Here is a 72,089-nt window from a genome sequence, read left to right as displayed (position 1 = left end):
TCACACTGCACACTGTGTGTTGCACAGGCAAAAAGAGTCAAAGAACTGGAAGAAAAATGCAGGGGCTCCCTAAAACCACCCTCATTTACCACCTCTCCACCCCCAGTACCTTTGAGGCAGCCCTTCCAGGCCACTCCATGGTTGCCAGTACAACAGGACAAAATCCGACAGTATGAAACAAGTATTTCCCTCAGTTTGAGTACTAGAAGTGTGTCCCAGTCAAATGATAATGGACTTGCAACCAACTCGCCCATGTCTTCAGTTAGTACACACCCGCCTAATGTGCCAAATGTTTCATCATGAACCATCATGCACAACAATGTCGCTACCATTCAGGCGTAACCAAACAGAATGCCAACTGGTACCGTCCAGTCGCGTTTCCACTGTCACTTCTGAGGCTTGATCGTGCCTCATCAGGGCCAACGGCCATGTTTTTTTGGCCCGCCGAAAACCCAGGGTCAAAGTGGGCCAGCTGGGGCTTGAGGAGTGATTATGAACAAAGGTGGAGTTTCTCCAAGTCGGGGAAGCATCAGTGATGCGGATTATTTCATATAGTTACAAGCTAAAATCAGCATTAGAGACTCTTAAAGGGGTGGTTTACTGCTTTTTATTCTTTGCTTGATTGTGTTTATGGGGTGCAATATAACATGTCTTCGTGTTTCGTTTGTTAAAAAACGCCTTATTTTTCATATATTTCACCTTTATTGTAAGCCGCTTTCTCCTCTGTCATTTGAACGACCGGTTGACTTCCTGATTCTATGAAACCACTCCCTCAGAAACAGGCAATGGGCTCAGATTGGTTAGTTGGGCTGGTGTGTTTTGATTGGCTAAACTGCGTACTGCACATTGTCCGGAAACTTCACACCCATTACCTTCACGGGCGACAGCTGCATGTGCTTCGGTCAAATGTAAATAATGGTGTCAATATTGGCTACTGGCGCCACCAGGGGGTGGCCGACTCCTGGCCACCCCACTGGCCAGTATAAATTTTAGTAGCATCAGTTATGTATTTCATCCCTAATGCACAGCCAGGCAGACAAGCCGCTCTAGACCTTCGATCGCACACAGCAGCCAGCCCTCTGCCCCGCCCCTCTGTCCATGCCGCTGTTGCGTGCTCAGACAGCAACAGCTCAGCGCGTGCCCGTCGGTCAACAATTTCAAAAGAAGTTAACTCTTTCAACGCCATTGACGAGATATCTCGTCAATTAAGAGACAACGCTTCCCTGCCATTGAAGAGTTTTTACGGCAATCCGTGTTCTAGGTGTATTACGGTAAGGAAAGCCCTAGCGCATGTCCTGAATGAGTTACGGGACTTCCGGGTCTTTAGGGTGCGAATAGAAGATGATCGGCATAAATGGAAGGATCAGAGAAAATGTAGATCATATATAGATCATAGCCTATGTAGATCATGCTTTGACCATTTTGAATCTGATCGGGACGAAGTAGTCAGTGAGAGAGATACATGTACAGACACAGAAACATCTGTAGTTATAACCGATCCGTCGATCTGAATAGGGGTGTGTGTGTGTGTGTGTGTGTGTGGGATCTATCTATCTATCTATCTATCTATCTATCTGTCTGTCTGTCTGCATGTACAGTATATGTATGTATGTAGCCTGTGTGTGTGTGTGTGTGTATAATCATATGTATGTGTGTGTGTGTGTCTGTTTGTTCTGTTTATTGAATGCAATTTAAATTATTCATATAATTATTTACAGGTGAAAGAATATGACATCTGAATGTATTTTGCATGAAAATGCACTACTTTGATAAAAATGCATTTTTCTCAGTTTTTTTTGTCCAAAATGTTGTATTTTTGATGGTACCCACCTGTATTCAAATGGTCATAAAACATGAACACATGAAGATAGAATAAAATTGTTTTTTTTTTGTTTGTTTAAAAGCAGAGACTTGGTTCTTTATTTTGATATATAATATGTTCTTATATTCATAGCAGAAAATATTCTGAGGGCCGTCAAAGTTAGGTGAAAATCATTAAAAACGCTGGCGGTGGCTGGCAACTTTTTAAAAAAAACGCTGGCGGTGAAAGAGTTAAGAAAGAAGACGAAGAAGACTGATAGTGTCTGATAGTGTTTTCTACAGGCCGGTTTACTACAACAGTAGAATAAAATTCTGAAATTATGGTTTATAGTTTTGGTGTGCCACCCCAAGATTTTAAGTGGCCCCATCTGGCCACCCCTATGAAAAATTCTGGAGGCGCCACTGATATTGGCGTATCAGTTTGAGCCAGTTTGAAAGCGGTAATGAAGAGAGTCAAGCAGAACTTCCTCAAGCACGGCTCTTACAAACGTTTCTGAATGGAAGTTTGCTGTTGTGATTACATATAATTTTTTGAAGTTTGTACACGTTTGTCTTATACTCGAACTAACTGGCTACTATAACCAAACAGCGTTGGCTTGTGTTTGTTTACGTTCTTGATCAAATCGAAAAATTACGTCATAAAGTATACATGGAAAATACATTTACAAAATTAGTACATAATTACAAATTCGGGTCCAAAATGTTTATGCTGCGTTTGTCATAGACACACGAAATAGCATTTAACTAACTGGCTACTAAAGCCAGCGTTGGCATTTGTTTACGTCCTTGATAAAACTAAAACATTACGTCTGAAATTATACATGCAAATACATTTAAAATTATGAAATCTTACTTACAGGTTGTGGCCCAACAACTGCTGCCTCTGTTTTAAAGTTGGAACTGCTCCATGTTTTAGTAATAGTTTCTGTGTGAATCCGGCATTGAACTCGTGTAGATTCTGGAAGCTGTCTTCCGTAAAATGCGCAGCACAGAGAGCTAAATTAGGATTGTAATTGTCAGGAACATAATCAAACATAAATTTTAACCATTGCTGACGAACTACAGCGTCCGTAGGAAGCCTGAACACAGAAGACCTGACAGCTGGGTGAAAATAACACCGTTTCGACGGCATGGCTACAACTCTCCACTATAACTCTTCCTCTTCGACAAAGCCGCAGAACATGGCCTTGCCCCCTTTTTTGCATGTTCCGGAGGGAGGGGTTGATGCAAATTTATGGGTTTATTACATATGTGACCCAGGAAGTATCTCGTTGTAGTCCCATATGAGTCGTTTTTGTAGGCATTAAACTTCCTGATTTTTAAAAGACGATATCTCCGCTTACGTTGAACTTTCAGCGCAGCAACTTTGCAGATACTGTTCATGCACCAACAGCAACATTACACGCTATTTAAAATGAAAAAAGTGAAATCGCAGTAAACCACCCCTTTAAAATAATTTTAGTTCAAAACTCACCTCCAGACAGCAGCAAGTGGTTGAAATAACTTCTGTTTGAGATCCGATGTGGATTATGATCACCATAGGCAGAAATATGTATATGTGATGCAAAAGACTATGCATGCTAGCCATTGCCATAGTAAACACGACCGCTTGAATAAATCAGGCAATTCATATAGGCTATCACAATCGTGTTTTCCCTTATGAAAATTAACCATGTTTTTTTACAGTAACAGTGTAGTGCCAGTGTAACCTGCCAAAACTCAAATTAAATGCTTAGAACTTCCGTAGTAATAGAGAGCGCATCACCTCAAGAACTTTTACTGTTATTTTTTCAAAATATTGAGGCAGGTGTAGAAAGGAATAAAATGTAGTGATTTCATTTGAGTTTTGGCAGGTTACATGCACGACGCAGAGAAAGTGAAAAACCAAATGTGGTAATTAATATTGCTATTTAAATATAACAGGCTAATAACTCTTAAGACATGGGAAATACAATTGCAAATGGACTTTGCCTTTTCCTTTGAAATGTGGCAGTCACTGTGCGTTCGCGAAAGCGAAAATGCAAACGGTAATGCAAGATTTGCTATTGCAATTGGATTATGTCACAGTTTATCCACCCACATGTGGAAAACGCAATTGAAAATACAATTTGCAATTGCTTTTGAAAATAGTCCGGAAAATCATTCCATATGATTATGATCAATGTATCACAAGTCACAAAAGCCCTGTAGTCTTTCCCACCTCCTCACAAAAGCAAGAATGGGACAGCAGAGTCAAATCTGGGAGGCAGTAAGCAGATGCTAGTACACATACAAACAGAACTGTGACAAACAAAGATAAGCTGCTGGAGCAGGGTGACAAGTTTGAAGATAGATTTGAGGGAGCTGAGACTGATGCGCTCTCTGCAATGACAAAGCTGGAGATTATAAAATATCAGAAAGAGGATCCTGTTGTTGGTCCGGTCTACACTACAAGACACTGAACCGTAAACCAAGATTAGGTGAAAGATTGGAGAACCAGGGCCGCAATTTTGAGAGGGCAGTGGTGAAGCAGCTTTGCAAGCTGACTGGAATTACAAAGACAAATACCCTTCCACCTGCAGGGCAATGGGACTATTTAAAGATTCACCTGGGGTGTATTCCAGAAAGCAAGGTTAACTTTCCATCTGCTAAACTCTGACCTCTCGGTGGATTAATCCAAACCTTGCTTACTCAAGGTATGTTGGTTCCAAAAACATGAGTAAGTTCATTCAACACAGTGTATGTTCCTGGTTAACAGACAAGACATTCTCAACAGAGCGATGAATCGACAAGTCACTATGGAAACGGACGCTAAGAAAAACTACACAATTTCTTCTTCTGTTCAAAGGTTATTTGCATACTCATATCACCACCTAACTGGTGGTTGTGCAATCATTTTTCTTTTTTTTCCGTTTAATCTTTAATCCTTGGGAATAAGAATTATATTGTTTGTTTGATGCTAATAATATAATAAATCATATCAGATATGTATTTATATTATAGGAATAAATGATAGAAAATGCAGATCCATGATGTGTGAGATGATAATATAAAATGCAATAAATATATAATATAATAAATTAAACATTACCTTGTCATAATAGTGTTTTAAAACATATAAGATAACTATTGTCACGGAGTCACAACCATCACAGACCAATTACAACCCATCATCACCAGATCAGCATGCTCCACCATCTTGTTCACTTTCCCTGGAGATTTGATTCATGGCACCTGCACCTCATCATCAGCATTCACTATAAAGAGTCACCTCTCCTGCAATCCCTTGTCCTTACGAACTCTACAGACTCCTTACCTGATATGATCCAATGCCTTGGAATTCTTACCTGTCTTCAGTCATCAAGAATCCATCTTCTACCCTTCATCTGCTTCCGATCTATTCCTCTGCAAGAGAGACACTACCAATATTACCAGCTAAGTCTGCATATTAATAGCTACACTCCATTCCACATTCCTACTCCAGTCCATGCCTCTGCTGAATAAACTCTGTTTTTAATCTACTCACCCATCTGCATCCTTCTGTTGTGTGACAACTATAATATATATGGGATGTAACGATTACCGGTTTGACGATAAATAATGATAAAATTCATTCAAATCAGGCTTACCTGTTAGGGGCCGGACCTCCTGGACCCAGGGTAGAGCTCAAGGGCTTGGAATCAGAAGCAGAGATTTCTTTATGGGATACGACCAAGCGCCTAGGATAGTAACTAGGTCTTGGCCTGTCACCCAGGGCTACTGCTTGCTCTGCATGAGCTCGCTGAAGGAATTGTCTCAACAGATCCTTGGTAGCAACACCCCGTTCAAGTCAATATCACTGGGTATACATGGGTAGAGTGGGGCCCAAGGTGAAACCAGGGCCTGACCGACTCAAAGAAAGGGCACGAAGCCGCAGCGCGTAACCCATACCATACAGCAGGGCTATTCAATTGGCGGCCCGCGGGCCCAATCCGGCCCGCCAATCATCTTCATCCGGCCCGAGGAAGAGTACGCAGGTTGTACATTCGCCTTGAATTGTTCTTGCACTAGTTAGTTTGTCCACAAGGTGGCAACACTGGCCGGGGCCAGCCAAAAAGAAAAGGGAGAGACGCAATAACAACAATCTACTGGAGACCGCAACATCAATAGATGGCAGCGTTGACAAGCGCTTATGTGAGGGAGTTATGAGAGATCCACAATTCTAATGTTAGTTTAAACAAGTTTAAAGACAGTGTTATCGGTCATAACGTCTGGCGAGAAATAGCGCCGACACTGGATGCAGATTTTTATCAAACCAGGAAGTCTTTTTCTTAAATCTGTGTGTTTGGCTGAACTCATAAACTGAGCCGCTTCAGACAAGCGCCAGCGCTTCAGTGGACAAAACCACACACAATGATGTAAAAATACGTGGTTTTGGTGAGTTATCTCATAAACACAGTCTTAAATCAGTTATAAAATCCTAAATGATCGTAAAGAGTTGGGAGAAAATTGGATATGTGTCACATCCGCGTCATGTGCATCAGGTTTTATTAAAGAAACAGTGCTGCTTTTAAAGTGAAACCTGCAGCAGTCTGTGATTGATGTAAATCAAAGAACTAAAGAGAAATCACTCGACTGCTCTAGTCGCTGATTAACTTTTGTAATCAATATAGCTTATGCATACAATTTATAGTTTATGTGAAGATTGTTTTAAGTTCACTTATAAAAGTTATATTTTTAAAGCCTATTAAATGTTAAAAATAATATCATAACATTTCAATTATACTGTAATATTAAATGGCTATAATTAATGACTAAAATTAAAGGAAAAAATGGATTTAATAGAGACAACAGTAACATTATTTGCATCAAGATGCCATTAAACACATATCTAAAATATACCATCTTTATGTTGTTTCTATATTAATTTGGAAATTCAGTGTGAAAATATGACAAAACAAATATATTAATATGCGTTTATGAGGCTGCTGAATGACAGAGCTCTGGAGAGTGGAGAACTTAACTCTCAGCATGAGAGGGAATTCAGACGCTCAGAAGGGAGTGGCATGCTCAAAGGTGACCCTCTATGGTTAGGGGAGCAATGCTAGCTCGACCAACAAGGGGGGATATTCTATCACAGAGCTCTGGGGAGCGGAGAACTCATCTCTCAGAATGAGAGGGAACTCAGACACTCAGAAGGGAGCGGCATGCTCAAAGGTGACCGTCTATGGTGAGGGGAGCAAAGCTAGCTCGACCACTGGCCTAAAAATCCGGTAAGCCCTCCAGAGAAGCTGCCACAATAGTGGCCTATTTACTTACACCCTAGCAGGGGATAAGCACACTCTAGGCAAGGGCTCAGGGAGATTGCTACTTAAAAACCCCAGGAAGGGGAGCAGTCCCTAAGCTAGCACATAGATATCCTCAGATAGCCATGAACCTTCTCAATAAGAGGCATCCCCTGCCAAGAAACTGAAGTAAAAAGACCCGCAGGTCCTGGAATTGCAGTGTTGCAAGAGTGAAAACACACAAATACCAGTGAACCGTAGAACTGGATCGTACTCACCCATCTATGGTTTCTGCGCATGAGATCAGTCCCGGAGGCGAAATCCGAAGACTCGGGTCCGGACCATCAGTAAGGTAGTTTCTATGAAACATAGAACTTAACCAAAACATCATAAGTCCAGCATAGAGACTGCAATGTTTTTTAAGCGCAGGTTTCTAGGTTCCCACCCAACCTCGGTCAGGTGAAATTAACGGTGGTTGCAGGGTAATTAGAGAGGGGAAGATGAGGGCAGATGACAGGCCCCCCGAGGGAAGGGAGTACATGTTCAAGTCTTACTCTGGTCCGGACGAGAGCGTTGAGAACGCCTCGTCTGGATCACCTCCCTCAGGTCTTGCCTACTTCTCTTTGACCCGCGCCTCCCTCTAGCCCTACGCAGGCGGGAGGGCACAAGTCACGACACTAGCCTTCTGTGCCCATCTCTGATCCCCAGACAGAGATGGGCCAGGGACCCTGCGTTGTTCGGGCTCAGACCTGGACCTTCTTGGAATGAAGTTTTTGAAGGCCGCTGAGGGTGCATTCGCCTCCTTAACTTCTCGACCACAGTCTCAATCGAGGTGCCGAAAAGCTCGGAAGGCGAGACTGGAGCATCGAGAAGAAAGCCCTTCACTTTCTTCCCAACATCTGCCAGATTCACCCACAGATGTCTCTCCGTTACCACAATGGTAACGGAGACCTGCCCATAGCAGTGGCAGCCTGCTTAGTGGCACGGAGAGCCAAATCCGTGGTGTGGCGCAGCTCAGCTACTTCATCAGGTGACAAGCCCTGACCTTTATCCAGGTCTTTCAGCAGATCAGCCTGGTATGCCTGAAGCACCGCCATCGTGTACAACGAAGCGACAGCCTGACCTGCTGCTGCGTATGCCCTGCCATTTAAGCGAGATGTTTCCTGAAGAGGCTTAGATGGCAAGGAGGGAGCCTTGAGAGAGCATGTCTCGCCCACAGAGAGAGATAGCTGGCCAGCGTCTCTTCCACAGGGGGCATCCCCTCATAGCCGTTTTCACGCATCCCCTCAACGTTAGCATAACTGGTATGCTGAAACCTCTGAATGCGAGAGGAAAACGGCTTTTTCCATTCCCTCTCAACCTCCGTATGAAGATCAGGAAGAAATGGGAGGCTCACTCGAGCTGGGGGGCTATGGCCAGAAAGATAACGCTCATCGAGACAACAAAAATCACATTGATCAAGACATCACATTTTCAATGTTCCCTCCAACTAAACCACCAGTTGTGATGGATCTGCCATAAGCATTAGCAAAATCACATCAACAACAAAAAAATAAAAATAAGTCCATAGCCACAATCAGGGGTCAGAGTGAAATTGTGATGGTCTTTAATGACTCTCGCTTATGCAAGGACAAAGGTGACTTCAGACATCCTTTTGATGACAAAAATATGATCAATCAAATGTTCAACAAAATACAATCCCATTCACATGGACACAGTTGGAGTAGAATGAGTCATATTGCATTGCTCTAGCCTCTCAAACTCACAGAGGACAAACTACAGCACAACTTTACAAGTAGTATCACCATCTCCCCTATAGACAAGACATACACTGAATTTAAAGGAGGTGGCCCGCACCATTTAAGAAGAAAAAGGGGAGCAACAAAAAATTACAAATACATACAGACATGAAACATAAAATCCTGAAATTAACATAATACATTTGACTAAAATTAGAGCCATGGATAACTTTAGTTAATCTAAATAGCATTATGCTAGACAAAAATCACATTGATCAAGACATCACATTTTCAGTGTTCCCTCCAACTAAACATAGTTGGTACTAGGGGTGTGCAGCAGAGCCATTATTTGTATCTGTATCTGTATCTGTGACAATCTCAAAATTATTTGTATCTATATCTGTATTCAGATAGATCCGGAAGTGGGCGTGGCTTAAACCGGAAGTTCGTCAAATTACATGAAAATACCATTTTAAATGCAAATCTGTTCGATTCGTAGTTTTCATTTAACAAATATGCCTTGTATAACTAAAGAAAGTATTATTTTTTTAATTAAAATTATAACTTTGTAAATATCTTCTATTTAAAACTTTATCAAAAAAGAAAAATAACTTTATTCTTCTTGTTTTCCAGTGAAACTTTGTGTACAAATTTGACAAGAGACAAGCATCCACAATTTTAAATAAGAGCACTCGTAGAAAAAAAAGAAGCTGAAAAAAAATAGCAATGGAAAAAAAGTGTTCAGTATCCTACTCATAGCAGAATGATAATAAAGCTCGCTTGAACTTTAAGTAACTTAGATGATGTGTTGCAGGAGTCTGTGATCATTTACGATTTTTTTTTTATCAACAGAGCGCAACAAATCATTTGGACCCTCCAAAAGCCTTGATCAAACAAACATGCTTTTCTTCGTCTTAATTAAATGTAATGCCATTCACGAAAAGGGCTAATGTAATGCGTTTTTACAGTTGGAACTGTTTTTAGGATATTTTTGTCGAGTTAGTTGATATAACTCCAGACAATGCTCTGATTTCTGAGAGACTTGCATAGACCCCAACGCGGCTATTGATTTGCGCTCATTTCATAGGCTATAGTTTACACCCATTCACTTTACACATCCAGGCCCATAGCCAGCTATGAGGTCCAGACCTCCGTAAATGTTTCATGTTCAAAAATAAAATTTGAAAACATGTAAAAAACTATTTAAAATCTTTATCTGCTTCATAAAAGCCAGCAAAGTGCCAAAGGTGTTGCTATCTGTGTGTTTAAGGGGCAAATAAATATGGGTATCGTCAGCATAATAGTGAAAAGAGACATGTATACAGATAGACCGTATACAGAGAGAAAAGAGTTGGAGTAAGTATAGATCCCTGTGGGTGCATAGTTGAACTGAGAGCCTCTGGTCCTTTAAATAAGATCTAAATCACCTTAAAATGGTACCCGTCGAGCCCACATAGGTCTTGAGTCAGGCAATAAGAATATCAAGATCAGTCATATCAAACACAGCAATAAGATCAAACAGCACCAATATAACCCTGGTCAGTTACCATATAGATATCATTCAACACCATTAACAAAGCCGACTCAGTACTATGAAATATTCTGAAACCATCATAGATGGATTTTTTTTTTTTTTTTTTTAACAGAAAAGGGTTTAATTGAAGTTGAACCACTTTTTAGAGAATCTTAGAGAGAAAAGGCAAATTAGAAATAAGCCTATAATTAGTCTTTCCTGAGGATGATCTCGCCAGAGCCACTCCAGACCCAGAGCCCAGCCCACCAACTCCCCGCGGTGCGGAGCATCAGCCCGAGCCCACCGATGACGGAGAGCCATTCCCCGCCACGATCTGCGAGCCAGAGCGAAGCTGAGCGACTGAGCGGAAGATTGTCCCGGAAGTTGAGCCCAACCTGTCAGATCAGGTGCGAGAGCCGGCAACAGTGCCCACTACGAGGGAGACAGCCGTTGATGGTGTGAACGCGGAGTGGAGCTCTGCCCCCTGCACCGTGGCTGAGGGTGAGCTGATCATCCATCTGGGACTGCCGGACATGGAGGATTTAATGGAATGGGATCCTGAGCTGGACTTCGAACTGCCCCCTCTCCTCTCCTCTCTCCGTTGTCCCCGCTGGTCCCATCCAGCCCTCCGTCTCCTGAGTTCCCCAAGTCAGCCAACTCCGCTTCTCCAGTGCCAGCTCCTCGAAAATGCCCTCCAGTGCCAGCTCCTCGAAAATGCCCTCCAGTGCCAACTCCTCGAAAATGCCCACCCTCCCACCCGCTCCTGCTTCCTCCATCGCTGTCGTCTGGCAGCCCCTCTGTTCACCCTCAGCCCACCATCAATGCGGTGCAAGCCCCTCGGGACTGCCATCCTCCAGCGTTGCCGGGGCTGGAGTATCCCTCACCTCCGCCTCCAGCCTCCTCGGCCCGGACTCTGCCTCGGCCCGTTGACCCAGCGGCTCCACCGCGGCTATACAAAGTACAAAAACAATCATGCTATTTACTGACACTGGCCAGTCAGTGGCTTTGGTTCTGTTAGACCTCAGTTCTGCCTTTGATTTAGTTGATCATAATACACTTATATCACGTCTTGAAACATGTGTTGGCCTTCGGGGCACGGTGTTGCAGTGGTTTCGTTCATATCTCACTAATAGGAGGTACGTTATTAGTATTGGAAACCATTGGTATGGGGTCTCTTTTCATCTTTATGCCGATCTATATTCCTTTGAGGCGTGATAAACAGGCCTTAAAGCCTATTTTAGACTGTTTGGATGAACTAAAACTTTGGCTTACAAGTAACTTCTTAAGCATCAACGAAAGTAAAACAGAATTTATTTTGTTTGGCTCAAATGATCATTGTGTACACGATTTTGAATTTGGACCTCTCATCCCATATAGTACTACATATGCAAAAAACTTGGGTGTATGGTTTGACAATAATCTTAAATTTGGTAAGCAGATAAGTGCTGTGGTTAAGTCCTGTTTTTATAATCTTCGTCTTCTGACGAATGTGAAGCCAATTTTGTCTCTAAAGAAGTTTGAAATGGTTATGCATGCTTTTGTAACATCTCGAATGGATTACTGCAACTCACTGTATTGGTCCAACTCACATTGGTGTTTCTCAGTCATGTGTTTCCCGTCTGCAGTTGGTTCAGAATGCTGCAGCTCGGGTTCTTTATGGGAAGCGCAAGTATGAGTCTATTATGCCTGCCCTGATTTCATTGCATTGGCTGCCAGTCAAATACAGAATTGATTTTAAAATCCTATTGTTTGTCTATAAATCTCTCCATAATCTGGCTCCACAGTACCTATCTGATCTGTTACAACCTTATACTCAGTCAAGAGTACTCAGATCTGCTGATTCTGGTTTATTGCAAGTCCCTAGGGCACGTCTCAAAAACAGAGGTGATCGTGCCTTTTCTGTTGTTGGCCCCAAGCTGTGGAATAGTCTCCCAATTCATATCAGAACTGCCTCAACATTATCTGTTTTTAAGTCTACTCTTAAAACTTATTTCTTTTCCTTGGCATTTAATATTTTTTGACTTGCTGTGGAATGACTTTATTTTAGTGAATCTCATCCATTTTACATTTTTTTGTGTTATAGTCTTGTTTTATTGCTTATAAGCTTGTCGACTTGTTTTTGTTTGCATAATCTGTGAAGCACTTTGGTCGAATTCGGTTGTTTTAAATGTGCTATATAAATAAACGTTGTATTGTATTGTATTGTATTTAGAGCTGTTAAACTGGCAAATGAAGGTTTCAAAAAGTATTGAATAAAAGGGTGCCGTTAATTGTGGCCAATGTGTATTAGAGAAAAATATTTATTTCATAATGATATTTCCCCCCATTTTAAATTCTTATTATCCAATAATAGGTTAGATTTTTGTGATTTATTTTTTTAAAATAAAATATCAAAAGGATTAACAATGCAGATTAATTTTCACAGCCTTCTTTGATCATATTTACCAAGGGTGCCGATATTTTTGGCCATGACTGTATATTAGATTCATCAGATATGTATGTAGGTAACCCAGAAATTACTATGTGACTTTGAAGCCATGTTTCTCTCTCTTCTCACGTCTTTGCTGTGCATGCTGTGGCAAGCTAAACAATTAAAGTTCAGGGTACCGCCCAAAGTGCTGCTATAACAAATAATATACAGGTGCATCTCAATGAATTAGAATGTTGTGAAAAAGTTCATTTTTTCTTGTAAGTTATTTCAAAAAGTGAAACTTTCATATATTTTAGATTCATTGCATGTAAAGTAAAACAATTCAAAAGTTTTTTTTGTTTTAATTTTAATGATTAGAGCTTACAGCTCATGAAAGTCAAAAATCAGTATCTCAAAATATTAGAATATTTACATTTGAGTTTCAATTAATGACCATCCCTACAGTATAAATTCAGGGTATCTCTTGTTCTTTGAAACCACAATAATGGAGAAGACTGCTGACTTGGCAATGATCCAGAAGACGAACATTGACGCCCTCCACAAAGAGGGTAAGTCACAGAGGGTCATTACTGAAAGGTGTGGCTGTTTACAGAGTGCTGTATCAAAGCATATTAAATGCAAAGTTGACTGGAAGGAAGAATTTGGGTAGAAAAGGTGCACAAGCAACAGGGATGACTGCAAGCTTGAGAATACCATCAAGCAAAGCTGATTCAAACACTTGGGAGAGCTTCACAAGGAGTGAACTGAAGCTGGAGTCAGTGCATCAAGAGTCACCACGCTCAGACGTCTTCAGGAAAAGGGCTACCAAGCCACTTCTGAACCAGAGACAACGTCAGAAGCATCTTACCTGGGCTGTGGAGAAAAAGAACTGGACTGTTGCTCAGTGGTCCAAAGTCCTCTTTTCAGATGAAAGTAAATTTTGCATTTCATTTAGAAATCAAGGTCCCAGAGTCTGGAGGAAGAGTGGAGAAGCACATAATCCATGTTGCTTGAAGTCCAGTGTGAAGTTTCCACAGTCAGTGATGATTTGGGCTGCCATGTCATCTGCTGGTGTTGGTCCACTGTGTTTTCTGAAGTCTACAGTCAACGCAGCCATCTACCAGGAAATTTTGGAGCACTTCATGCTTCCTTCTGCTGACAAGCTTTATGGAGATGCTGATTTCATTTTCCAGCAGGACTTGGCACCTGCCCACACTGCCAAAGGTACCAAAAGCTGGTTCAGTGACCATGGTGTTGGTGTGCTTGATTGGCCAGCAAACTCGCCTGACCTGAACCCCATAGAGAATCTATAGGGTATTGTCAAGAGGAAGATGAGAGACACTAGTTTAACAATGCAGATGACCTGAAGGCTGCTATCAAAGCAACCTGGGCTTCTATACCACCTTAGCAGTGCCACAAACTGACCACGTCCATGCCACGCCGAATTGAGGCAGTAATTAAAGCAAAAGGAGCCCCTACCAAGTATTGAGTACATATACAGTAAATGAACATACTTTCCAGAAGGCCAACAATTCACAAATTTTTTTTTTTTAATTGGTCTTATGAAGTATTCTAATTTGTTGAGAGAGTGAATTGGTGGGTTTTTGTTAAATGTGAGCCAGAATCATCACAATTAAAAGAACCAAAGACTTAAACTACTTCAGTCTGTGTGCATTGAATTTATTTAATACTCGAATTTCACAATTTGAGTTGAATTACTGAAATAAATTAACTTTTCCACGACATTCTAATTTATTGAGATGCACCTGTGTGTGTATATATATATATATATATATATATATATATATATATATATATATATACACATATATATATATATATATATATATATATATATATATATATATATATATATATATATATATATATATATATATATAATTAGTTTTTTTCAGATCATTGTTTTCATGATCAATCGTCGCCGTTACGGCTGAGTACTTCAGTACTTGACCACTGTTGCACAACCCTACATTGAATTGGTTTGTCAGCTGCTGTATAATTTAATTGCCAACCATATTTCATGAATTCTGCAAGGATTTGATCAATGCCTGCATCCTTTTTGTTCTTCAGTGACACTCGTTTCTTGGGTCATGATCAAATCAAGATGAGGTTTGAGTTGAAAAATAAGAACAATGATACATATAAAAAACTGCTTAAATACAATAAGAAACAAATGAAATAAACCGTGATTTACTTTTTAAATCTATTCAACGGAAGCTTACAAGAAATAACATATATAAACTGAATAATAAAATGTAAAAATACTTACTATAGTCTTTAAAGTAGTTACAAAAAAACTGCTTAAAGCTGCTTAAGCTTAAAGCTAGTTATTCAGTCAAGAGCAGTGAGTGATTCACCCTTTTTGTTCATCTACAAAATTCAGTCCCAAAAGTGTGTGAGATAGGAAGGAAATGCTAAATATATTTTACAGAAGTTTTTGACACTAATATAACTTCATAGATCATTTTAGTATTAGTATTTTTGACAGCTTGTCATTACCATGACATTAATAGTATTGTCTATAATTCTAAATGATAAAATATAACATCTTTTTTTATAAAAAGCTATTATTTTGTTGTTTCTGAACTCTAAATTTCCATAAGGGCAGGCACACGCATACTAGCATTTGAATAGGAAAATAACTGCTGAAGAGCTTAAAAAGGTATTATATTTGGCAAGATCTAAAAACATACTCTACTAATCACAAACACACAATATTTACACAAATACACCTGACCTGGAAATTAACAAAGAATCACATATGTTTTGCATATCCAAACGCATCATCAAAAACTTGGCTCTGACCAAACGTGTGAATTTATCCAATTAATGCAAGAACTGATCAAATGTAAATGTGTACCTTGAATGCACTACAAGTCAGTTTGGACAGAAGTGTCTGTGAAATGCATACATGTAAATGTAAAGTTAACTTTAGATTAGGGTCATTGACATATAAGGTTTTTCGACAGGCAAATTTTTAAATACAAAAAATAACAATATCTTTTGTAGTTGTTCAAACATTAAGAAGGTTGTGTACACAAATTCATATTAAAATGTTAAATTAAGTGATTTTAGTGTTTTTTTTTTTTTTTCATCTAGATGAATCAGCCATAGCCTTAAAAAATGTAATGTGGTGCAACCATGATTTATATTAAAATTAATTAATTTCCTTAACATACTTAACATTTTTTTAGATATTCTCAGTAAGTGATTAGAAAAAAAATATTTGCATTTCTTTTTAGTTTTTGTACATAATGATCTTATATTTTTGTTCTATAATTTCAGAGTTGCCTTCTTAATTGTAGTTAGCAGACTTATTTTTTCTGTAAATTGCATAAAACTGAGAAAAAATATTTTTAAAATCCCATTCACTTAAGCATACTATAGCAGTGATTCATATTTCAGCCACATAAATTAGATAAATTATTTTTAATTTAATACAGTTATTGCTATTATTGGTCGCACCACATGATGAGTGGTCACTCCAAATGACACAAATACCTAACATAATTAAAAATCTATTTAAAGGAACAGGTGTGAAAAGTTCAGCATATGGCATTAACTGCAGTAATTTCAAAACTTTGCCCAACCTTGGCTGCTCAATTGACCCTTCACCAAGAGTTTGATTGACAGGCAATTTGAGCAATCATAATGCTAAATCGGCCATTTTTTTCCAACAAACAAACCAGACAGGAGAGTAGATTAACGTTGGTGGACTTGAACTTGAAAAATAGTCATAAACGAGATAAACAGTCCAAGGTCTCGGTAGCCACACGAAAACTAGACAAGGTAAACATGGAAGAACACTCAGAATAGAAAGACTTAGCAAATCAAGACTTTGCGACGGAATAGACCATGCGAGTGGTTTTTATTCAGGTCCATAAATGTGGTGCAGGTGTGAATGTTGATGAGCTGCAGGTATGACTGAGAGATAGTGTGATTAGCAAATGCAGTGCCGACAGGGGAATATAATTCAGGGTGTAGTGTAATGTCCATGTGCTGCGAGAGCGACCTCGTGTGGCTGATGAGTGGAAGGTCCTGGGCCGGATCATGCCAGGATGGTTTGTCTGACATAGCAACAGTAAGTAAGGACAGGTCTTTGCTAAGGGTCAATTTAGAGTTCCTGACTCAGGTTCTGAGATGAAATATTAAACATCTTTCTTACAGCAGAAAATTACATCTGGAGTTTGTGCTTGACTGCAGGGTCAGAATTAAAATGCTGTCTATGGTGAGCGTTTATTTTACTTTGCTTGGCAATGGAATCTGGTAAAACAGATTAAAATAATTTTTAATAAATGAATAATAAATTACTAATAAATGCATGATTACCAAACTAAAATTAGATGCTCTAAATTCCTATTTTTCTGCATTTTTTATCATACTGTACAAATATTACACACAAAACGCTCGAAATGACCCAAACTGCATACAAATCTATTCCAAATGATATTAAGATAAAGTATTTTGTGTATATAAACCATTAATTGAATATAAAAGCACAAAAACGAATCTTGGACATGATATCTGCATGATATATCGCATGCGCATCTTGTCAGTGAAGCCGGTTCTGTAATCAGCGGTAATTTCCATCACGTGCGCGATTTCACATGGAGCTGCATTTACCACAGAGAGCCGTTGTTCACTGACAAGCTGCGCAAAACCACGTTGATGAGCAGGAGCAGGAGAGTGCTCAAGAACCCATGAAACTTGGCAACACACGACTTCCATTCACTGAGCGGCAGAGGAGACTGGCCCAGGGTCTCTGTTTATACTGTGGAGCTGCCGGACATTTCATCCTTTCATGTCCCATTCGCTCCCCACGACCTATGGTGAGTTTTATCCAGGAACCTTTTATTGATAAAGTTCCACTCACTGCATAGTACATATTTCTGTCTCTGAAAACTCTGTCTCTCTCTCAGCTCTCCTCGACTCTGGGTCAAATGGAAACGTAATCTCCGGGAACCTCTGCCGCCAGGCTAAGGCTTCAAAAGACCGTCATCCAAACCCGCTACCAGGTTCAATTAATTATTGGTAAACCCCTTTATCAATGGCATATAAAAAAATGGGACTTGTGCTGCTTCGAGTTGGAACTTGTCATCAGGAACTCATTCATCTACTGGTTCTGGAGCACTCCACTGCGGACATCATACTGGGTCGCCCTTGGCTCAGTCAACATCATCCTGAAATATACTGGAAGACTGGAGAGATCATGAAATGGGGCGATCAATGCTTTCCGGAACGTTTCCCTGCGCTACCCCTCAACCGTCCATCACTCCATCCAGTGCTGCCTGTCTGCGCCACGTCCATCGAAAGTCCCCTAAAGAAACAGTCCATGAACATACCCACCTGCCCCCTTCAGTGAGGTGTTCTGTCCTGTCAGTGTCGGTCCTAACCTATCTGATATGCAATCTCCTGAACGATCCTCTAAAAGGAACGTTAAGAAAAGGTCAGACAAAATAGAAATTGATTTTATTCAATTTAGAAGGGATACAACGAAACTGGAGTAGGGAGGTCAAGAAACAGGAGAAGGAACGTCGCAGATGGGCTCAAGAGAGAGTGGGAGGACCAAAATATCATCTTCAAGATGAAGACAATTCTGAGGTTGATGAGAAAGCAAGAATCAACAAATAAGACAATAATGAAATCGATAAGAGAGATGATTGAATTATGTTATTTTTCAGCTGAATTACAAAGATTAACAAATGACTTGGAGACAGTGAAACTCCAGACTCCTGTTATAAAAATATAAGTGTTGAAAGCTGTGTAAAAGTGTATCCTATGTTGAGATCACAGACAATAATAACTTTCTAGGTCTAACTGCTAAATAGTTGCTTTGCTTATTTTGTAACAAAACGGTTAAAAGCAAGGGGATGCATTTTGCAACTCGAATGCAAAGTGGAACTTCTAGCTAACCGTGGCATAAAATGCTCTTAACACCTGCTAGAGGTATTATATTGTGGTTTAGGCATATGTGCTTATGTATCGCTTATGTTTTGGAAGGTGTTACAATTTTTCCTATAGTCTAAAATAGAAACAGACACGCTTGCTATCTAGAGATGTTATAATTTTTCCTTTTGAACTGACACTGACTTGTGCAGACTCTGAGACAAAGGTCATACTTCCTGTCTTAAAGGGAGGAGGCAGTCACAAGCAGTGACAGAAATGGAATAGTTATGGGAGGTTTTAATGAGATTAATGCAAATAATATGCAAGGACTATATAATTGCTTGTAAAACTATTTGTCGAGGCCGACATCTCGTGGTGAAGACTACTTGCTGTTATTTTTTGTTATTTGCTTATGAGTTATTTGTTTTTAATAAAACGAAACCAGTGTTTTTGGTGATTTTTAAAAAAAACTTTTTAAAACAAGTCTCTGAGTGGTTAATTAATAATAACTAGTTATCTGAACCTGAACACAACCTCATCGAGCTCCAAATGGTCCGGACTTGACTGAGCCAGGACGGTCACCGGGAGGAAAGCGTCTAAAACTTCTAAAAACATCTATCCAGACAAGAGGTAATTATGCATTTGTTGTTTGCGAGGTACTTATGGATGATAAAGATGTGAATTACGAGTTTTTGGACCTTTATGCCGAGGACTTTTATAGAAACACAACTGTCCCAAAACCGCGAACCAGCTTCCACCACATTGGCCATGGGACTGTGCGATTGACCTCATCCCAGGTGAGCCAGTGCCCCTTGGTAGAATCTATCCACTCTCCATACCCGAGCAGAAGGCCATGGAGGAGTACATTGAGGAAGCCCTCCACCAGGGCTATATTCAACCATCAAAGTCCTCTGCTGCTTCAAGCTTCTTTTTCGTGGCCAAGAAGGACGGAGGCTTGCATTGATTACAGAACCCTTAACAACAGTACGGTCAAGTTCCATTCCCACTTCCCCTCATTGCAGCTGCATTGGAACAACTGCGTGGAGCCACCGTGTTCACTAAGTTGGACCTCTGCAGCGCCTACAACCTCGTCTGGATACATGAGGGGGACGAGTGGAAAACCGCCTTTGTGACTTCTATGAACACTATGAATACCTGGTAATGCCATATGGCTTGGTCAATGCCCCCTCTGTATTCCAGGACTTCATGCATGAGGTACTCCGGGATTTCCTCCACAAATTCGTGTTGGTATACATAGATGACATCTTGGTATATTCCCAGAGTATGGCCGAGCATCGCCAGCACGTTGCGGATGTCCTACAGCGCCTGAGAGACTTCAACTTGTTCCTGAAAGCTGAGAAGTGCTCATTTCATCAGTCCTCAGTGCCCTTCCTAGGATACATTACTAGTGAGCACGGCATCCAAATGGACGAGGGGAAGGTTAAGGCTGTTTGTGAGTGGCCCATACCAACTTCCATCAAAGAACTTCAGCGATTTTTGGAATTTACAAACTTCTACCGACGTTTCATCAAGCCAAATGCCTCAACCTCAGACAAGCTCGACGGGCTCTCTTCTTTACGCGTTTCAATTTCTCCATAACCTACCGACCTGGCAACAAGAATATATGGACAGATGCTTTGTCGCGACTATTTGCTCCAATAGCAACATGATCTCACAGAATTCCGTGTAATGTTCACGGACTGAATTAACCCTCTGGGGTCGACAAACGCGCATATGCGTTTTGAGGCAGATTTTCCTGATAAGGCCGAAATGAGCTTGAATTACTCTGCCATTTTTGATTGTACAGATAAGAGCAATCCCTTAGCATCAATGTGCCGACGCGATACTGGGAAATTTATCGTCATCATTATTGTTCAGAACTGGGTAGGTTTAGGGTAGGGGTGGGGTCAGGTACTCCAGTGAAAGTATAACTGCATCGGAGTCACTCTTTTTACATGGTCCGATGCAGCGCTGGTGTTGAACCAGTGAATCCGTGCGTGGACCACGGCCGATGCCTTCTGTGAGCCCATCACGGAATTTTCGGCGATTCTGTGATGCCACCACAGATTCGGAGGTTAATTAAGTCCGTGAACATTACACGGAATTCTGTGAGATCAGGTTGCCAATAGAAACTCCTCCCACTCCAGAGACCATTCTCCCTCAAAAGATTTTCGCCTGCCCGATTCAGTGGTCCAATACTCTGGAAATCTCCTCCACCAATGCTCTCTCTACTACTCCGCCCGGGTGCCCTCCTGATCGCCTGTACGTTTCACCATCTCAGTGTGCCACCACTATCCAATCAGTTCACTCATCCTTGGGCACTGGCCACCCAGGGGCCAATGTAACTCTCTAGCTGCTACGCAATCGCTTCTGGTGGCTGGGCATGGCCCGCAATGTTAGGAGGTTCGTCCAAGGCTGTAAGGAATGTGCCATCTCCAAGAGCCCATGCCACTTACCAGCAGGCAAGCTCCAACTTCTGCCCATTCCACATAGACCCTGGTCACACCTAGGAGTGGATTTTATCACCGACCTGCCATCCTCTGCTGGTAAGACATGCATATTTGTTATAGTAGACAGATTCTCAAAGTCATGTCGCCTTATTCCTCTGAATAACCTACCTACTGCAATGGAAACAGCAGAACTGTTATTTCAACACGTATTCAGATACTTCGGCATCCCTGAAGACATTGTGTTGGACAGAGGACCACAGTTCGTATCTAGGGTATGGCAGACTTTCTTCTCTCTCCTAAGTGTGACTGTAAGCCTGTCCTCTGGATACCACCCTAAGTCGAATGGGCAGACAGAACGCAAAATCCAGAAAATTGGGCGCTTCCCCCGGACCTTCTGTCAATGCCACCAAAACTCCTGGAGCCAGTTCCTAGGCTGGGCAGAGTACGCCCAGAACTCTATACGACAACCAGCCACTGGACTTACACCATTCCAGTGCATACTCTGATACCAGCCGCCACTGTTCCCATGGTCCGGGGAACCCTCGGACGTGTCATCTCTTGATCAACTGGTTCCGGGAGAGCAAGAGAATCTGGAATGAATCTCATCACCATCTTCAGAGGGCAGTGTAACGACAAAAGATCCAGGCAGATGATCGACGGACCAACACTCCCAAATACCAACCAGGGCAGTTGGTCTGGCTCTCCACGCAGGTCAACCAAGAAGTTAAGTCCTAGATACATTGGCCCCTTTCCCATAGTCCGTCAAATTAATCCTGTCACTTATCTTCTCAAGTTGCCAATTACTTACCGTATTCACCAAACATTCCATTTCACTCACCTCTGTCTACTTCCTCCACAGAGCCTGGCCAGACAGTGGAACCCCCTCCTCCTTTGGATTTGGAGGACGGCACCATGTACTCGGTTCGGGAGATTCTGGACTCCCGTCGCCGTGGTGGCCGTTTGGAATACTTAGTGGACTGGGAGGGCTACGGACCTGAGGAACGGTCCTGGATTCCACGAGATGACATCCTTGATCCTACCCTCCTCACTGAATTCCACAATTCAGCGGCCGTGGGCAAGGGGGTACTGTCACGGATGAGCCAGGCTCTCTCATCTCCCAATTACAACGTACACCTTCCCCGGAATACTAACTGGACACACCTACTCTTCATCACTAATCACTTCCCTATATAAACACACACTACACCTCACCTCCACTCATCGTCTGGTCTCACATTGAGCAACGGACTCATACCTGTTCTCCCTTGTGATTTCTTCAACTCCCGGATTATTCGTCTCGTTCCTTCCTGGATCTTCTCCTGTTCTGCACAGTGTCCATGATCTCCCAACTTGAAAAGTAAAGGACATTATTATTACCATAGCCCATATCCTTCTATTTCTACCATCCATTGCTACATTACTTACCTGTTTGCTCGTTCACTCCCTGCTGTAAATAAACAGTTTAAACTTATCATCACCTTTCTGAGTCGTTCTGTTACACTTCTATGGGTCCTTGGCAAATTGTTATATGATGCAATGTCCTATCTTTGAATGGATTTCAACATAAAAGTACCAAAATGGTAGCTTCTTGATGGTTGCACCACATGATATTTCATAAAATGGAGATTATCGGACAACGTTTGTTTGAATATTATGATGGAAATATAAAGACAAATGCTTTGCAATGTTATACAGGATTGCAAAACACTTTGGAAAACATGCCAAATAGTGCAGAAAATTAATCTGAATAAATTCAGGGTAATTTCAAAATGTTTCCAAAACATCAGTTATGGTTGGACGGTCGCACCACATGATGTTTTGACACTTTGAATAGCAGAAAAAGTACAAATAAGTAATGTTTTTTGAAAAATTAAAGTTGGTACATATGTGGGAGGTGTACTTATACTGTATATGACATCTTTTTATGCATTTAAACCAATTTTTAACTGAAAAAATGCCATCGGACAGAAAATTTAGGATTAAAATAAAAGATTAAATGTGTATTTTCTGAATAAAACACCTGTAAATGTTTGTTCATGAAGTATGATCTTTCTGAGGTGATGCTAATTATTTTGCATAGACTTAAGAATCACATCGTCCTTCATTTACATAATCCACAAGGACATTTAAACTGAAAAATAAAGCTATATTAAGATTACACACACCACAAAGCCAAAACAGTTAAAGTGATAGTGTCCCACTTTAAATCAATCTGTTTATCTATTTATATGATTTAATCAAGTTACAATTATGTAAAAGATACACTCTGGCTCTTATACCACTTAGAAAATCATGTCTGCTATCATCTGTCTAACATTTTAAAGCAAATTTATGTGTGATCGGCCAATGAGCATCTTCAATCAGGCTCTGAGATCAATCTGAGATCATTAATTTGCAGAGAATAAATCAATGAACATTTAATTAATGAATATACAGAGATGGCACAATGACTTTTGTGATATTCTTGTATATTACACTAAAAGATAGCTGTCATTCAAAGATTCAGCCTAAAGGTGTAACATCTATTTTAAGTAGAAGCATATTGAAAATGCAAAGTCGGCAACACCTAAGCTCCAAAAGTATCAAAGAAAAATTTATTAATTAAAAAAATTCACATAAGGTGTAACGTTTCGAGCACACAGGCTCTTCATCAGAGATTTTGATTAAAAATAGAAATTACATCTATTTTAAGTATAATGAGGAATCATATGACTATGAGCGCCCTAAGATGATCCACCAAAATACAACTTAAGGAGGAACCACAAAAAAACAAAACCCACAATAAAGGGCAGACTTTGCATATCAGACTGTGAAATTCCCTTCTTAACGTAACAAACCCATTTAAAGAGCACACAACTGGGAACTTCAGAAATATCCTGAAAACTCGCTATCACTGAAGGTAGGCCAACATTTCATCAGTTCACTCTCAGTGCAGTTTAACGGGTTAGTGCTATCATTCATAAAGGATGAACAGTTGATTACTAATTATGCTGTACTTTTCATATCATATTGTTGGTAATGAAACATTACTTTGGCATGTTTTTTTTTTTTAATTCCATGTTTGTTTGTTTTTTTCTCATACTAATATATAAATTAAACCTTAAAAAACTATCATGGCAATTCATCAACTATGCAGATGGTATATTAGAGAACTAATTTGGGATTCTTTTGTGTTTTTATATTTTCCCAGTAACAAAAACCACCGGCAAAGTGATGGACCAAATTTGGCTTCATCTGCTTTTTCTTTCAGGTAAAACATTGTGCAAAACTGTTAAAATAACAGGTAACACTTTAGAATAGGGAACATGTATTAACTACTAACTACGACTTTTCCCTCAATAAAGTCCTAATTTGCTGCTTATTAATAGTTAGTGCGGTAGTTGTTAAGTTTAGGTATTGAGTAGGATTAGGGATGTAGAATAAGGTCATGTAGAATAAGGCATTAATATGTGCTTAATTACTACTAATAAATGGCTAATATTCTATTAATATGCATGCTAATTAGCAACTAGTTAAGAGACCTTACAATAAAGTGTTACCAAATAACATTAAAAACATTAAGACATAACATTACAAAATAAATTGTATTTCCATATTTTTGCAATTTTACATACAGCCATAATACAAAAACAAAAAAACAAAAAAAAAAAAAACACTTTGTAAGCAAGAGTAAGACGAAGAGAATTAAGGTCAATCTAATCAACTCAATAATAATTATATTATTAAGTCTATTATCAATTAGAATGACCAAACAAACTGTAGGTGACAGTAGTGTTGTCAAAAATCTTGATTTTAAATACATAACGATACTGAAACATGGCCGTAGCCAGGGGTTGAAAGTTAGTGAGATCTGAGGTGTGGTTAAGATTTGGGCTATAACAACCCCTACAAATACAACTCATTATATACACAAAATACTTTAAAAGAGACATACATGTAGATGTTTGTAAAAGATGTTTTCTCTGTTTTGGAGAAATGAACATTGTTTAATCATACCATATTTATTGCATCACAATTGGATAATTATATCAGTTGTTTATTATTCATGCAACAATACATATTACCATTATAGCTTTATGTTAATAAATATTATGTTTTTATTGTGATTTTGTGAAAGTTTAACTACTATACTGAATGAAATAGTACTTCTTCATGGATAGTGTTTGCATATTTCATATAATTCTGTCACCACTTGTTCTACAGATCAGTGTAGTGTTGATAATATTTCTGATAGATAATAACATGATGGTTTTTTGCATTTGCCTTACCGAATGTGGTATCCTGACCGTGGGATTTTTGAGTATAGGCGATGCAGTGTTGCCAGATTTTGCTATTAAAACAACAAATAAAAAATAAATAAATAAAAATAAACCGTAATTAGTTCAAATCTTTTGCAAATAAGATAAAGATATCGCTAACCCTAAACTGCAACTTCCCACTTTATTAACTTTATAAAGTGTAAAATTAAGTAAAATAGACAAGTCCAAAGATGCTCACAATAGCTGGATCTGGCAACACAGATAGGACTGTGCCCGCACCCTCAATCACAACTCTCAGTAAGTGTCGCAGTAATCATTTTCATACCACTAACTAACATTGACAAAGATTATTAAATAATGAAAATACGGTTATTCATTGTTTATTCATGTTAGTTCACAGTGAATTAACTAATGTTAAGGATGGTTGAGTGATTTTGTGCCTCTCTGGGATGGCACAATAAAGCGACGTTCACTTGCAGAATGCAAGCTTCTAGAGGGCACATAAGTCTGAAGTAATGAATTAGGTAAAGGGGTGCAGAGCCAATGGTTTTGTAGGCAAACATTAATGCCTTGAATTTTATGCCAGCAGATATTGGTAGCCAGTGCAAATTGATAAACAGAGGTGTGACATGCATTCTTTTCGGCTCATTAAAAATTAATCTTACTGCTGCTTTCTGGATTAAAGGTTTCCTGGAAGACCTGACAAAAGATCATTGCAATAGTCCAGGCTGGACAGAACAAGAGCTTGAACAAGGAGTTGTGAAGCATGTTCCGAAAGAAAGGGCCTGATCTTCTTGATGTTGAATAAAGCAAATCTGCTGCACAGAGCAGTTTTAGCAATGTGGTCTGAGAAAGTCAGCTGATCATCATATCAGTTATCAATCATAACTCCAAGGTTTCTGGCTGTTTTTGGAGTTATGGTTGATGTGCCTAACTGGATGGTGGAATTGTGATGAAACGATGGGTTTGATGGAACTACAAGCAGTTCTGTCTTGGCAAGGTTGAGTTGAAGGTGATGGTCCTTCATCCAGGAAGAAATGCTTGTTAGACAAGCTGAAATGTGAGCAGCTATCGGATCATCAGGATGGAATGAGAGGTAAATTTGAGTGTCAGCAGCATAGCAGTGATATGAAAAGCCATGTTTCTGAATGACAGAACCTAGTGATGCTATGTAGACAGAAAAGAGAAATGGTCCAAGAACTGAGCCCTGAGGCACCCCAGTAGTTAGATGTTGCGACCTGGACACCTCACCTCTCCCAGATACCTTGAAGGACCTATCTAAGAGGTAAGACTCAAACCAATGGAGTGCGGTATGGTTGTCATGTGAAACACAGCAGCCACAACAGCACTTTTGTTTTATGTTTTATTTATTTTTTCCTTTTTATTCAAAACATTCCCAAACACATTAACTATATCATGAAATATCTTGATTCTCACCTTTATAGATTATTTTAGTTGATCTATAGTGGGCGATGGTCAAAATAACTTAATAATGTAATCTATTAACTATGCATAAAAATCTGTCTGTTTACTTAATTAACAGATATGGGTGTCATGCCATAACATTTTAATATGACTGAATTTATACTTAATGTGAATTTAACATTGAAAGTTAATGTGAATAAAAACATTGTAAGTTAGGCTACTAATCATTACACTTTCATGGTACAGAAAGAGAGCAAAGAACAGGGTTAAAGCACTCTCAAAAACTCCCATTAAAATCACTGAAGCTATTTACACTATGAAATGAATATCTTACAGATTCATACACATATTTGCATTTTGTTGTTTCTGACGAATTTGCCAGAAAGAGGTAGGCCTATTCAGTCAGCAAGCGAGTGAAGACCACACAGGCATTTTAGCGATGACTCATCTGAACAACTCTGATTGGTCATTGCATTCATAAACTCAACAGAATCGTGTGTGATTGGTTATAATGAAGCGCTGTTCAAACGCGTCTGTATCTGGCTCAGTGCCAACCAGTGAATGCAGATTTGAGTTTAGCAGCTGATTCTGTACCGCACTGAACAATCTAATCACACCGGTGTGATTGTATTAAATATAGAAAATATTTATCGGCTATTTTTTGAATGGGCACGACACCTCTGTCCTCAGCTGTTAGAGTTGATGAAGGAGGAAAGGAGAAGGAAAATGTTTTAAAGAGCATCCGCAAGTTAGACGAATTGTTAATTTTGTTATGATAGTATGTCCTTTTAGCAGTGGAGACATTAGCAGAGAAGGAAGAGAAGAGTGACATATAAGGTCAGTGTATGTGTGTGTATATATGTATATATATATATATATATATATATATATATATATATAATTGTTTTTAAAGATCTTATTTAAAGACTTTTGGAATAAATATACAGCTTTTTTAGATTTAGATTTTTTTAGATCAGACTTTAGGAGAGGTTGGGCCAGGTGACTTCTCTAGTTTTAATTTCAGTGTTCCAACACACTACAGTGTAGAACAACACACTGGCATCGGTAGACTGATGGGTGCATGTGAAGTATCTTGCTGCACACATTGCAGGACCTGAAGCTTCCCATGACGTTGGCTCTGACCCATCTTGTAGACTGCCTCAGTGCTCTTCAAGTTTGAACCCTCAGGTATGAATCTCCACATTTCCTCCTGAACTTGATCAGTTCCTGTGGATGTGTTTTTTTGCATGGTCAAAATTAGATTGCTTATGAGATCAGCCATGTTGAGAGACCACCGATTGAATAACTCAAAGTGAAACCAATCAGTGGGTGATTGCTTGGAGCCTCCTTGACACTCTTACCTCACATCTTGCATGTATTTACACATGTATCCAGCAGGTGGCGGAATGGAAAGGACAGAAATGAGGTGAGAATAAATGCATGCATTAATGCAGAGAAGTCATGCACTTATTATTTTTTGCGGGGGCCTCGTCATACTTGTTATGTGGCGCAGCAACCACGATAGCACTGTATAACTGATGTAGGTTCATTAATACCCCGATTCTCAAATATGTGTGTGACACTGCCACAAAACAGAGAAATAATGTTAATTTCAAATATAGAAATATTCAAATCATTTCATAAATTTGCTTGTTTATTTTTTTGTTATGGTTATTTATATCTGTATAGGTTTTGTAGGTTTATATAATTGTTCCTTCTTTATTATAAGTTAAGTTAAGTTAATACCCCGATTCTCAAATATGTGTGTGGCACTGCCACAAAACAGAGAAATAATGTTCATTTCAAATATAGAAATATTCAAATCATTTCATAAATTTGCTTGTTTATTTTTTTGTTATGGTTATTTATATCTGTATACAATTTTTGTGGGTGGGAGGATTTGATACATTGAATTGGAATATGAAGGACTCTTATTGTAAAAGGCCAATTAAGGAAGTGGTAACTGCAGTGGCGTACCGTGGGGTTTCAGTCAGGGCCTTCAGTAAGCAACTGTAAACTACATGTACACATCTTACACATCTCTGTTACAGCTAACGCAGCCATATGCATATAATACACATATTATGCCGCACACAGGCTCTCAACAACAATAACGGCTGATCAACAATTTCAACAGTAGGCTAGATTAGGGTGGGTTAAATGCAGAGTAAATTTCCCTCCATGGATCAGTAAAAGTAATCCGCCATGCACATTCACATCATTCTAATTCATCATGATTCTAATGCCCAAAGCAGCAAAACTGTACAAATGCTGGACATCCACACACCACACCACAGTATTATCAACGCACCACGTACACCACCATAACAATGTGCATGATACAATACTCATCAAATAATAAAGCACTCACCTGTCACTTGTAAATTAAGTCCATGGGTCTGTTATTCCATGTCCCTTGACTCGTATTAAAAAGTAAACACGGTCAAACTCGGTGCTAGCTGTTAGCCACTCATAGTTGCAATCTTTGAAATGGTCTTCCTTTCTCAGTTATTCCCTTTTGTCTGCAACTAAACTAATCATAGGCAATTTTGTGGACATTACACAAATGAAAATGATACCTAAATAATCAATAAAAACATTTTTCACACAATTTTATTTTTTATAGGGCCAGCAGAGAAGGCCCTGCTTCCCCTGACGGCTCACCACTGGGTAACTGGTGGACATTTTGTTTTAAGGTGATGGCACATGGGCCATTTCTCAAACGGAAGGCTGCATCCTCCGGAGGTCGCATTTGCAGGCTGCATACGTCATAAAGCCTGGTTTATTTCAGTTAACTGAGCATTATATTCGTGAGTCAAAAGCATATTACAACAATTGACACCTAACTAAGAATTATGGTCAAATTTAAAACTGTTAATATTCTAAAATAAGATCTTCTTTATGATGTATGCAGCCTACAAATGCGACCTCTGGAGGATGCAGCCTTCCGTTTGAGAAACGGCCATGGTTTGATATGCTGCATGCTCTGAGAGGCTAGCAAACAAAGGTGCTGGGAAATGCCATGATGTCACTGGTGCCAGTGCCATGAATTAAAGTTTTATCTGGCACATTGACTTGAGGATTGCCTGATTATTGTTAAGGCCTGTTTCCAGTGATGTTTTCTCTTTCTGGGATCATTTGTGGAATGCATTTCTATTTTTCTGTGGCATTGCCAGCAGGATCCAGAAATCCCTGAGAAGATAACAAGGGTGAGACTGAATGGTTTTTTTTTTTTTACTTTTTTCTCTCTTACACCTTTTTGCTGCAAGATCATTGTTTTTTATTTTTATTTTTATTTTTATTTTTATTTTGACTGCTTCTTTGTGTTCTCTGATTGCTGGTATTGTGAATTTATAGGACTCAACATAATTTGCCTCTTAGACTCAATTTACTAATTTACCTTTCATTGTGCTGTGGGGATTGAACATTGTTTGACGTCTATATGTCTATTAATACATGCACTGATCAATGAGAGTCCTATGTTTTGTTCATGCTTTATTAAATTGATGATTGGTAAGCAGTTTAAAATAAGATTACACTAAAAGAACACTTTGGTAACAATAAGATTTGGAGAAAGAGAAGTTTAAGTGAAAGTGAAGTGGCATGTGGCCAAGTATGGTGTCCCATACTCGGAATATACTCTGCATTTAACCCATCCAAGTGCACACACACCGTGAAAACACACCCAGTGCAGTGGGCAGCCATATTGCTGTGGTGCCCATGCAGGGAGTTGGGGGTTCGGTGCCTTGCTCAAGTGTCTCACCTCAGTCGTGGTATTGAAGGTGGAAGAGAGCGCTGGATATTGTCTTAATGTTGGCTTTTGCAAAACTTCACATTACCCTTTAGGGTATAAGCCTTTATTCAAATGTTGGAGAGTTGACAGTATAAAATTTGCATAACAATAGATGTAAACGCAGCATGGATGGATTCCCACTACTGCCTCTGGCTTTTCTGGTGTATAAATTTCTGTATCCAGACTAAAGCTTGTGTAATTCCTAGTTACCACAGGATGCCAATGGCAGAAACAGAGAAGGAAATGGAGAAAAATTTTGCGTAGCTGCTGTTCCAGCTAATGCTGGGTACACACTAAAAGATTTTTAAATCTTATAAGATCTTCAAAATGTGAGAGACCACAAACATGAGGAAACCTATAGTGTGTGGTGTCCTCGGGGTTCCCCCCCCACGTCAGGATTTTTGATTCGCGATCAGGCCGCCTCTGACGTTCTTCCGAGCAGATTCAGTCACTCTTAACACACCTCACACCACACACCACAATAATCTTTAGAACCACCAAGATAATCGGGAGATTATTGTCGGAAGGGGAGAAATCAGACTCGGCAAATCTAAATAAAAATAGTGATAGAAAGGTGCTCCGATTGTTTTTGTTGTAGAATACAATGGGGGATATCTTCACATGTTATAGAAATGAAAATGATGATGTATGAAATTAATTTTAAGATTGAAAAATAGACAATGAAGAATTAACCTGACGGAGCTTCAACTCAAAACCCGCGGCAGCAACAAACAGGAAGTGACGAAAGGTAAGGTAAGCTGTTCAGCAAAGGAAAAAACGTGATCACCTTAAAGTGTCGTGCCGGCAGTACAGTTTACAGATGAATTATTCTAAGCTTGTTTATTTGTCTGTGTTTTTGCAGCTGATTTGTGAGGTCCATGAAAATCTGCACTGAACACAGTTTGTGTTGTGCAATTCTCCATCTTTCAGGTTCTAGCTTGCATTTGAAGAATAAAGATGTACACAGTCACAACTGTGCAGAAAATTCAAATTGATCCAGCAGACATTAGGACAAGATAAACAAATACTGTGTTTGTCTGAAACACGAGAGACAGGTGAGTGTCACGGAAGGGAGGAGAGACAAGGTGTGTCTCGTGATGCACATTTAATACGTCAGCCTTCATAAAACTGATAGCAGTCACTCTCCATCATATATCTGCTATTTTATAGATTCACACTAATATTTACACTGAGTTTTCCTTTGTTCAGAGATATTGCTCTGTTTTTAGTTAAGTTTGCACTCATCTCGTCCTCTATTGTGGATTTACAGCACACTGTAAAGTGTTAAATTCCTTGTTCCTTGGGTTTGCATTATGTGCTTGTCAAGTATGTATTGTGATACTACTAAAGCAATATTGTGAAATATTATATTACATTGTAATCTGTTTTCTGCTGTAGTACATTGTGAAATGTATTTTATTTCTGTGTATACATTTTCAGCATCATTACTCCAGTCTTCAGTGTCACATGATCCTTCAGAAATCATTCTAATATGCTGATTTGTGGCTCAAGGAACTTTTGTGATTATTATCAATGTTGAAAACAGTTGTGCTGATTCATATTTTTTGTGGAAACTGTGATACATTTTATTTTCCAGGATTCTTTGATGAACAGAAAGCGATTTATTTGAAATAGATTTTTTTTTTTGTAACATAAAATTTTTGTATGATTTTTGAACCCTTGTGTGTCCTTATTGAATATAAGTTTGATGTTAATGAAAAACGTACTTACCTCAAATCTTTGAATGGTCGTGTAGATTGTGGATTTGCTTGTCACTTGATCTGTGGGATAGATTTACTCTGTTTATTTTTTAGATCTACTTTACCAAACAAATCTTGTGTTAAATAGATACTCATTTGTGTATGTAAATAGATTGACGGTCCTAATGTCTGCATTTGGCAAGAACATCTGGTAGTGATTCAGAGTGTTTCATTTCCTCATCCCACTTTATATTACAGTATTTCGCTTGTTGCAGATTATTATTATTAACATGTCAGTTAGAGCTTGGTGATATAGCTAAAAAGATTATCACAATATAATGTTTAATATCAGTCGGTATCTGTAATTATTAAAACATTTTTATAACCTGTCCTTTTTTAGACAAAGAGCAGAAGAAAAAAGTTTTTAATTTCACCACTGTATTTTTAATTTACTCAGTTTATTAAGGCAAATAACATTATTTTAGATTTAACAGTTAAACACAAAATAAAATATAAACAAATATCTCTTTTCTTATGTTTTATATGCAGATCAGTGTTAATGAAACTTTCTGGCCTGTCTCCTGAAGCCACTGTATGGCGCATTGAGCAAAATAATGCAATTGTTTATTATATGCAATGAAATAACAAGTATCTATAAAAGAAAAAGCATAACGTCTAAACTAACGTACAGTGGGGCAAAAAAGTATTTAGTCAGCCACCAATTGTGCAAGTTCTCCCACTTAAAAAGATGAGAGAGGCCTGTAATTTTCATCATAGGTATACCTCAACTATGAGAGACAAAATGAGAAAAAAAAAATCCAGAAAATCACATTGTAGGATTTTTAAAGAATTTATTGGTAAACTCCTCAGAAAAATAAGTATTTGGTCACCTACAAACAAGCAAGATTTCTGGCTCTCACAGACCTGTAACTTCTTCTTTAAGAGGCTCCTCTGTCCTCCACTCGTTACCTGTATTAATGGCATCTGTTTGAACTCGTTATCAGTATAAAAGACACCTGTCCACAACCTCAAACAGTCCAACTCCAAACTCCACCATGGCCAAGACCAAAGAGCTGTCAAAGGACACCAGAAACAAAATTGTAGACCTGCACCAGGCTGGGAAGACTGAATCTGCAATAGGTAAGCAGCTTGGTGTGAAGAAATCAACTGTGGGAGCAATTATTAGAAAATGGAAGACATACAAGACCACTGATAATCTCCTCGATCTGGGGCTCCACGAAGATCTCACCCGTGGGGTCAAAATGATCACAAGAACTGTGAGCAAAAATCCCAGAACCACACGGGGGGACCTAGTGAATGACCTGCAGAGAGCTGGGACCAAAGTAACAAAGGCCTCAAATCCTGCAGTGCCAGACGTGTCACCCTGCTTAAGCCAGTACATGTCCAGGCCCGTCTGAAGTTTGCTAGAGAGCATTTGGATGATCCAGAAGAGGATTGGGAGAATGTCATATGGTCAGATGAAACCAAAATAGTAAAAACTCAACTTGTCGTGTTTGGAGGAGAAAGAATGCTGAGTTGCATCCAAAGAACACCATACCTACTGTGAAGCATGGGGGTGGAAACATCATGCTTTGGGGCTGTTTTTCTGCAAAGGGACCAGGACGACTGATCCGTGTCAACGAAAGAATGAATGGGGCCATGTATCGTGAGATTTTGAGTGAAAACCTCCTTCCATCAGCAAGGGCATTGAAGATGAAACGTGGCTGAAACGTGGCTGGGTCTTTCAGCATGACAATGATCCCAAACACACCGCCCGGGCAACAAAGGAGTGGCTTCGTAAGAAGCATTTCAAGGTCCTGAAGTGGCCTAGCCAGTCTCCAGATCTCAACCCCATCGAAAATCTTTGGAGGGAGTTGAAAGTCCGTGTTGCCCAGCGACAGCCCCAAAACATTACTGCTCTAGAGGAGATCTGCATGGAGGAATGGGCCAAAATACCAGCAACAGTGTGTGAAAACCTTGTGAAGACTTACAGAAAACATTTGACCTCTGTCATTGCCAACAGAGGGTATATAACAAAGTATTGAGATGAAATTTTGTTATTGACCAAATACTTATTTTCCACCATAATTTGCAAATAAATTCTTTAAAAATCCTACAATGTGATTTTCTGGATTTTTTTTTTTCTCATTTTGTCTCTCATAGTTGAGGTATACCTATGATGAAAATTACAGGCCTCTCTCATCTTTGTAAGTGGGAGAACTTGCACAATTGGTGGCTGACTAAATACTTTTTTGCCCCACTGTATATCAACAAAACAGCCTCATGTATTTATGCATTGCTGAATACAAAAAGCCCAAGTGCCGATTGTACATGTGGTATTTAATTCAGAATACACAAACACATGTTAAAATGAGTGCTGTGCCTGCAAAAACAGTGCATTCAAATTTTAGGTGTGCGTCCGGGAGCCTTATCAGTGGCGCACGAAATGCAGTGATGTGTCGTCGTTGTACTTTATTGTTTTTGTTAGCCTATCGAGTTGAATTCATGAGATGCACCGCTGCTGAGTTTTTCATTCAAAATATTAGAGAAATATAGAAGCTAAGATCTTGGTTAGGTTAAAACCAAAACCAAACCATTCGCACAGAATCGTGACGGAATCGTGCATATTCATGACGAACAACTATGACTGTTGCACTTGCGACTCGCACAAGAGATGTATAGAAAGTCGGTAACACTTTAAAATACTGTTCCGTCGTTAATGAATAACTACACAAGAACAAATGGCTAATGCACTATTAACATTGTAGTAACTACTATTAATTAACAAGAAACTCTTGATTAACGATTTATTAAGTAATAGCACTAAGTTGAAACTGGTAGTTCACTATTAGCTAACCAATAACTACTTTTTTTTCATATATCCTGAGAACTCCTAAGAACTACTTTATACAAGTTCATACTTATTGTGAATTATGCATAATGAATAATTAATTCTAAAGTGAAGATCACGGTAACCCACTAGTAATGATTTAAGTGTTACCAAATCTAGCAAAATCAAGTCAAGTCAAGTTGAGCTTTATTGTCATCCCGCTACATGCGGGGCATACAGTGGAACGAAATGTCGTGCTTCACAGGATCACGGTGCTACATAAATACAGGCATACAGCAATGAAGTAAAACAATATAAACCTATACACAACTATCCTACTGATAGATTTAGACTATAAATATACTATATATAAAATAATTTTTACCTATACATAAACTAAAAATACAAACTATACAAACTATACGAATGCTTCAGATAAATACTGTACATGTGCGAAGAGAAACATTGTGAGTCAGCAGCTGTCTGGGGAACAGTGCAGGATGATTTGTAGTGCATGAGCATGTAAACATACGTGTATTACTGAGTCTTTTTGTGGGATTTGTATACACACAGCAGTGTGTGTGGAAAGTGACTAGTGCGCATAGAGGAGGAGAGTGTGCTACTACAGGTGGTTTGTACAGGCCCACTCTGCTGTGGTACAGTTCCCGTACCAGACAGTGATGCAGGTGGTCAGTACACTCTCAATGGTGCCCCTGTAGAAAGTGGTGAGGATGGGTGGAAGGAGACTTGCTCTTTTCAGCCGGCGGAGAAAGTGTAGGCGCTGTTGTGCCATCTTGGAGAGTGACATGGTGTTGATGGTCCAGGTGAGATCCTCTGTAATGTGCACCCCCAGGAAAATGAATTACTAACCAGGACCTTACAAAAACCTCAAAAGTTTACAATAACGTCAGTAATTACTAGGGAGCTATCACGATCTTCACTTTAGAATACTGATCCAAAAAATTACTAATTCCTTTAGAAGGATGTTGTCACGAATTTGGTCTGTAACTTCCATTCACTTACCACCAGAGGTCACTCACTCACCACAGTATTCATTGCACTGATCACATTACTGTTGCACTTCACCATCTACTCAATTTCCCATCATCCATTGCACTGATTGCACACACAGCTGAAGGCACTGATCACACAGCTCTCACTAATCACAGACTCTATTTAAACCCTGGACTTTGTTTCCCTCACTGCCGAGTATTGTATGCATTTACCGCTCCCCTAGCCGTAGCGACACTACAGAGCACCTGATAGTTTTTGCGTTTACTGCTCCCCTAGCCATAGCAACTCTACAGAGCCCCTGATAGTTTTCCTAGTTTTCCCCTGCCTGTTTTGGATTGTGTTTTCCCCTGCCTGTTTTTGGATTGTGTTTTCCCCTGCCTGTTTTTGGATTGTGTTTTCTCCTGCCTGATTTGGATTGTGTTTTCCCCTGCCTGTTTTAGATTGTGTTTTCCCCTGCCTGGACTATTGCTTCGCTTTCAGATACCTCTCTCGTCAAGCCCCTTCGGATACTGTTTGCTGTCGACCGACCTTTGCTTGCCCTAGGATTACTCTTTGTCTTGTCCCTGCCATACCTGTTTGCCATTGCTCGACCCTGCCTGTATTTATGACCATGCCTGTTAATAAAAGCTTGCACTTGGATCCGCACGTCTCATGTCTCGTCAGCACCGTTACAGATGTAGTAACACCTGAATAATTACTATCCAATACTTTACAAAACTCTCAAAAGCTTACAATGATTTCAGTCATTACTAGGGAGTTATCATGATCTTCACTTTAGAATACTGATCCAAATAATTAGTAGAATTTGGTAATACTTGAGTCATTACTAGTGGGTTACCATGACCTTTATTTTAGAATGAGTTATACATTATGTATTATTCATATTAATGATCAATCTGAATACAGTAGTTCTTAGTAGTTATTGGGGAGGTATGAAAAAATAATAGTTACTGATTAACTAATAGTGAACTACCACATTCGACTAAGCACTATTACTTACTAATTCATTAATCAGAGTTGCTTGTTAATTACTAGTAGTTACTAGAGTGCTAATATTGCATTACTCATGTGTTCTTGTGTAGTTATTCATTAATGATGAATTGCAAAATTGTGCAAGACTGTGACATTATTGTTAATGCATGATAGGGGATCTGAAATGTAAAGAAGCAGGTCATCAGCATATAATGTGAGCTTATGCTCGACACCCCATCTAACTATACCACGAAAAGAGGGTGTGCATTTCAGTGTTAGAGACAGGTGTTCAATTGCAATTGTAAACAAAAGCAGGCTTAATGGGCACTCCTGGCGATTGCCCCTTGACAAAGGAACACTTTTTGACCTCCATTTATTAGTAACCACTGAAGCAACTGGCGAAGTATACAGCAGCCAGATCCACTCTATAAATTTGGGGCCGAATCCGAACCTATCCACAGCGAAAAAAAGATTGTCCCATTCCACCCGATGGAATGCCTTTTCGGCATCTAATGATGCTACAATTTCAGGGCTGTCTTGAGATGAGGGGGTGTAAAGAACATTTAAAAGGCGACGGATGTTAGAAAATATGTGCCGACCTTTTATAAAACCGGTCTGATTAACTGAAATGATATTAACTAGGGAGAGTCTAATCGAATAGAATAGAATAGAATAAAATTTTGACATCTGCATTTAACAAAGAAATTGGTCGATATGAGCTACATTTTGTTGGGTCTTTCTGGGGCTTCAACAAAAGTGTAATCAGAGTTCCTTGAGATAAAGAATGTTCAAACATACTGAGAAGTAGCGAGGATAATTTAGCATAAAACTTAAAAAAATTAAATTGGAAAGCCATTGGGGCCCGGGGTCTTGCCGCTCTGCAGAGCTATGGAATCAAATATTTCTTGCAGCTGAAGGGGATGATCTCAGTCTTTTTGTGTTCTGAAGAAATAGTGGGGACATTTATTTTATTAAAAAACTCTACACTGTGAAAAGTCCAACGTTCGAAAAGTTCTACTAACCAATGTAAAAAAGTAGCCTGAACAAATAATTTTTAGTATAAGTCAGTTAAATTTTTGTGTGAACTGAACAAAAATACTCTAAACATGTCGCTAGCAAAATTTGTTTTGTTTACCTTATTAGATACTCAAGTATTTGTTCACAACATATCCAAATGTTCTCCCACCTTTTCAAATTGAGTCATCTGAACAAACAGTTTTACATAGAACAATATTGCACAAGTTCCCAGCATGCATTGCAGCTTGAAAACATTTTATGTTCATTATTATTAAAATATTATCAATGTTTTAAATTTTACTGGCTTAATTTATGCTGCTGCTGTCACTGTCAGTTTTTACTGATTTAAGGTTTGTTGATCCTCACCATGTTTGAGAATCGTGTGCTGAGGTACTGTATATGTGCTTCTCATTGCAACTTGTTTAATACATTTGTCTATCAGCATAAATGTTTGCCTTTAGTTATAAGAGGCAATTACTACCCACATTACGTAGAAGTAAATAAATAAACACAAAAATAAAAGAAAGAGGATTTTTAAAAAAGATTAGCATTGCTAAATGCTAAAACATCTTTGGTTGCTCTAACATATCTTTTAACACTCAGTAGACTGACTTTTGTGCATTAGATGAAGTAAAGTTTTTAAGTTGTCGGTTGGTAGTTGAGTTAACTTAAAAAGTTGATTGTGATAGGTTACCTTATTTTTTTGTGTTAGGTCAACTTTTATTTTTACAGTATACCAATTTGGACTGATCCTTAGGTGTTTCCGACGTATAAAGACTAGAATAAAAGTTCATAAAAATGTTAAGTTTAAGGGGATCGATTGTTAGTTCCCCAGCATCATTTGCAATTTCAGAAATATGTTGTGCTGATGAGCTGGATTTAAGTTAATGGGCTAAGAATCGGTTAGCCTTATCGCCGTGTTCATAAAGAAACCTTGTGACCTTAGAATAAGCTGTTCTGTGTGACTTGATGAAATTAAATTGTATTGGGTGTGAAGATCAATCCTTTCCTTATAAAGTTATGCTGTAGGAGAAGTAGAGTATTGACTGTCAATTTTGGATATTGCATCAATTAAATGTTGCCTTGTCCTTCCCCTCTCTCTATTAATGAAAGCAGTCTAAGATATAATGTCTCCCCTAAGCACTACTTTTAGGGTCTCCCAGAGGAGAGAAGGGGAGACATGCGCCGTTGAATTAAATTCTAAAAAACTGTCAATTGAAGAAGATACGTGTTGACAAAATGATTCATCTGACAACAGGGATGAATTTATTCACCAGCTTGTAAAATTAGACGGAATGGAGAGATCTTGCTGTAAGGGCGCATGATCAGACTCTACGATAGCAGAATATTCTACTACCTTTACTGAGGAAAGGAGACTTTTATCTATTAAAAAAATAGACAAATGTCGAATAAGAAAAGGCCTTATTATGGGGTTGAAATAACGCCAGGTGTCTACGCAACCTGTCTGGCTCAGAAAGGCTGAGATTTAATTTGCCATTTTGGAAGGGGCCTGCGATTTTGGATTTGAGCGATCCAAATTTGGGTTCATTACACAGTTTAGGTCACCGTCTAAAATCAAATAATGTGAATTAAAGCTAGGTAAAGCCACAATCAATTTATTTATGAATTTCTTATCATCCCAGTTAGGGCCATAAATATACACCAACAAGACCTTATGTCTGAAATAGTCTCCCTGACACCATAATACATCGACCCTGAGGATGAGCAATAACATTAGAAGCAGAAAACTTAATTTTTTAATCTATTAATATTGCTGTTCCTCTTGCCTTAGCATTACATTTTGAGTGGTAAATGTGACCAACCCATGGTTTCTGCAACCCAAGATGATCTGAATTGAGTAAATGTGTCTCTTGAAGGAAGATTATACCGGATTTAAGACGCTTAAGATGAGAAAAGATTTTGGACCTCTTTATAGGACCATTAAGACCTTTAACATTCCATAATGTACACCTAATGGGTGACTCTCCTGTCATTCCCCTGCTTGACATACAGTATAAAAGGATGAAAGCTGTTAACCACTTACATTTTGGCAACAACCCAAAAGAGCACAAAAACAAATTGAGTATCCAAAAAAAATAAAATAAATAGAGGTAAGTGTTACGTTATGCAGACCAGACACAGAGGATGAGGAGTAGAACACAGGTTTATTGAAATGAGTAGGTGGGTAAGTAATGCAGAGTGTAGATACTGTGAGATAGTGATGATAATGACTGGTAAAGGATATCTTGCCAAGGTGGAGATGCCAGGAGCTCGTGGCAGCCGGGAGGCGCACACACCTCAGGGAATGGTGGTTTCCAAGCTGGGACGACAGGCGAGGACAGACGAATGGAAGAGACACAGGGAAACACAGACGATCCGGACGAGGAGGTAAGTATAGCGAGGTAAGTCAATCTAGCAGGTAGGGAATGAGTCCACTTCGTGTGATCGAGATCAGACGCTGACTGGAATGAGGTGTGTGCTTATGTAGTGTGGCTAGGGCTGAGTGTTGATGAGGTGCAGGTGGTTGTGATCAGTATTCAGGTGATTGTGATCTTTGCGTGGGATTGGTGGAGGAGCCTGGCTGATCCGTGACAGTAAGCTGCAGGACTCCAGTAACCCCGTTGGGTAACACTTTAGAATACTGTTTCTTACTTACTGCACAACTAATAAGGAATTGAGTGTTAAGTAGCAGTTAGCTAATCAATAACTGTGTATTCTGTCATACCTCCTGAACAACTACTATTAATTATCTACTAGTTAAGGTTCAAGAAAAATAACTATGAAGTAACTACTAATCAAGAGTCAGACACAATTACATTGAGTTGTGACCCTTTCATATAAATGTTATTAGTAGTTGTAGTAGTAGTATGAAAATGCAATATTAATAAATGCAATCAATTTGATAGAGGTTTTGCCTGTGTAGTGAATTGTTTTGTGAGTGTGTTTTGTAAGAAATCAGCTTCCGATAGGAACCCCACCACCACTCCAGTGCCATGCGATAACTTACCTTAGTTTTTATATTTTATATACAGTACTGTATGTGTGCCTCCTCAGCATATGTCATATTATCATTAATTCAATTCCTCTATGTGGGAAAGTGAAAATACAGGTAACCCATTAGTAATTAATAAAGTATTATCAAATAATTCTGCAGGACCTATTTCAAACCTGAACAGTAAGCCTATTCTAAAGTGAAAATATAGTGAACCCTTTAGTAAAATAAAGAGTTATCAGATAGTTCCGCAGGAATTACTTAGAACCTGAAACAGTATTCTGAAGTGAACCTATTAGCAAATAATAATTACAACATCATTTTGACTCAAATCAAACTTACATTCTGAAAAAACCTATAAAAGTAATCATAAACTTTGTAAAATACACGACACAACTTGTTTACGATCTTTATTTCAGATGATAACATTTCTTTAATACAGCATATTTTATTCCGATTTAACATGTATACTGCCCACATTTAAACTAATTTAACAAACATTTTGTAATCAAAAGTTAAACATTTAGAAGCAATTCAAGTGTATTCAACCGGTCTCCTGTGTCCTCGGTAGCGGTGCTGGGTCTCGTGCAGGAGCTGGGCTCAGGAAAACTGCAAACCGCACTCTGCATTTCATTCATAGCTGCAATATGCTGTTACTGACTCCGTAACCTGCCCATAAACAGTGTACAGCTCTGAGAACATATTTTAACATCCAAAGTGTTTCGATTTAGTATCTTTAAAAATAAAATAATTTGTTTTATGCAAAGGATCAGGCATTTCCATCACGTAAAACGGAATAGGCATGTGCAACTGACATTGCATACCTGTTGATTTAGGTGTTAACACAACACAAAAACTACCCAAGACTAAAAAACAAATATGACCCAATAGCTTCATCCCAGTGTTTTGGTAAATAAATTAATAAACAAACCACCATTTTACAGCGTGTACTGTATGTGTAGTAAGTTGGATAGTTATGGCAAGACAGTGGAGAAGCAGATTTCCTACAGAACATGTGCACAAAGCAATTATTTACCATACAGGCAAAAGCTTATGTACAATTGTAACAGTTTTACTGTCACATTAGTTCCTAGTAGTTCTTTTTTTTTCCATGTCACAATTATACAATTATACAATTACACAATTATAGTAATGAGTCCTTTTGGGTGTGCAGCAAACAAAATGCACATTTCATTTCCATTATAGGCTAATAATAGTAGTACTGTAACAAAGTTGCTACTGTAGTAGTACTTTGAACTTGTCCTTTTACTCGAGTAATTTTGAAAATGAATAGGCGTAATTTTACTGGAGGTATCTGTACTTTTACTCAAGTACTTGATTTGTGGGCCATAGCCTGATCATTATAGTGACTAGGGTTGTAACGGTATGAGATTTTCACGGTATGATAATCGTCTCAGAAAATATCATGGTTTCACGGTATATCACGATATATATTAAACAATAATTCTTAACAGTAACAATGACTCTTAAAAGAATAAGAACAAGTTATTTGAGTGAACAAATCCTTTATTACAACAAACTTGAAACCATTTTAATGAATGTATTGAAGTCTTCCTTCTGAAAAAAATAATAAATTCCATTTAATTTAAAAAACAAATAAAAAATTAAAGTTATACACCTTATGTATATCTATATCACACTTTAACATTTTAATTAATGTTTTAAAATGTTATCAAATGAAAATCTAACAACTTTTATTTTTGGCAAAGTTCTGCACAACAGAGGTATACTAAGTAAAAACATGGACAAACATGATATTTCTTAAAAATAATGTTTAAATAAATTCATTATTATAAAGAATATTATTATTGCTGTTATTATAACTTTGAAGTACATTGTATAATGCTAATATATTTGTCATAATTTCAAGTTAAATCAAACTTTTATTTTGACGAGTTGTAGCGGACCTTTGGGTTTCAGAGTGTATTTGTGTCACAACTCACGGGGGAGCCCGGGAACCAGGAACGAGAAGACGAGGAATTAGCAACACGGGAGTTTAATATATATAGACAGGAACACAGATCACAGGTAGGGTAGACACTTACGTAGACACTTAGGTTGACGACAAAGACCGACAAACACTAACTGAAAGGACTGGGGTTTATAAAGACAAGACAATCAGTGAACTAAGGAGACACACCTGGAATCAAATTAAACAATCAAGGGAGACAGAAACTAGGTCACAGGGCACACATGGGGAGCAAAACACACACAAGACAGTCCAGGGACGTGACATTACTCCCTCCCGGAAGGTGCGTCCTCGCACCGTGGAACAACAGAGGGGGGAAACGGGTGGGAACCATGGCGGAGGCTCAGGAGGAGGACGGACCACCGGGAGGAGGTCGGCAGACAGACCAGGGAGGCAACGAAGGAGGGAGGAGCCAGGGAAGAGACAGGAGGGACCCGAGCAGGAGGAGCCTGGCCGGACCCAGGCCACAGCCATGATGATGGCCCACGGTGGAGCCGACGGAGGGAGGAGCCATGGAGGAGGAATGGCCTCCGACTCCAGGGGCCGACCAACGGCGGCGGAGCAGGTGGTGGAGGAGCCGAGGTGGAGACGGAGAGCCGACGAGCCAGGGAATGCCGAGGATCCGGGGGCCAAGGTGGAGCAGAGTGCTCTGGCGATCGAGGCGGGCGGAGCTCCGGAGATCCGCGGGCGGAGCCGGAGCGACTGAGGACCAAGGTGGAGCTGGCGGGAGGAAGGAGCCCAACTGAGCCGGTGGGACGGAGCGACGAGGTGCAGCCGGAGGAGCGGAGTCCTGAGGCGATGGCGGGTCGACGCCCGACCAAGGCGGAGCCGGAGGGACGAGGGAGCCTGGTGGAGCTGGAGGATCGACGGGTGACGGTGGAGGCGAGGGAGCTAGGAGCCGAGGTGGAGCCGCTGGGTCAACGGGCCGAGGCAGAGTCCGGGCCGAGGAGGTTGGAGGCGGAGGTGAGGATACTCCAGCCCCGGCGATGCTGGAGGATGGCAGTCCTGTGGGGCTCGCACCGTATTGATGGTGGGCTGAGGGCGAGCAGAGGGCTGCCAGACGACAGCGGTGGAGGAGGCAGGAGCGGGTGGGAGGGTGGGCATTTGCGAGGGGCCGGCACTGGGGGGCGCTCTTGAAGCGCTGGAGACAGGGAGGCGCCTTGCAGCTGGAGACAGGGAGGCGCTCTGGCAGCGGAGACAGGGAGGCGCCTGGCAGCGCTGGAGACAGGGAGGCGCTCTGGCAGCTGGAGACAGGGAGGCGCTCTGGCAGCGCTGGAGACAGGGAGGCGCTCTGGCAGCTGGAGACAGGGAGGCGCTCTGGCAGCGCTGGAGACAGGGAGGCGCTCTGGCAGCGCTGGAGACAGGGAGGCGCTCTGGCAGCGCTGGAGACAGGGAGGCGCTCTGGCAGCGCTGAGACAGGGAGGCGCTTGCAGCGCTGGAGACAGGGAGGCGCCTGGCAGCGCTGGAGACAGGGAGGCGCTCTGGCAGCGCTGGAGACAGGGAGGCGCTCTGGCAGCGCTGGAGACAGGGAGGCGCCTGGCAGCTGGAGACAGGGAGGCGCTCTGGCAGCGCTGGAGACAGGGAGGCGCTTGCAGCGCTGGAGACAGGGAGGCGCTCTTGCAGCGCTGGAGACAGGGAGGCGCCTTCTTGGTGTAGGCACTGGGGGCGCTGAAGCGCTGTGCTGGACGGAACCAGCGGAGACTCTTGGGAGCGCCTTCTTGGCGCAGGCACTGGGGGCGCTGAAGCGCTGTGCTGGACGGAACCAGCGGAGACTCTTGGGAGCGCCTTCTTGGCGCAGGCACTGGGGGGCGCTCTGGAAGCGCTGTGCTGGACGGAACCAGCGGAGACTCTTGGGAGCGCCTTCTTGGCGCAGGCACTGGGGGGCGCTCGGAAAGCGCTGTGCTGGACGGAACCAGCGGAGACTCTTGGGAGCGCCTTCTTGGCGCAGGCACTGGGGGCGCTCGAGCGCTGTGCTGGACGGAACCAGCGGAGACTCTTGGGAGCGCCGTGGCGCAGGCACTGGGGGCGCTGAAGCGCTGTGCTGGACGGAACCAGCGGAGACTCTTGGGAGCGCCTTCTGGCGCAGGCACTGGGGCGCCGAAAGCGCTGTGCTGGACGGAACCAGCGGAGACTCTAGAGGGCTCTTGCGAGGGGCAGGCACTGGCGGGCTCTTGCGAGGGGCAGGCACTGGCGGGCTCTTGCGAGGGGCAGGCACTGGCGGGCTCTTGCGAGGGGCCGGCTCTGGTGGGCTTGCCATACTCTCTGCCGGCGGGCTTGCCATACTCTCTGCCGGCGGGCTTGCCATACTCTCTGCCGGCGGGCTTGCCATACTCTCTGCCGGCGGGCTTGCCATACTCTCTGCCGGCGGGCTTGCCATACTCTCTGCCGGCGGGCTTGCCATACTCTGCCGGCGGGCTTGCCATACTCTCTGCCGGCGGGCTTGCCATACTCTCTGCCGGCGGGCTTGCCATACTCTCTGTCAAGGGAGTTTTCCTGGACCGCGAACGGCGGCTGGTGAAGGGAAATGTTGACCTCCAGATCCGCTTTCCCAGTCCAGTAAATCCTCCTCCATGTCCAGCAGCCCCAGATAGATGATCAGCTCATCCTCAGCCGTGATGCAGGGGCAGAGCTCCACTCCGCGCTCACACCGCCCACGGTTGGCTCCTCGTGATGGGCACCGCCGCCGCTCGCACCTGATCTGACGTGTTGGGCTCAACTTCCGGGCGATCTTCCGCCAGTCGCCGGCCGCACTGGCTCGCAGATCGCAGCGGCAATGGCTCTCCGTCATCGGTGGGCTCGGGCTGATGCTCCGCATCGCTGGGAGTTGGTGGGCTGGGCTCTGGGTCTGGAGTGGATCTGGCGAGATCATCCTCGGAAGAGACGGTGAGGGGTGATCCGTTTCTCACCAGTATCCACTCCACGAAGGCGGCGAAATCCTCTCGAGGACCATCCTCGGACGACAGCGCTCTGCACGCGGTGTTCAGACTTGCGTTGTAGAATGAGCAGAGCGTGCCGTCCGGGTAGCTGGTGTCATTAGCTAACATCAGGAATAGTCTGGTGTGGTCCTCGAGAGATCGTTCCCCCTGCTCCAGCAGGAGGAGGAGGAATTCGGGCCGAACATAGGGATCCATCGAACACAACGGAAAGAAAAAACACTGGGTAAAACGAGAAAACAAAACGGAGGGAAAAATGCGGAGGTTAATGTATAGGTCGGTCTTTCTGTCACAACTCACGGGGGAGCCCGGGAACCAGGAACGAGAAGACGAGGAATTAGCAACACGGGAGTTTAATATATATAGACAGGAACACAGATCACAGGTAGGGTAGACACTTACGTAGACACTTAGGTTGACGTACAAAGACCGACAAACACTAACTGAAAGGACTGGGGTTTATAAAGACAAGACAATCAGTGAACTAAGGAGACACACCTGGCATCAAATTAAACAATCAAGGGGAGACAGAAACTAGGTCACAGGGCACACATGGGGAGCAAAACACACACAAGACAGTCCAGGGACGTGACAATTTGACAATGTTTTTTCTTAAATAAAACTAGGAAATGTTTAAGTTTTTTCTCAGAGCAGCTCTGGTGATGTTCATGTTCATGTAGATGCTGAAAACACCTTTAGTGTCATGCATACTTCAGTATGTAGTAGATAAAATGACACTACTCAGAGACATGCAGAAACAAGCAGATTATTCATATAGAAGTCTCTTTGTGCTTTAATATTCACAGACGCATATAAAATCTACTTTTGGTATATCCATCCACCAGATGGATGCGCGTTTTTCGTGACATCCTCGTTATACTGTAATTCCATGTTGACGACTGCACCAGGATTCCCTCTGCATCACGGAAACCATACGGCCTTAATTTATAACTTGTTATAAATGCTACACACCTTTATCTGCACGGAGCAATGGTGTCCGCGAATATGAGGGAAGATGTTGGATGTATCACCTGCTTTTGCTGCCACTTTGCGTCCACATTTTTCAGTTCAGTAGTAGTTATTTCATAGTTATTTTTCTTGAACCTTAACTAGTAGATAATTAATAGTAGTTCTTCAGGAGGTATGACAGAATACATTAGTTATTGATTTGCTAACTGTTACTTAGCACAATCATAAAATTGTATTACGTACAGAAACAGCTCTCAGTGATATGTGTAGGGTCCCCGCTATATTAGCAGCAACATTCATAAATGTTTACGGAACAAGCGGGAACCCAGTGTGCCTGTAGCTTTCTCTATCTCTGTTTTATCACGTGATAGAAAGTCTAAGGCCTTCTCAAGCCGTACGGCTGACCCATCTAATCTGCGGCCTGTAATGCACCAATCTAAGATTGCTGTAGAGACAAAATATAATTCCATCAAGTTAGCATTTTTAAACATTCGCTCACTAAAAAATAAATCATTTCTGATCAATGATTTAATAACCACAAACAACCAGGATTTTATGTTTCTAAATGAAACATGTCTAGAAGACAGCTGCAGTGCAACAGTCCTCAATGAAACAGCCTCTCCTAACTTTAACTTTACAAGTGTCTGCAGGACTGTTAGGAGAGGTGGAGGTGTAGCTGCTCTATTTAAAGATGTTTATCAATGCAAGCAAGTGTCATTTGGTCAGTATTTGTCCTTTGAATATCTAGGTATTGTGCTGAAAGGTGCTCCACGCATTCTGTTTATCATTATTTACAGGCCTCCAAAATACTCTCCAGCCTTTGTTGAAGAGTTCACAGAACTGTTATCAATGATTTCCTCAAAATTTGACTGTTTTACTATTGCAGGGGATTTTAATATTCACATAGATAATGCAGAAATCAAAAGTGCAAAATAAATTATAACTGTTTTAAACACTTTTGACCTGATTCAGCATTTAAGATTGATTTTAAAGTACTTTTACTCATTTATAAATCTCTCAATTATTTATGGTAATAAATTTACAAAATATCTTCATGGAAGATGATCTTTACTTAATATCCTAATGATTTTTTGGCATAAAAGAAAAATTTATAATTTTGACCCATACAATGTATTTTTGGCTATTGCTACAAATATACCCCAGCGACTTAAGACTGGTTTTGTGGTCCAGGGTCACATATTGTAGGAGAGAGAGACAAGTGAGTAATGGAAACAAATGGGAGGAGAGATGATGTGTGTCATGTGATGTACGTTTGAACAGGTCATCCTCCTTAAAACGTATATAAATCACATTCTCCATCCTGAGAGAAAGACAGATGCCTTTAATCAACCATGAAGAAGCTCTACAAGTGCCTGTGGATCTTACTAGGTAACGTACAACGTACTGTACATATATCTGCTAATTTACTAGATTATCACTAATATTAACATGGTAATATTTTCCTTTGGTCAGAAATGTTTTCAAATGATGTTTCTATTTTAATTTGCACTCATCGTACTTTCTGCTTTGGGTCTACAGCACATTTTCTTTCCAAACATGTTACTTTTTACACGGTTTTCATTTGATATATTTCTCAATGTATAGATTGTGAATTTACTTCATCACTGGATCCCTGGATTAGTTTTTGTTAGTTGGAGCTTCTAGCTCTGCTTTACAAAACAAATTGATCTTGAAATCAGTGCTCATTTGTGTATGTAAATGATTTGTCAAGAGAGTCGTGATTAGTGAACGTCTCCTCGTCACACTTTAGATTACAATATTCTGCTTGTTTTATGTCTTCATTATCATACAGCCACTAATAAACATCATCATCTGTATCAAAATGTATTAACTGGTAAAGGAGAAAGGGTTTTATGGTAATTCACATGGCAGCAAAACCTGCTTCTCTGAAAGTATTTTTTTAATTTAGGGTTTTTATTGATTCAAGAAATGGTGAATGGACAAGAAGGTAAGAATGCCTTATTTTGACGACATCTTTGTTCCGTTCTGCATCTTCGAACTGCCAGATGTAATAGTAATATGCCAGGCATATTAATATTAGTATTTTCTTCTTTATGCTTAATTTTTAGGAGCAGTTTTATTAATTTTTTTCTGAAACTTTTTCTTCTTAAACCATATAAAATATTTTATCGTCAATGTGTGTTGAATACTTCATTAAAAATTCTCAATCTGGACAATAAATGGTCTGCTAAATTGCATATAAAATATTATCTAGTCCTTATGATAGATTATATTAGAATTATGTCAGAATATTATGAAGAAACATAATAGTTTTATTTTTTTATTTCATAGTTGAGGTAATTTATGGTGTCTTTTTGTCATTTTTTATGCATAGTCAAGTCAAGTCACCTTTATTTATATAGCGCTTTTACAATACAGATTGTGTCAAAGCACTTAACAGTATCAAATTGGAGGATAGAGTGTCAGTAATGTATAATGATAAGATTAAACACTCAATTTTCAGTTAAAGGCATTTCATTATTGAATTCAGAGATGTCATTGTCTAGCTCAGTTTAGTTTAAATAGTATCTGTGCAATCAAATCGGCGATAATCGCTAGAAATTAAGTGTCCCCAACTGAGCAAGCCAGAGGCGACAGCGGCAAGGAACCAAAACTCCTCTGAGACATAATGGAGAAAAACCTTGGGAGAAACCAGGCTCAGTCGGGGCCAGTTCTCCTCTGACCAGACGAAACCCGCAGTTCAAAAGTTTCTATTTCTATTTTAATTTTGTTGCAATTTCTAACAATAGTAGTATTATGTAGTTAGGTATTTTATTATATTTTAGTTATTTTGTTATTTTTGGTTGATATATCTGGGGATATATCTCTGGGGTCATCCGGCGTCCTGGTCTCCGCCGACGATCAGGGCCGCAGACGTCACCTCCGGCGCCGACCCACCATCTGATCGGACACGGACCGAGAAACAGACTAGGAAAAAACAGACAAACATTAGCGCAGATGCCATTCAACTTACGATGTAACGAGTACATCGTGTGTTATGGGGAGTGTTCCCGGTTCGGTTGATCTAATTAATGCAGCCTAACAATCCTTTAACGGATTTGAATAATAGAAGCGTATTAATGTGTTATGTGTAAGCCAGGCTAAAGAGATGGGTCTTTAATCTAGATTTAAACTGACAGAGTGTGTCTGCCTCCCGAACAGTGTTAGGTAGACTGTTCCAGAGTTTGGGTGCTAAATAGGAAAAGGATCTGCCGCCCGCAGTCGATTTTGATATTCTAGGTATTATCAAACGCCAGAGTTTTGAGAACGCAGCGGACGTGGAGGACTATAATGCGATAAGAGCTCGCTCAAGTACTGAGGAGCTAAACCATTCAGGGCTTTATAAGTAATTAACAAGATTTTAAAATCTATCCGATGCTTGATAGGGAGCCAGTGCAGTGTTGACAGAACCGGCTAATATGGTCATATTTCCTGGTTCTAGTAAGGACTCTAGCTGCTGCATTTTGGACCAACTGTAGTTTGTTGATCAAGCGTGCAGAACAACCACCCAATAAAGCATTACAATAGTCTAACCTTGAGGTCATAAACGCATGAATTAACATTTCTGCATTTGACGTTGAGAGCATTGGTCGCAATTTAGATATGCTTTTGAGATGAAAAATGCAGTTTTACAGATGCTAGAAACATGGCTTTCAAATGACAGATTGCTATCGAACAGCACACCTAGGTTCCTGACTGATGAAGAAGAATTGACAGAGCAGCCGTCAAGTGTTAGATAATGTTCTAGGTTACATGTGGGGTTTTAGGTCCGATAATTAACACCTCTGTTTTTCAGAATTTAGCAGTAAAAATTACCGTCATCCAGTTTTTATATCGACTATGCATTCCGTTAGTTTCTCAATTTGGTGTGTTTCACCGGGCCGCGAAGAAATATAGAGCTGAGTATCATCAGCATAACAGTGAAAGCTAACACCATGTCTCCTGATAATATCTCCCAAGGGTAACATATAGAGCGTGAAAAGTAACGGCCCTAGTACTGAGCCTTGAGGTACTCCATACTGCACTTGTGATCGATATGATACCTCTTCATTCACTGCTACGAACTGATGGCGGTCAGATAAGTACGATTTGAACCATGCTAAGGCACTTCCACTAATGCCAACAAAGTTTTGTAGTCTATTCAAAAGAATGTCGTGGTCGATAGTGTCGAACGCAGCGCTAAGATCCAGTAGAACTAATAAAGAGATACAACCACAATCAGATGATAGAAGCAGGTCATTTGTAACTCTAATGAGAGCAGTCTCAGTACTATGATACGATCTAAATCCTGACTGGAATTCCTCACAGATATCATTTTTCTCTAGGAAGGAATATTCACAGTCGCATACACAGTCTTTAATAAGTTTTAGATTTTAGTTCATGTTCATATTTTAACTAAATGTTCAATATAAATGTCTTCTTACTGGCCTTCTTCCAGAGAATGTAGCATTTCAGCACACGGCCACGCAGTCGTCAATGTATAAGTTCTGGTTTAGCGAATATGCGGTGGACGGTGATCGTGGCAGCTATTCCCACACAAACCCACAGACCGACCCGTGGTGGAGAGTGGATCTGATGAAAGTATACAGAGTGAACAGAGTGGCCATCACTAACAGACTCAGTCCCACTTCTGATACAGTATCCAGAATAAATGGGGCGGTGATTCGTGTTGGGAACTTTCCAGACATTTACAGCAACCCAATGTGAGTATTTTTTTTGACATTTATCATTGGCTACAGCTGAGAATAAACAGAATCAATAGCGGATGATCTTTCTGTCTGTAGATGTGCTGTAATTTCGACTATTCCATCTGGAGCCACGGCCAACTTCTCATGCGGTGCGATGGAGGGACGTTACGTGATTGTTCATATTCCTGGAAATGGGAAGACTCTTAATCTCTGTGAGGTTGAAGTCTACAGGTATTTGGGAGGTAATTCATTGTCATAGAGCACTTTTCAATATGTAATATCATGCCATACTTTTCATGGCTTCGTAGATTTTTCAGATAAATCCCTACTGGGAAGACATCTAGAACATCTTTAATTACTTACACTAATTAACTCAAGGGCTTACCAGTCAAATGAAATCATTATCACTAAAATATTTCCGTATAAGAAAATCCATTTTAGACAGAATTTAGATGTATGTTTAATGCAGCTCAGAAGTGGAATGAATGCATTTATACTTCAATTTTTGAACATCTGCATAACGGTATGATATTAACATTTTGAATCTAAAAATAAAATGTTGGAAAACATGAAACAACACGATGAACTCAAATGAGCACAGTTTTTATGAATGTGTCATTGAATCACTGACTTGACCAGTTCATTTTAACTTGGAATTGTTCAAATCTCGTTGCTATGAGATGAAATCATTCTGATTTGTTTGAAGCTATTTTTGGTGGCAAAATTGTACAAAAACAGTCAAAATTGATGTTGTGTTTAAAAATTGTCAGGTAATATAATTACCTGATTGTTTTTGAACTGTTGTATAAAGTGAATATCATATTTGCAGCTCAATCTCTTGTGTGATATTGCTTAACTGTATTATCTTATAGACACTACTCATACAAGGGCAATTCATCTCTTAAATTTCAATTTTGTTAATTTTGTCTGCATTTCTGACCTTGTATGGCACTATTTTACGCTGGAATAGCTTAATTGTTTGAATACAGTGTTATCAGACTTTAGCCATTAATATATTTTTAAGACACTGAAAAAACCCCACAAATGTCAGGGCATGTCAAAACTTCTCCAGGGCCCCAAATCACCCTCAGACCCCAGAGGGCTAAGCATATGGTGTCTATAGGAAGGGAGTTTAAACACAACATCGTGTTTGTAATTCCAGTTGGTGAAGGTAGTTAATGCAGAAACGACTTATTTCACCTCAAGTCATTATTGACCAATTATCATCCCTTCTGATACAAACTTGGTGCATCAAGTATGTTGTGCAATTTTTTTGCATGTATTTTCTAGGAAATCGGGCAGTAGATGGAGCCACTACACAGTCATCAACATCTGGGAACTGGATTTCTGAAAGGGCCATTGATGGCAATCGAGGTCTCCAGCAGTTGAATACGGGATGCTCCTCAACTCTCAGTGAGACTAACCCGTGGTGGAGGCTGGATCTGCTTCATATTTACAGAGTTAGTGAAGTGGTTATCACTAACAGAAAAGACTGTTGTGCAGAACAAATAAACAGAGCTGAGATTCGCATCGGAAACTCTTTGGAGAACAACGGCAGCAACAATCCCATGTGAGAAACTTGAGGTTGAAAGCGCACGAGACGTTGAGCACAAATATGAAGCAGATTGCAAATTGATGCAGATATGACAGTATTTTTATATCTTTGTGTTTTTCTGTCTGTAGATGTGCTGTTATTCCTGCTATTCCTGCAGGTGAGTCCTACAGCTACTCATGCGGTGGGATGGAGGGACGTTACGTGAATCTGATCATTCCTGGAGATATGAAGACACTCACTCTCTGTGAGGTGGAAGTCTTTGGAGAAGGTATGACATAGTCATAATAAACTCAAGTAAATTATGTGCACGGTCCAAACAACTTTTCTACTATTTCAATGTTAATTGAAGTATATGTTTTATTATTTACATGAATGACTGTATTCATTTAGGTCCTATTTTAAAAAGATCATTTGTAAAAATGCTGTTTAACTCCAGCAAGGATTTGACCGAGTCTGCAATGAGAGAAAACGTTCTGAAACAGGTGAGAGAAAGAAACAAATCCAACCCTCATGATTACTGTAAACTATCAGCAGTTATCGTCTAGTTTCCCACATTTTTAAATCAGACTTCATGGTCTCGAAGTTGAGATGCATTGGAAATGAAATGCAGTGGAAGCCTTAAATGTCTTTGTGGACATTTTAGGGGTTGTTGTAGTTTATTTAGAATGTATTTATGTATTGATTGATTTTATATAGCTTGTTTTAAACATGTAAGATTTGGATCATAAGATTCCGACTTAATTTTACGATTGACATGTTATTTTCAGTTGGGATCTGCTCTAGCTGCTAGAGGACTCACAGATGTGACTCTGCGTTGGTCTCAAACCCCTAAACGTGAGATCCAGAAAGTGAACGCTAAGAGTGAGTCTGTTCTCACAACTGTACAATAACTTATGAAATAAGGAATCATTATAAAAACCATGCGATGTAATAAACAAACATGTTTTATTTGCAGGTCATTGTAGTAAGGAAAATTAATGCTCTGGAAATCAAAAGTGCCTTTTATTTACTACATGCATATTCATTAAAGACAATGATTTTCATTCTAAACACACTGACTGAAATTTCCTCATGTGTTTACAGTGTAAAGACTTTTAAAGTACTTCTGCTTACTTCCCTGTTGCTGCTTTCTTTGTGAACTGTAAATCAGTGTGTAAGTGTATTGTCCACAAATAGAGATAAATATTAATAAATGGAATGAAAGTAATTAAATAGTCATTCACATAACCCACACATGTAATTAAACTTAATGTGACAGTTTTCTGTACATTCATTGTCAGCATTTAATTTTTCTTGTAATATCTACATATTGTACATTTTATTGTTTTGATGTTCTTGTTTTATTAAATTTCCTGGCATTTAATATTGTTCTAACTTTGGAGCTGTAATAAGATGAATGGAATCCCATGGGAATGGAGAGAGAACAGTGCATGCCTGGGGAATGAGCAGCTATTGGCTTTATTTGAATTTGAAAGCGTATCCACCTTATTTTTCCCGTATGTGTCTGGCTTCTGGTTTAATCCATGTCCAGCTATTTTTAGCTGTACAAAACAGCTTGTTTTGCTGCTTGATATTGCAAAATGGTGTTTCTTATCATATTATTTTAATGTGTTATCTTAATTACGAACACACTCGTTTGTAGCGCAAACAGTTTTACTCTTGACTGCACTTTGTTATTTTTCTCATTGTTTCTGAACAGTGGCATATGAACAAGAAGTTTCACACATTCACAGAAAACTGCTTACTTCCACGTTGAAAAAAGGCGGATAGATTTACATTTACATTTAGTCATTTAGCAGATACTTTTATCCAAAGCGACTTACAAATGAGGAAAATGGAAGTAATCAAAATCAAGAAAAGAGCAATGGTATGCAAGTGCTATAACAAGTCTCAGTTAGGCAAGGCAAGTTTATTTATATAACACATTTCATACACAATGGTAATTCAAAGTGCTTTACATAAGGAAGTAAAATAATCATTAACAAAAATATATAATAATAATAATAATAATCACAACAATAAAACCAGAAATTTAAAAACGTTTTAAAATGATTTAAAAATTGATTTTAAATTAATTTAGAACAGTTAGAAATAAAAATTATTATACATAAAATGCAGTGCAGTCAGTTCGGATGTAGCACAGTGCTCATTCAACAAATGCACAGCTAAACAGATGAGTTTTGAGTCTGGATTTATAGTCGTAATGGTTTTTATACTGTACAAACTGTATGTGCTATTGTCCTACACCAACCCTACACCTAAACCTACCCCTTACAGGAGACTTTCTGCTATTTCAGATTTTCAATAGTCAAGTCAAGTCACCTTTATTTATATAGCGCTTTTAACAATACAGATTGTGTCAAAGCACTTAACAGTATCAAATTGGAGGATAGAGTGTCAGTAATGTATAATGATAAGATTAAACACTCAATTTTCAGTTAAAGGCATTTCATTATTGAATTCAGAGATGTCATTGTCTAGCTCAGTTTAGTTTAAATAGTATCTGTGCAATCAAATCGACGATAATCGCTAGAAATTAAGTGTCCCCAACTGAGCAAGCCAGAGGCGACAGCGGCAAGGAACCAGAACTCAAAACACAGATGCAGTAGGCTATATTAACGCCACAGGTCATCAGTAAGGTGCAGATTGGTCCTCAATTTGATTACATCATTTAAAATCGTTTTACAGTGTTTCCAACACACTTTTTCCACAGCGCGGGAACTCATCAAAAGTCAACAAGTTCAACAAGCAACGACTTCTCCAAGTGACTGCTGCAGTGAAACCCTATTTACACACACTGTCTCCATTGTGCAGACCACCCAGGCAAGACCGTCACACAAGCATATATACAAATCATTTCGTAGGCAGAAATCCGAAATTTACCATAACATATTAGAGGGAGATGCGACTGAATTGATGCTTGAAGACTGCGCACTTCCAGCAGCCATGATAAACTGCAGTTGCGGTTAAAGTTTTCTATGCACAATTTGATTTGAGAAAGTCACGAGACCGACTACTATCTCTCTATCCAACCACGTTGATGGATAAAAATAAAATTAAAATAAGCATATAACGACCACAAACTGAGGAAAATAGCATTTATACATCATTTAAAATGTACTCAAGTAAAAGTACACAATTACTCAAAGTATAATTACTGATAAAAACTACTTAATTACTGTAACGTGAGTATGTGTAATTCGTTATGTCCTCTGTTATTCACAGTCATTAGTCCGGTATTGTTTGTGCTATGCACGCTGTCTCGAATATCTGTGGAATGCTTGAGTTTACTTGTCTTTAATAAACACGCTTGTTGAGTGTCTCAAGATATTATATTTTTAGGGTGAAAATTTTACCATCAGTCCAGGGACTGCAGATGCAAAATAGCCTTCTGGCTAATTCTGGCACATTGTACATTTACCTGCTTTTGGCGATATGGAGCATGAAATGGTCCGCGATCAGATTGTGGAAAAAACATGCATGCCCCGAATTCGCGAAAGACTGTTATTAGAGCCAGATTTAACCCTTGAAAAGACACTTACTATTGCAAGACAAATTGTAGCAGCGGTAGCAGATGCCAAAGTGACGGTCCTCAGTGTGAATGACTGTAATAAAGATGATGGAGCTCCACTTTTATTTATTTATTTATTTATTTTCAGGTTTATTTGACAGGGACAATGCACATCAATAAGCACATGTTTTTTTACCAGTTCACGAAGCGCTGCAACGTACTGGTCTGTGGACTCACCCACGGCTCGAGCGCATTGCCTGAGGTATCTCTCAGAAACAACATTCAGTTTAGGGGAGAAGAACTGTTTCAGTGCTTGTAAATATCCATTATATGTATCAGCGGTAAGAGGCAGAGTATTGTAAATTCGCTGTCCTTCTGTTCCCAAACAGTGTATTAGTATTGCTCTCTTCCTCTCGGCGGAAAACTCCCCCCCACCGACAGCAAGCAGGTAGTTCTGAAATAACTTTTCCCATGCATGAAAGAGAATTTTCGGTTCACCTGGGCAATCCAGAAACGCTGCTGGGGGTTGCAGAGAGAGCAGAGACATCCTGGCATCCTCATCGCCAATTGTTATGTTGGGAATCAGTAAAATAAAGATGCAGAAAACAAGCAGTACTGAACCACACTCGGTTTACTTAACTCTCTCCTCTTCATACATTACTATCCAACAATAGAACAAGTATGAACAACAGTGCCATCTAGCAGAAGGCCTTAAAAGTAGCACAATTATTCAGACACAACAGAAGTATACAATACACAAAATATATGTAAACTGGAAAGCAATATGACACCTGTCCTTCAGAGGGAGCGCAAAAGACTTGAGAAAAATGGGTAGATTTTACATTTAGAGTTTTTGTTATACAGTTTTGTAAAAAATTACACTGTAAAGTTTACTGAAGATTACTGGACTACATTTTACAATAAAATATTTCTGTCTTTCTACTGTTCTTCAAAATGTTATGTTTATTTCAATGTGTTACTGTTTCTAATTGTTTGGTGAAATTTAGCAATTTATGAATAAATTGTTGGAAATTTAAATAAAGTTATGTTCATTGTAAGACTGTCTATTCTGCATGTTGCTTTCTAAATCTGGAAGAGTCTTTAATAACTGTCTTATTTACTTTAGCTAATTGAATTTGTCCACTAAATGCAAAGTGTGCCATGTTCTTGTCAGGGTACAGATATATTGTTCAGCAAATTTCATGCAAAGACTTTCAATTTGTTATAATCTGCTCCTTTTTAATTGGTTCCCAAATGTAAACAAACACTAGTCAGATGTCATAAAGTGACTGCTGCATTAAGAATTCAATTCACTTCGCCAAAAGTCCACACTTTTTGAGACACCATTTGTTAAAATGAGCACGACAATTGAAATTACATCTGCGTGAACGGTAGGCCCTTTGGTTGATGTTTAACAAATATGAAAGCTCACCAAACCTCGCGCTGCACCTGTGGAAACTCGCGAATAAATGCAAAAAAATGTATTTATCAAAATTAGGAAACAGAGGTTAAATGGCCTGCAATTTAAATAAAGCACCTGGGCATAACTGTGAGGACTTCTGTCCGGAGTAAGTAGCATTTCATTTATTGTTCAATCTGCTGACGACTGCGGCATTTTCACTGTTGACATCTTGCGGTGTGTGTGTGTGAGTGTGAGAGAGAAAGATAAATAAACAGATACTTTATTGCCTGTGCACCCAAATGATTTAATCACAATAAGTTTAATACTTTAGAAGTAAATTAATAAATCAATAAATTAAAAATTAAAAAATCAGTTGCAGAACCAGATGTGAAGTCATCAGATTTTTTGGGATACATACAGGTATGTTTCATGCTTATGGAACTTATTCAGGGTCATGAATTTGTTTCATCAAGACAAATTAGCTTGTTTTAAGGGGTTCTTAGAATTATGGTAATTTGGTTGGAGTTCAGGGTGCTGATTGAACATCAAAATGCTTTGCTTGAGATAAGACTCTGGGATGCGTTTCCTTTAAGTGCACTTCTGATGCTCAGAAAATGCTTGAAATATAGGTGAATTCATTGCTGTTATGTCCAGGCTTGTTTACATGGATGGATTGGGAGTTTTGCCTAGAATGGAAATATTCTGGTCAATGCACTTAAAGGTAGAAACAGAGACATAATTGGTTTGTAATTCATTTAATTTAATTTAATTTCATAATATGAGTAATTTTATTTCAGTATTTCAGAGAACAATATCTCATGATCTCTTTAAATAAGGTCTTTATTTTTGATACCATAGTAATTTCATAATTCTTGTTACCAGTGTCAATATCACAAAAAAAGACAAGTAAACAGTTAGCAATTAAATAAGAATAAGAAACTAATTACAAGCAATTGGCAATAAATAAAAAATAAAAACTCAAAGCACAAATAAATAAGAAATGCTACATACATTGTATAAAGTAATCAATTGTATAAAAACACTACATATTCTTTGTAAATTAAATATGTATTTATTTTTTCTCATTTACCCTTTCACAAGTGAGTTTAAAATATTCTAGCTGAGCCCTCAGGGTGAGTTTTTTTTTTTTAGATGACCATTATTTCAGAATGTATAGCCTTGTTGTTTCCATGGTGATGCATCAACACAGCCACAATAGCACTGTATGACACATGGATTGCTTTTATTTTGTTTTTCCTTTTTTTATTATTAATATTCACAAACATACTCACTATATTATGAAATATCTGATATTCCGATTCTGAAATATCTGCAAGTAAATGTATTTGGTAGTTTAAACACTTTATAATGACCGTGTTAGTTGATCTGAAACTGGGAGAAGAGCAGAGTAAACTTTATAGTTATCTACACAATCTGTATATGATATCAATAAAACATGTCGTCAGATTATATTTGTAAGGAACATTATTGTTACTTCCATTGACATCAGCGCATATTTTACAAACTATAAATGTATGGTTTTGCTAGTACTTATTTAAATGTCTGAAACCTAAAATAAGCATTATATGGTTGAAAGCACTGAATATTTGTGATAATATGACAAGCGCTCAGTACATCCGATCTAGCTCCGCGTCAGCCAAAGTGTGAAAGCAGATTTGAATTCAGCAGTTGATCATGTGATGCACTGAACGTTCTAATCACACCGGTGTGATCGTACGTATCAAAGGGTTAAAGTTACAAAAGTGATTTAGTCAAGTGAGAGATTTTCTCTCCTTTGTTGTTTGATTAACATGAATGACGGATAGCAGGAATTTTTAGACTGCTGTCACTTTAAGGCAAGGCAAGTTTATTTATATAGCACATTTCATACACAATGGTAATTCAAAGTGCTTTACATAAAAGGAAGTGAAATAGTCATTATTAAAAATAATAAAAATCACAACAATAAAAACAAAGTGATTTAAAAAATGATTTTAAAAGAATTTAAAACATTTAAGAATAGAAAGTGATTATACATAGTGCAATCAGTTCGGACGTAGCACAGTGCTCATTCAACAAATGCACAGCTGGTTCCAACTGCGGGCGGCATAATAGCTAAAAGCAGTCTCCCCTTGTTTTGTGTGAACCCTTGGTATTTCTAACTGACTCGATCCTAATGATCTGAGTGGTCTGTTAGGTTTATATTCAGTGAGCATATCTCCAATGTATTTAGGTCCTAGGCCATTTAGAGATTTATAAACGAGTAGAAGTACTTTAAAATCAATCCTAAATGTATCTGGAAGCCAGTGTAAGGACCTGAGGACTGGTGTAATATGCTCAAATTTTCTGGTTCTAGTCAGAATCCTGGCAGCAGCGTTCTGGATGACCTGCAGCTGTCTAATGGTCTTCTTTGGAAGGCCGGTGAGGAGACCATTACAATAATCCACCCTGCTGGTGATAAAGGCATGAACCAGTTTCTCCAAGTCTTGACTGGAAACAAAACAACTAATTCTTGCAATGTTTTTGAGATGATAGTATGCTGATTTAGTTACTGCTTTGACATGACTACTAAAACTAAGGTCTGTCTCCAGAAACACCCCAAGATTTTTGACTTGGTTTTTAGATGTTTGACCCCTAGAGTCAAGGTATGCATTCACCTTGAGAACTTCATCTTTGTTTCCAAATGCAATGACTTCAGTTTTCTCCTTATTTAACTGAAGAAAGTTCTGGGACATCCAACAGTTTATTTCATCAATGCATTGGCAGAGGGAGTCAATGGGGCTGTAGTCATTTGGAGATAAGGCTAGGTAAATCTGTATCATCAGCATAGCTGTGATAGGCAATTTGGTTCTTTCTCATTATTTGACTTAGTGGGAGCATATACAGGCAAAACAAGAGCGGTGCTAGAATTGAGCCTTGTGGGACTCCGCATGTCATGGACGTCCACTTAGACTTATGCTCTGCTATACTCACATAATAACTTCTCCCTTCTAAGTATGACCTGAACCATTTGAGTACCATCCCAGAAAGCCCGATCCAGTTTTCCAGTCTCTAGAAGTATGTTATGATCAACAGTGTCAAACGCAGCACTAAGATCTAATAGTACCAGAACTGATATTTTGCCTGAATCAGAATTGAAGCGAATATCATTTATTATCTTAATGAGTGCTGTCTCTGTGCTATGATGTGCTCGGAAACCAGATTGAAAATTGTCCAGGTATCCATTTAAGTTTAAGTAGTTGTTCAGCTGATTAAAACTACCTTTTCAATAATCTTACCTATGAACGGAAGATTTGATATTGGTCTATAGTTGTTCAACATTGTGTTATCAAGATTGCGCTTTTTCAGAAGGGGCTTAACAACTGCAGTTTTCAGGGAGTTTGGAAAAGTCCCAGAAAGAAGTGAGGCGTTCACCACTTCTAAGAGATCTGCTTCTAAACAGTTAAGCACACTTTTGAAAAAAGATGTGGGAAGTGTGTCAAGATAGCAGGTTGATGATTTAAGGTGCTGTACTATTTCTTTCAAAATTTTGCAATCAATTGCTTCAAAAACAGACATAGTCACTTCTTTTTGAAATTGCGGTCGAATCTGTGTGACCTCTGCAAAACTAGATATGCCAATCTCCTTTCTGATATTATTGATCTTCTCAGAAAAGAAGGAAGCAAACTCATTGCATTTACTGTCAGAGAGCATTTCACTGGGAATCTGACTTGGGGGGTTTGTCAGTCTCTCCACAGTAGCAAAAAGAGTGCGAGAGTTGTTTAAGTTACTGTTTATAAGGTTTGAGAAGTAGGTCTGTCTAGCTGTGGCTAGTTCCACATTGAAAGCATGAAGGCTGTCTTTATAGATGCTGTAGTGAATTTCAAGTTTTGTCTTCCGCCACATTCGCTCAGCTTTTCTGCATTGTCTTTTCATACTCTGAACTGCTGTTGATTTTCTCCATGGTGATTTTTGTCTGCCATTCTTCTTGCAGACCCTTGTCGGAGCAATATCATCAATGACATTCTTAACTTTTGAGTTAAAAGAATCCAGGAGAAGATCAACAGAGTCTGCAGAAATGCTTGGTGTTAAAGATATAGCCTTCATAAATAGCGCACTAGTTTTCTCATTAATGCATCTCTTTCTGACAGAGACAGATCTAGATTCAGTGGTAACAGATATCAATATATCAAAGAAAATACAGAAGTGATCAGATAGTGCTACATCCTTAACAACAATGGATGAAATTTTTAGACCTTTACTGATGAGTAAATCTAGAGTGTGTCCACGATTGTGTGTGGGTTCATGCACATGCTGGATCAGATCAAAAGTGTTTAAAACTGTAATAATTTCTTTTGCAGTTTTGATTTCTGCATTATCTATGTGAATATTAAAATCCCCTGCAATAGTAAAACAGTCAAACTCTGAGGAAATCATTGATAACAGTTCTGTGAACTCTTCAACAAAGGCTGGAGAGTATTTTGGAGGCCTGTAAATAATGATAAACAGAATGCGTGGAGCACCTTTCAGCACAATACCTAGATATTCAAAAGACAGATACTGACTTTAAGGGCTGTTCCATTTGGTTGACATATTAGAGTTAAAGCTTTTTACTGAGGGGATTTTGCATTTTTGTTTTTATCAGTTCATAAATCAGAACATATTGTCAACAGACAAATATTTCATATTTTTGGGAATACAATTTACATTATCAGGTGAGTCATATATGAACAAAGCCAACAGTAAAAATCTTAAAAATATAAATAGGAATAAAACAGCTACGTTTGCTTTATGTAAGTGCTGCTGATGTAAAGATAAAAACTGATTTTGAGAAAATTGCCATTAAAACTTGTGTACTATAATTGAAATATACAGATGCAAAAAGATAAAGCACAGTAATAATACCAGCTGAATGACACATTCAGAATATAGAGAGGCAACAAAACTGTTAAGTTTGCTGTATGTAAGTGCTGCTGAAGTGAGGAAACAAACTCATTTTGATAAAAAAAAAAAAAAAAAAGTCCTTTAACGATATGTACTGTAACTGATTTAGACAAATGCAAATAAAGTGCAGTAATAAAACCAGGTGAATGATATTTGAATAACCCCCACAGTAAAAAACGTCAGAATATAGAGAGGAATAAAACTGTTAAGTGTGGTGTCTGTGAGTGCTGCTGAAGTGGAGAAACAAACTCATTTTGAGAAAAAAAACGGCCTTTAAAGATAAAAAAAAAAATAATAATAATAATTTAAATGTACAGATTCAAATAGGTAATACAATTAAATAAACATAAAGGCCCAGTTTCTCAGACGGGGGTTAGCTTAAGCTAGGACTAGGCCTTAGTTAAATTAAGACATTTAAGCAGCTTTTATAAAAATGCCTTAGAAGAAAACGTTACAGGTGTGCAACTTGAGACAGAACAATGTGACTGGGATGTTTTAAGAAATGTCAGAGCAAGATATTTTTTTGTTGAGACAGCTCAAACATGCATTTTAGTCTAGGACTAGCCTTAAGCCTTGTCTGTGAAACCGGGGCTTAATGTTGTATTTGGGATGTTTTCTTTCCAATAGTCTGAAACAACACATTTTTGTGATGTGAAAACTTGAGAGAATGCCCAAATGTTACCTTCTCTTTAAGCCATATAAACCCAGACACTAAATGTAATGTGTTCCATTGTTCTTCTTATGGCAAAAAAATACATCTGTAGTTCTAAATATGTTTTTTTTTTTTTCAATGCATAACCATTAATAATGATATAAAACAATACGATAATGCAAATCTATTTTCTTCACCCATTTTTTTCAGTTTTCAAATTGATCTTTTTCAAAACCAGTGCAACTCACCTAATAACAGCACAAATATCAAATCCATCCTCATGATGACACACCAACAAATAATCACAGACGCACACACACTCCAACTGCTTTTGTCAGGGTTGAGAAGGGTTTTGTGGAATCTTTCCACTTTGTCTGTGCTGCTCTGTTTAGGTGCTTGATAGTGACACATCTGTGTTGACACACGTTTTACATCAAAAATAACATTCAAAAGACAAAAGCAGAGATTTCCATATCCACCTAAACCACACACCTGTCTGCCCCTGTCTTTTGCACGGTTTGTGTTGATGTAATGCAATGCACAACTTTTTTTTTTTTAATCATGCTTGTTTAAGTATTTAACATCATTAAATGTAGGTAGTTGTGATATACTGCCTGGAACCAACCTGAATGAATGCATTTGTTTGTAAAACATTTTGCATATTGAATTCACATTGTTGTGGCCAATATAGGTTTTGTTTTTATATCCTAACTCTTTTGGTAAATGATAAAAATATAATGAAATATAACAAAATGGCAGTATTTTTAGAAATATCTGTAGTACTGGACAATATGAGACATATTGAAAATGGCAGTACCATTTTATTCAGTATCCCCGAACTACATAGTCTAAACATCCCTGCTCTGGTGTTGTCACGTCTTTCTGGGAGCAAGGATCGAGGAGACTCAGGAGATAATGTTCACAACGTCTTTAATAGAAACCAAATGCCAAGGAATACAGGAACATGGAGAACGCAGGAGACATGATGCACACAAATGACATATAACAGCGGACAGCAAACAAGGGGCAGAACACACTATAAATAAACAGAACTAACAAGGGGAAAACGAGACACACCTGGAAACAGATCAGACACTGAAATGAACTGAATGGGGACAGGTACAGGAAAACCCAAATAAGGACATGGAAAAACTGGAAACACGTAGAAACACAAGACACGGGGACAAAAGTCTGACAGGTGTGACTGGAATTAGCTTACAAAAACTGATTTGCATTATTCCCTGTGCGTCAATTCTGAATTACAGATGAGCAGATGACAGACTATAGTCAAAGCAGGCAGTGAATCAGAGGATGTAGGAACTTAGAAACAGCATCTAAACAAGTCTCTGTGAACATTATTCAATCTACAAAGATGTTTGATTTTGATTCAGCTTAAAGCTATACTGTGTAACTTTTGATCTTCCAGCGGTTTAAGCATAACACTACAAGGTTCAGAGATTAATTACCATTGTTACCAACATAAACATTGTTTTAGAAAGCATTTGCAAGAATTCAGGAACTGGAGTCTGTTGGCAATGAAGAGGATATCAGCATAAAACTCTTGCTGGGTCTTGTGAAATGTGCGATTGCATCGCTGATCACTCTTGAGAAACGTAAAGATGAAGTACGGAAGGACAGATATCCAAACGTTTTCAGACGCTGCCCGTTGGTTCGGCTAGCGTTACATCAAAAATGAGTTTCTCAGTTATGAGTAGAATAAGAAACTGGATCCGATCTAGCAAATAGAGAACGATTTGACTGAAAATTTATCAGAAGAGATGGGAGAAAGATAGTGGTCATCTGTGCAATTAGGAAAAAGAGACGGCATTTCTGCATTAGGTGCCAGTGGGTGGGTGCCGCCCCTCCCCCCTCCCACGCATAAAAGTGAAACTCCGCCTATGATGGCCTTAAAGTGTTGTACGTGCCGGCAGTACAGTTTACAGCTGCTTATTTGTTTATCTGTGTTTTTATTTGTGTGTGTTTTTGCAGCTGATTTGTGAGGTCTGTGTAAACGGAGTTTACTTCACAAACGCCATGAAAATCTGTGCTGAACACAATATGTGTCGTGCATTTCTCCATCTAGCAGGTTCTTGCACAGTATACATGAAAATAAAGATGTACACAATAACAACCGTGCAGAAAATTCACATTGATCCAGCAGATATTAGGACAAGATAAACAAATACTGTGTTTGTCTGAAACACGAGAGACAGGTCAGTGTCAAGGAAGGAGGCGTGTCATTTGATGCACATTTAAATGCGTTGTCCTCGATAAAACATTTATAATTCACACTCTTCATCCTGAGAGAAAGAAAGACTTTAATCAGCCATGAAGAAGCTCTACAAGAGTCTGTGGATCTTACTGGGTAATGTATAACACTCATGTATCTTAATAGATTCCCACTAATATTTACAGAGTTTTCAGCAATGTTTTCCTTTGTTTAGAGTTTTAATTGCACCCATCTCATCCTCTAATGTGTGTTTACAGCATATTGTAGTGTTACAATTTCTTGCCAAACAAACTTATATCTAGATCAGTTGCTGTTTCATCCATTCATGCTCATCTATAATGAAGATGTGCTTAACCACGTTTTTCGTGTTTTGCATTATGTACTTGTATTGTATTGTGATAAAACAAAAACAAATAATTGTGTGATAATTGTGCGCTGTAATATATTGTAAAATGCAGTTTATTTCTGTGAATACATTTTCAGCATCATTACTCCAGTCTTCAGTGTCACATGATCTTCAGAAATCATTCTAATATGCAGATTTGCTGCTCAAGAAACATTTCTGATTAGTTTTATCAATGTTGAAAATATTGTGCTGCCAAATATTTTTGGGGAAAATGTGTATATTTTAAAATATCAAATATTTGATTTGATTTGAAATAGAAAATCTTTTGTAACAAAGAGCATTTTCAGTTTAATCCTTGTTGATTATAGAGTTTGAAGTTTATAAAACTTGCTAAACTCTGAACATTAGATTATGGTGCTTGTCACTGGATCTCTAGGATAGTTTTTGTTATACAGTATATGCCTGTTTCTCCAGAAAGTCTGATTTGCAGGAACATCTCTTCATTCGATTTCAGAATTCTGCTTGTTGACCATGTTGGATGCAGGAACTGACACATTAATAATAACCTGTATTATTAATGTGTCTCTAGTTTGATCCAATACAGTCATTACACAGATCCTTGTTCATGTTTCCATTATCATTCAGATGAGGTTTTGTTTGCGACAAAATCAAAGTAAATTAAGTTCTGATTGTGATTCAACAAAACCTGGTTCTCTGATACTCACCTGAATCTCGTTTCCACAGGATTTTTAATGATTGAGGGAATGGCAAATGGACAAGAAGGTAAGTGACACATTCATTTTAGTTAAACCTTTGTTCCGTTCTGTCTGAACTGGCGAATATAAAAGTACTTAATGTAGATTTGAAATTAAGCTTTGATGCATTTTGATATTCTTTTTTTTTACTCAGTAATATAGTACACCGCCTTTTACCCCTTCATTTTAAACATCTTTGGCATTTTTGCACCCTTAACCCTTATTTTTTGACCCTTTGCTTGATGAGAATAAAATGATTGTGACTTCTTACTGGCCCTGACCCATTTTCCAGAGAACGCAGCACTATGGGGTGAAACTAGTCAGTCATCAGATTACACAGACTGGTTCTCTACACTTGCTATTGATGGACTGTTGAACACCTGGTCCCACACTGACACTGAGACGGACCCGTGGTGGAGAGTGGATCTACTGAAAGTATACAGAGTGAACAGAGTCACCATCACCAATAGAAATGGCTTTGCTTATAGGATAAACGGGGCGGTGATTCGTATCGGGAACTTCCTTGATGTTTACAGCAACACCATGTGAGGATTTCTTGGACTGTCTTTAGTAATATGACTGCAGATGAACAGAAACTGATAACAGATAATCTTTCTGTAGATGTGCTGTGATTTCTACTCTTGCGGCCGATGCCACGGCCACTTTCTCATGTAATGGGATGGTGGGTCGTTATGTGGTTGTTCATATTCCTGGAGATGAGAAGATTCTTACTCTTGCTGAAGTTGGAGTCTACGGGTATTTGGCAGGTAACTTATTATTGTAAAGTACTTTTCAATATTGAATGTAATAAATACTTTTTATTACATGGCTCGCTCTGAAATGGTTGATTCCGAATGGTCAGTCGCAACATTCTGGGGTCAATAGCAACGATGTTTAATTAGATTCATATCTTATTTAGTTCCATTCGAACGCAGCTGCTGCTAACTTGCCTCTCAGTTGTGGACAGTTTTTACAATTAAATAAAAATACAAAAAAGGCAATTGTGATTTAAAAAAAAAAAAAAATTCTCACAATTTTTTTCATAATTGCAAATTTACATTTTGCAGTTCTGACTTTTCCCCCCTCATAATTCTGACTTTACATATCACAATTTAGAATTTTTTCTCAGAATTCTGAGTTTTATTCTTATAATTTTTTTTTGCTTTATGTTTTGTTTGTTTATTCCGTGGCAGAAATAAGCTTCCACAGAAATCCCATACACACATGTGCTTGTTCAAATTTGCATAACCGTGGGTCACGACAGGTTTTTATTAATTTTACAGGAAATCGTGCAGTAGGAGGAGCCGTTATACAGTCATCAACATTTACGGGCTGGTTTGCTGAAAAGGCCATTGACAGCAATCGTGGCTTCCAGCAGTTGTATACGGGATGCTCCTCAACTCTCAGTGAGACTAACCCATGGTGGAGGCTGGATCTGCGTGATGTTTACAGAGTTAGTGAAGTGGTTATCACTAACAGAAATGACAGCTATGCAGAACAAATAAACGGAGCAGAGATTCGCATCGGAAACACTTTGGAGAACAACGGCAACTACAATCCCATGTGAGACCTTTGAGGTTGAAAAAACATGAGACATCGAGCACAAATGTGACCCTGGACCACAAAAGCAGTCTTAAGTCGCTGGGGTATATTTGTAGCAATAGCCAAAAATACACTGTATGGGTCAAAATTATCAATTTTTCTTTTATGCCAAAAATCATTAGGATATTAAGTAAAGATCATCTTCCGTGAAGATATTTTGTAAATTTCTTACCGTAAATGTATAAAAACTTCATTTTTGATTAGTAATATGCATTGCTAATAACTTCATTTGAACAACTTTAAAAGCAATTTTCTCAATACATACACACACAACCAGTCACCCACATCTAAACAAATTACCACAAATATGAATCGATGTAGACAACACTCTTACACAAAGAAACTAATAAATCCCCAAAACTACAAGATTGTTAAAATAGATGTATGATCTTTCTCACTGATGGCAATCAGTTCAAAGGGGAAAAAACAACAACAAACAAAACAAAACAATCAGCGGTATTTCAACCACTCTCGAATGGATTACCAAAACAAACAAACAAACAAACAAACAAAAACAATCACATACAAATAATCAAACAATGTTTCAAAAAAAAGAAACCAAGTTGCAGAGCAAAACCCACAACTAACAAAAAAATAAATAAATGTCCGGAACACACCGGAGCAAAACAACATCAAACAGAGCAGATGAGTGTATGTTCCTGCTATCTTTGGCTGCAGAACAATGGCGACTCCCCACAACCACACTCGATGCACAAGGTTGGACAGAGAAGGGGAGATCCCAAATGCCTTTTTAAAAGAACAAAAATGATTAATCACTACTGCAATAATGCCCAATTCGGCTCCCCTCCAGCGAGAGCCAAACTTACCAAGTGGCAACCACGGTCTATCACGCTGAACGATCACGCTTCCTTATTGGCTGGTTTAGTTTGAATCCCGAAACCTCCGGCCAAGTACATTGCATGTACCTGAAATATGCTAAAACAATATCCACGCTCTAAGAAAATGATAACACGCATAGTACATCAACCTTAAGAATGACACTTACCAGAGAGGATCGCACTTACAAGGTCACGCACACTAAAAGTAGAGCCGAAAACGCCAGCGCACATGGGATGTTAGCGGAAGGGGCAACCCCTACGGCAATCGGAAGTCATGCGCCACAATAGAACTCAAAGGCTATTTATAGACAGGTAGTTACTTCTAACTGCCCCACCTACTATCCATTCACAACCGGCAGGATAACCAATCCCGTCACACATACATCAATGGAAAGCTTATTTATTCAGCTTTCAGATGATGTATAAATCTCAATTTCGAAAAATTGACACTTAATACTGGTTTTGTGGTCCAGGGTCACAAATGGGTATGTGAAGATACAACATCTTTATCTCCATCTGTTTCTCTCTCTGTCTGTAGATGTGCTGTTATTCCTGCTATTCCAGCAGGTGAGTCCTACAGCTACTCATGTAATGGGATGGAGGGGCGTTACGTGATTGTTCATATTCCTGGAGATTGGAAGACTCTCACTCTTTGTGAGGTTGAAGTCTACGGGTATTTGGCAGGTGATTCATTGTTGTAGAGCAGGGATCCTCAAATCTGGCCCACGAGATCCACTTTCCTGCAGAGTTTAGCTCTAACCCTAATCAAACACACCTGAGCATGCTAATCAGTGTCTTCAAGATCATTAGAAAATCACAGGTAGGTGAGTTTGATGAGGGTTGGAGCTAAACTCTGCAGCAGATTGGCGCTCCATGGAAAGATTTGAGGAACCCTCTTGTAGAGCAATATATTCAATACTATACATTTTACGGTGCCCTCCATAAGTATTGGAACAGTAACGACAAAATTGATGTTTTCTGTGCAGTCAAGAAATCTGTAAATATGATTAAAAGATGAATATGAGACAAAATCACAAATTGGTGTTTCAACACAAATGTTTTACCAACTAAGAAGACTGGCACTTTTAGAGTTTCATCGCCCTATCAGGGGAACTGCAAATGATCCCAAGCATACAGCCTCATCTGTAAAGCATGGTGGAGGTGGTGTCATGGCATGAGCATGCATGGCCATCTCTGGAACAGGCCCTCTCAATTTTAATGGTGACTTAATGTACGGTGACAGTAGCAGAATGAATTTGGAAGGGTACAAAACCATCTTGGCTACCAATATTCAAGGAAATGTCAGAAAACTCATCAGAAAGCGCTTCATATTGCATCAGGACAATGACCCAAAACACCCTGCCAGTTCAGTCAATCTCCAGATTTAAATCTAATTGAACATGAATTTCACCAGCTAAAGAGGACACTAAAGGCAGAAACTCCCCCAAACAAGCAACAGTCGAAATTGGCTAGTGCTGTCCTTTTTATTTGGTAAAACATGTATGTGTTGAAACAGCTACTAATGAAATGTGGCATTCTGTAGTTTTGTCTTGTATTTAGTGTTAATTTTGTCAGCTATTTTCAATTTTAGTCTTAGTCCCTTGTTAAATGTCCTTGTTAGTTTTTTTCATATTTAGTTTTATCCTTATCCTATTTAGTTTTAGTTGCCTAAAAGTCTCAACATTTTAGTCTAGTTTTAGTCAATGAATACTTGACATTTTAGCAATAAGATTATTATTAATTAATCGTACAGCAGTATTAATTTAGGCAGCCATCTTTAATTTAGTCTTAGTCTTACTCAAATGTACATTTTAGTTATCATTTTTAGTTAACCTTGTCCTGTTTTTGTTTCATCAAGTTTAAGTCAATGAAATGTATGAGTGCATGTTAGTAATGTATTTTAAGGTTTTAGCTGAATCTTAGTCACATTTGTGTCATGCTGTATAATGGTTAAACTGATAAAAAATATATTTATTCAAATTTATAATCATAATGATTGTTGTCATTTGAGAAATTTACTTTTGCATTTCAGGTATTGCACTTTCACCAGTAAGCACAAATCAATAGAATGTGGACTCATACATGGTGTATTTTACCTCATCTGATGCAGTAGTTCTCAAACTTTTAAGCCAGCGACCCTAATGTAAGATCGACAAAACTCGCGACCCCCACTACCAAAGCATACACAAACAATAAACAAAACAACTTCTTTTAAGCCATTTACCGTATTTTAACTATATTTACTATACACCAAATTAATTTTGGCTTGCCTTTCGATGGGATGGGTGTACTTGTTTTTGGCAGCACAAAAGCTACATCTGTGGCCTGATGGTGGATACGGCTACTCACAGATCATCTTCAACATCAAGACGTGATCGGTATTTATTTTTTTATGTATGTAACAGCGGGAAAAAGTCTGCTTGCACAAATATGTAGATCCAAATGGTAGCAGTACATCCATTGCCGCACTGGATAACTCTGCATATTTGTCTGCTACTGCTACTGCGATCCAAAATTCAATTATAAATCAGGACTTTTGTGCAGATTAACACCTTGGAAGGGAGAGCTGGTTATGTAGTCTTAAAGGG

The 72,089-nt window shown here is 39.1% G+C and overlaps 2 protein-coding genes across 2 annotated transcripts; both read left to right on the top strand.

Annotated features, from left to right (window-relative positions):
* The first annotated feature begins 48,275 nt into the window (after nt 1-48,275).
* LOC131543342 (uncharacterized) lies at nt 48,276-54,465 on the top strand. The gene is made up of 9 exons (XM_058780585.1): nt 48,276-48,366; nt 48,908-48,946; nt 51,437-51,701; nt 51,783-51,928; nt 52,977-53,256; nt 53,370-53,509; nt 53,632-53,723; nt 54,009-54,102; nt 54,197-54,465. The coding sequence occupies exons 1-9, from the start codon at nt 48,330-48,332 to the stop codon at nt 54,217-54,219; spliced, it is 1,116 nt and encodes a 371-aa protein (XP_058636568.1). The 5' UTR covers nt 48,276-48,329; the 3' UTR covers nt 54,220-54,465.
* Nucleotides 54,466-67,069: 12,604 nt separating this feature from the next.
* LOC131543907 (fucolectin-4-like) lies at nt 67,070-70,202 on the top strand. The gene is made up of 5 exons (XM_058781710.1): nt 67,070-67,088; nt 67,353-67,605; nt 67,682-67,827; nt 68,344-68,623; nt 70,040-70,202. The coding sequence occupies exons 1-5, from the start codon at nt 67,070-67,072 to the stop codon at nt 70,200-70,202; spliced, it is 861 nt and encodes a 286-aa protein (XP_058637693.1).
* The last annotated feature ends 1,887 nt before the right edge of the window (nt 70,203-72,089 follow it).

Source organism: Onychostoma macrolepis, chromosome 07 (genome assembly GCF_012432095.1).
Source record: "Onychostoma macrolepis isolate SWU-2019 chromosome 07, ASM1243209v1, whole genome shotgun sequence".
NCBI lineage: Eukaryota > Metazoa > Chordata > Actinopteri > Cypriniformes > Cyprinidae > Onychostoma > Onychostoma macrolepis.
The sequence above is the reverse complement of the archived record's forward strand: the minus strand, read 5'-3'. Positions and strand labels throughout refer to the sequence as shown.

Excerpts from the sequence above, each read along its gene's own strand:
- LOC131543907 (XM_058781710.1), top strand. Across the intron at positions 67,606-67,681 it reads GATGTTTACAGCAACACCAT|ATGTGCTGTGATTTCTACTC; the intron begins GTGAGGATTTCT and ends ATCTTTCTGTAG. Across the intron at positions 67,828-68,343 it reads AGTCTACGGGTATTTGGCAG|GAAATCGTGCAGTAGGAGGA; the intron begins GTAACTTATTAT and ends TTAATTTTACAG.
- LOC131543342 (XM_058780585.1), top strand. The coding sequence starts at position 48,330 with ATGAAGAAGCTCTACAAGTGCCTGTGGATCTTACTAG. Across the intron at positions 51,929-52,976 it reads AGTCTACAGGTATTTGGGAG|GAAATCGGGCAGTAGATGGA; the intron begins GTAATTCATTGT and ends TGTATTTTCTAG. Across the intron at positions 54,103-54,196 it reads CCAGAAAGTGAACGCTAAGA|GTCATTGTAGTAAGGAAAAT; the intron begins GTGAGTCTGTTC and ends TTTTATTTGCAG.